A 71665-nucleotide genomic window follows, 5' to 3' on the forward strand; every position below is an offset into this window, starting at 1 on the left:
ATGAAGTACTTCCTGGTGGGAAAGAAAGACGCTATGTCACGCTTCTGTAAAAGCTTACCAAATACTAAATGAAGTGTCTTCATGAAGTGTTTTCATGAAGTGTCTTCATGTGGTAAGTAGGGGTGGAGGATCATCTAAAGCAAGAGAGTAAACTCCTCTGATCAGAACGAGAACTGAACGAGCTGCGATCTGAAGCAGATTCGGTGGTTTTGGGGTTTTAAGTGACTCGTCCCTCTGAGAGTCCTGACATCCTGAGACCTGCGATCAGCTTCTCTCCACCAAAGGAAGCAGATGTGCACGACACTGTGAAGTCTAATCTCTGCAGACTTTACGGAGTCATTGTAAGAAACAACAATATGAAGCAACATTAATTGGAAGGTGCTTTCTGTCACGAATGAAGTGTCTGGATTAGAAGGCAAAGCTTTGACTCACACCTTGCTGTGCTGCCCCCCCCCCCTTTCTTTTGGTACGAGACCAGTTATTATCTTTTACTGTTGTTTTCTGAACTTTACAAGGGGCCTCTCAGGCTCTGGTCCTTTGATGGGTTGAGAGGAGGGTGCGGGGGGACTTCTCAGACAAAAAAACAGAAGACTGAAGAGAGACGAGGAGTACGTTTAAAGGAGGAATCAACAAGCTTCTATTAAAGGCAGACTGCACACCGAAGGATAGTTATTTAAAGAGACATGCTGCGAAACGACGAGGATGTCACAAAGAGGAAGTCCTGTCACAAAACAAAGGATTAAGAATGAACTTTCACTTTATATACAGGTAAATATGACATAAATCGAGAGGCGTAATGTGCAAAGCTCAACCCTCTGGATACGTGATCCGAGGCGTGTGTTCATCCGGCACCGCTGGAAGCTTCTTATATAAAACGGATTAGAAACAAATGTTTGCACTCATGTGGATCTAATCAAGTCCGGGGCTCTGCGGCTGAAGAAGAAGAAGAAGAAGGAGAAGGAGAAGAAGAAGAAGAAGAAGAAGGAGAAGGAGACAAACTCCTCTCTCTGGTTTCCAGGAACAGTCTCTGGTGAGCTCAGAGCAGAGTGTTGCAGAGGGAAGAGGGGAGGCAGGAGGAGGGATAGGAAGGACATTTCTTCTTCTTTCTCTCTTTTTTTTTGGGGGGGGGGGGGGGGGGGGGGGAGATGAGGGTCGCTGGCAGGAACTGTCAGCGACCCAATCTGCTTTCAATTACCGGAGGAGGATGATGTTAGTCCTCTTCCTGTTCGTTATGTCTTGCACATGCAAACTCCAAAACATCCTGGAGTCTCACCACTGTCCTCTCATCCCTCCCTCCCTCCATCCCTCCCTCCTCTCATCCTCCCTCCTCTCATCCACTTAGAGCAAAGCGATTCATCTTCATTGCAGTGGAGGGTAACATGGCCACAGGGTCATTTCCACTCTCCCTCGCTCTGACCCCATCTTTTAAGTGCTGGTCATTCATTGGTCCACGGAGCAGTTAGGGGATTCTCTGAAGGTGCATCAGAGGGTAGAGGGTGAAGATTGTTGTTGTTTTAATAAGTGGTGACGCTGTTTGGGTTGGACATCAGTTTTGAGCCTTAAATGAAGCAAAGATTGAGTGACGTGAAGCGGTCTGCTTCCTCACAGGGCCATCGCAAGAGTCAACGCAACTGAGACGCAACTGAGACGCAACTGAGACGCAATTGACGCTGATTAGACACAGCGTGTGTCATTAAGGATGACGTCATAAACAGGGAGGCCGCTTCATGGTTATTGTTTTCCTTGCATGATTTCTCCCTCAGCATATGAAATGTAACAATATCAGGACGAAGCAGAGATGGTGTGTTCATGAGAGGGTGAGAGAAACAGAAAGAGATGGTGTGTTCATGAGCGGGTGAGACAAACAGAAAGAGATTGTGTGTTCATGAGAGGGTGAGAGAAACAGAAAGAGATGGTGTGTTCATGAGCGGGTGAGACAAACAGAAAGAGATTGTGTGTTCATGAGAGGGTGAGAGAAACAGAAAGAGATGGTGTGTTCATGAGAGGGTGAGACAAACAGAAAGAGATGGTGTGTTCATGAGCGGGTGAGACAAACAGAAAGAGATTGTGTGTTCATGAGAGGGTGAGAGAAACAGAAAGAGATGGTGTGTTCATGAGCGGGTGAGACAAACAGAAAGAGATTGTGTGTTCATGAGAGGGTGAGAGAAACAGAAAGAGATGGTGTGTTCATGAGAGGGTGAGAGAAACAGAGAGGGGGGGCGGTACCTTGGGGACGTCGATGGAGACCTCCCTCATGGCGCTCGGCTTCACTACAGACATGGCCCACTGGAGGTCCTGCAGAGTGACGGTCAGCGTCCCGGTCAGCTGCCGGTCCGACGGTCGGGAGGATCCTCCCAGCGCTCGCTTCAGAGCGCGCAGACCTGCAGAGAGAGGGTTCACGAGGTTCAGCTAGACTCGACGTAATAACGGCTTAAAGAGACGTGAAAGAGGCTCAACCGTGCTTCAGTCTTGGATGAATTCAGGTCCACATGTTACATTTATTTCTAGAAATCATTTAGAAATAAAAGCATGTGAGTTGAGGACACGGAGCTGCTGTTTGTTTGCCTAAAGAAGCTAGTGTTGTTGTGGCTTTAGGGTTTTCATTCCAAACCCACAAGAAAGCAGTCCAACCCTTCCCTCAGAACATTCAGGCTCGTACACGCTGCGATGATACACGCCTCGCAAATGTAAATCTCAAAATGAACACTAATTCCCCCTTTGACCGCGGAAATAATTGGTCCTGCATCATTGTGGAGAAAAAGAGAGTAGGCCGAAGGGAAGGGAAGCGTAATTGAAGCGCTTAAGGTTTGAATACCCTCGGCATCCGAACAAAAAAACGACGACGGTAAAACAAACACGAATGCGTCAATATCAAGAATGAGCCTTTGTCTGGCCTCCGAAAGAGGACACAGCAGATTGATGTGGAGGAGAAAAGATGTGGGCAGAGGAGGCTCTGCAAAATACCGAAGTGATGAGTGAGCACAGACACACAACACGTACTTCTAAAGCTCAAGTCACAAAAAAGATCGGATTTATTCACAATTAAACGCGCACGCTCTTCCTGCGCCGTGAAGTGAAGCCGTTAGGTGTGTTTAAAAAGTTCTATTCATGTTCTGCATTGATCATGTTGAGGTGACAGCAGTTGGAGCACTTCCAAGCCTTTGATGGACGAGACTCTCTGGATAGAATCGTACGTACAGAACATGAGCGGCTGCGTCAGAATGTAAATAAAAAGTGTAAATACATATAATATATATATATATATATATATATATATATATATATATATATATATAAAATATAATATAAGTAGGAAGACAAGTCAGCAACAAAACCAGTGCAGGAGAAGGGAGGCGCTATAACGCACGGTCATGCTCGTTTTATGTTCATCAAATATGTTTCCACACGTCTCTCATTTAGTTTAGTTACAGTTACTCCACCAGGTTTCCCCTCAACCTGTGTCTCATGCTCTCATAGTTCCCCGACAGACTGCAGGTCTAGATATTTAGGAACGTCTCTGAACAGTTCACACATTGTTCTCAGTCGCCTATTTGTAAGCGACAAACGGCGGTTTGCCTCCAATCTGAGGCTTTCTGTCAGGGAGGAAAATCAGGAATAAAGTCGTGTAATGAGAACTGAGCATGAGGCTCATGAGCATGTTAGCATCCAGAGACGTCCAGCATCCAGTGAGCAAAAGAAAACAAAAACTAACTAACTTAGCTAGTTAACTAACTAAACTAACTTCTCAGAGATCGAGTTGAAGTAATGAGATCACGTTGAACACTGAGGACTCAGCAACACTTCTGTCACTGGAGGTCTGCACGGAAAAGATTCTCGGTCTTCTATTGTTGGACACAAAGCAGTGGCGATGGAGTGCCTTGCTCAAAGGAAGCTATGTAAGCACCGCTGCGGGGACTTCCTTTTGTCAGTCAGCAGATCTGAACCAACGACCTCCCGGTCCCTCGACTTCTGCTTCAACAACGTCTCGCGTCATCATCTCTGTCAGAGAGGAGATGAAGATCCATGAAGGCCTTATTTACAGCTCGTCATCAGCAGAGCATGTTATTCACATTCCAGTTGTGTTGTGAGGAGAGAGTTCCTAAAACATTCTAAATCAAAAGCCTGCAACATTACGCAAACATTTCCAAGAGCACGGGGAAATCTTTTAGGTCTTTCTGCTGCTTGTAATTTCCTCCAACTCACATTACAAGAGCTGCGCCCGGTGGTCACATGACCGCATGCGATCCTCACGAAGCAGGAGGACGTGTGAGAAGAGTAGAGAGAACGCCACGCGAGCGTCAGCTGTGTGGACTTGAACCCCTACAGGTGGGAGCGCAGGTCGTCTCCGAGTGTAGTTACAGAACCGGCCCACAGCCACGTCTCCAAACCCGGTGTCGGGTAACGGTGCTTCAGACACACAACCATTCCCGACGCACATGTGCACGCATCACACAGACGCACACAACGTTTGGCTTCCTCTTCTGAGCTGAAAGCAGGAGGGGGGGGGGGGGGGGGGACGTGGTCCAGGGCTGGGGGCCAGGGAGCAGAGAGGGGATTTACGATCAGACTGCATCCTGTTTATATTGTCCAGGACCCCGTCTGACTGGGCGAGGGACGGACAGACGGAGCAGAGAAGAGGAGGAAGAGGAGGAACACAATTAATGCGAGCAGGTTTGTCTTGCCGAGGTCAATGTGTTCTCCAGTCCCAGCCGCCTGCTGTAAGATGTCTCTATTCCAGCTCTCTCTGCCCCCCCCCATCCACTCCACCCCTCCATCTCGATCCCCAGAGGTCTAAACATCCCACCATTCCACCTGGCCGCCGCTCCGGCTCCTCGTCTGCGTTTAAGCTTCGGACCGGCGCTGCTTCCACTGCACACGAAAAACATCTGGTCCAAGACAAGACAGGATGTGGAAGCAAACCGGGGCGAGGAGGGAGATGAGGAGCAGCAGCCACAACACCATATGCACTAACCCCAAACCATCAGCCGCCCGCCCCGCCTCGGCCCCCGTCAGGGCAGAGAGGATGCTGGGACACGGGGAGAAAACCTTCAGCATGCATTATTAAGCTTTTATACATAAATACTCTTTGTTTACACCGAGACACCTCAACAAAAGTGTGACGCAAACTGCATGTTGTAGGATCTGGTAAAGACAATCCATATCTTATATAAATATAAATATATATATATATATATATATATATATATATATATATATATATATATATATATATATATATATATATATATATACACACACACACACACACACACACTGTATATATATATATTTACAAAAGTAAAGATGGTAACTATCTACATCCAACTGAAGAAGAAAAGGGTTCAGCACTGATCTTCTGCAGGGTTGATATATGATGCTTTATTAGAGTAAAAACCTTTTTGGCTTTTCTCCAGAATAGATTTGGAGGTCTTGCAGACTCCACATTTCTGCAAACGTTTTATTTCTAGATTTCAACTCAGCACCTCGAGGTAGATAATAACTCACAGCAGTGTGACAGCTAGTTAAAGGGTCCACTCCAGAGCGAGCCCTGTGGACCCAAAGAATGAAGCTGACAAAGGTTTGAAGAAACGTTTCACCAAGGATCGTGTGAAACGTTCTAGAGTGAACGGAGTGAACGGAGCACTTCTCCAGCGGTAATGAAAAGGCCGTGTGGAGAGAGAGTCCGACCGGAGGGGAAATGAGGGTTCATAAGCCGCAGAGCGAGGAGGCCGGCCTGGACGCGGAAACTTGACTCAACGATGTGACTTTAACATTTCGCTTCAGGGATTCTCTCTCCTGACTGCTCTTGGCTGACTCCACGCACACATTTGGTTTAGTTATGAAAACATCCGATGGGAAGGGAGGAGGGGAAAAAGAAAGAGGCAACACAACACAATTTAATCTGAACCGTATGTGGACTCATTTTCTTCTTCCACTTTTTTCTTTTTGCACTCCGTCTTTCACTCCAGAATGCCTGAAATTCACCAGAGATCCAGAGGGGATTGAGAGAAAAAGGGGCCCCTAAATGTACAAGAATGCACGTTTGCTAAACCTCACACCAGGACCTCAACTAGGTACGAAGAACTCTTTTCACAGAGTAGAAGCTGGCCAAGGAGAAGAGATGACGACGGCTATTTGTTGCTTTTCAACAGGGGATGGTCTTAATTATGTGGGTCCAAAAACAGACCTTCCCGGCACTGAGGGCCCTCTCTTCGGGGGTCATCTCTGCTGACCCGCACACCAAACTGGCCCCCCTCTACTAAAGAACCAAGGCCCTGAATACAGAACTAGACTTTTTTATAATACCCAGAGACATTTCACCACAATTTCCTTCAAAACTAGAAACAAATCCTCTTATTCTTCCAGACGTTGATGCAGCGAACATTAAGATTAAGTTTAACCAGCTTCAAATGATCCATAAACCTTCTATCAGTGACCAGGACTGGCAGAATGACTGGGAGCGACCAGAAATCTGAGCACCTGCACCGGCAGTTATTGAGCCATGGCTATTTATTAATACCCTCGTACGACTCATCTGGATACATGCGAGCTCATCAACACAACATAGGGAGGACATACGGAACAATGCAATCCAGGACAACATCCCTGCACACTAGGGATGCCGCCTAGCTGATCCTCGGGATCTGGAACAAGACCGAGTCGAGTATTTTCTGGGTGACATAAAACGCGGTCCAAAAATACCAAACATATGTCTCCATTTGTTCGTCTACCATTATTGAAGACAGCAATGCTTACTGTGTAAACGTGCACTCATGTTGAAAAAACTAAAAATAGCATAATGATCAAATTCTGTCGTCTCTCGAACGCTGCTATTTCCCTCAAAAATCCAGTATAAGTGAGGCTATAAACCAAACCAAAGCTCTGTTTTCTCCATGGGTATATGCAACACTACATGGCACTGCACTGTATGATGTGCACTGTGCAGCTGCATCGTGTAGTTTCATTCCTGCAGCTGCATCGCGTAGTTTCATTCCTGCAGCTGCATCGCGTAGTTTCATTCCTGCAGCTGCATCGCGTAGTTTCGTGCAGCTGCATTGCGTAGTTTCATTCCTGCAGCTGCATTGCGTAGTTTCATTCCTGCAGCTGCATCGCGTAGTTTCATTCCTGCAGCTGCGTCGCGTAGTTTCATTCCTGCAGCTGCATCGCGTAGTTTCGCGTAGTTTCGTGCAGCTGCGTCGCGTAGTTTCGCGTAGTTTCGTGCAGCTGCATCGCGTAGTTTCATTCCTGCAGCTGCATCGCATAGTTTAGTGCAGCTGCATCGCATAGTTCCATTCCTGCAGCTGCATCGCATAGTTTAGTGCAGCTGCATCGCATAGTTCCATTCCTGCAGCTGCATTGCGTAGTTTCGTGCAGCTGCATCGCGTAGTTCCATTCCTGCAGCTGCATTGCGTAGTTTCGTGCAGCTGCATTGTGTAGTTTCATTCCTGCAGCTGCATCGCGTAGTTTCGCGTAGTTTCGTGTAGTTTCGTGTAGTTTCGTGCAGCTGCAAGTAAAGTCAGTGCAACGTGTGAGACTTGCAGGGCGGAAGAGAAAGAAGAAGAAAAGGAGGGAGGAAGTTTAAGTTCCAGTAGAAGACTTCAAACGGGAGAAGCTCACAGAGCTCCATTGTCAGAGATAGCAGTCCAGGAAGGTGTGTCAAGAGAAGTCCTTCAACAGTGCATTCCACATTTCAACGGGGGGGGGGGGGATCAGGACCGCGTTTAGCGTCGCGCCGAATTGTGCAGCGAACACCCACAAGCTCTGCTGCGACGCTCGTCCTCGGACGGATTGCGAAATAGTTTGGGCATTACACCATCACCAAACCGCAGGAACGTTTTCATTACTCGCCGGGGCTTCCGGAACACTCTCTGCACCTGTATTTACAATACTTAACATCTGTTCCCGGAGCTGAAGCACCGCAATAATATGTGCTCTTAAAGTGCACACACACACACACACACACACACACACAGTACATGCCACACACACACACACACACACACACACACACACACACACAGCTGTCACCGGGTAAAGGTAAGTGCCGGGGTTAAGGAGTACAAGCAGCCCATTTCCGGCTTTTATAAACAGAGGCCTCAAATAAAGTTCACATGCTGATCCGACTGATATTTATGTGACTTGTCCAGAAATTCCAGAAGTGTCTTTAAAAGGACAGACGAGTCGGGGAAAGCGCTTTATAAGGAGAAGGCTGCCGCTGTAAACATCAGCCAGCATTCAGCAGTGTTTGGCCCATTTAGTCCTCCTCTGCAGAACTCTGTCAAACACACAAAACTCTCCTCCTCCTCGTCTTCGTCTTCCTCGTCTCTCCTCAGCGTAGGCAGTATTTAGCTTTAGATGACTGAAGTGCATTCAGCCAAATCACTTTGCACAACTACAGAGTAAATCATCGAGGCCGCTAGTTGAGGGAGTCGTATGTTGAGCCGATCTTTGCCGTCAAATAAGAGGCACACCAAAAAAGAACAGCTTCCAGCTGACAAAGAGTTGTGTGTTTATTATTCCACATAATCAATGCTGCTGGTTCCAGTGGGCTTCCCCTGTTTAGAGAGGCTTGTAAACAGTGTGTCTGGATGTGGCACAAACCAAACACACACACACACACACACACACACACACACACACACACACACACACACACACACACACACGCACACACTGTTTAGACTGTGGAAAGCGCTGGGTTCATTTGAACGCCAACAGGACGGCAGAGAGACGCCCCCTTGAGTCTGTGAGGCTCCATGAGACCACATGATGGCTTCAATACCACACCAAACACCTAGAGGGCTTCATGGTGAACAGCCGTCTGTATGAACTGTGCTGAGCTGAGAACCGTGGAGATGAGATCTGAAGAAACCGGTGTGGTTATTGAGGAGGAAAGCTGTTTATCATTTCAATCAGCACATCACCTGATCCGATCCGTTCCTCCTGTAGACTAGACTCACAGCTGTGGCTTTGTCTTTCCAAAGTGTTCTAAAATGATATGAATCTGTAGATTGTATTTCATTAAATATAATGACAAAACATTATTGTATGTCGTTTATATATCGAGTTAATTCATGTAGCGCAGAATTACGACTGTGTCTCATAGTGCAAGTATAATATGAAGTGTACTATATGGTGTTTCCGGCCCGTGAAGGAGCCGTGGAGCCGGAGCAGCAGCTCTGTAATAAAACATGAAGACACGACATGGAGCGCCGTGACGAGGATCAGTCACTCCATCACACTAGAGTTCTGAAGGAAGCATTCTTCTGCTGTGACTAACACGGTCCAGCAGATCATCTCAACGTGAACGTAAATCTGTCGAGCTGCAAGGAGCCGTGATGAAAGCCATGTCCACTTCAGACACGGTGACGGAGGAGGAGAAGTGAGAAGGAGGAGGAGGAGGAGGAGGAGGAGGAGGAGGAGGGAGCGCCACAACAGACAGATATCAATGTGGTTTAACTGCCGCGAGGAGCTCGACTAGTTCACCGGTAAAATCATGACAGGGTTACTGATTCAAGCGTTAGAAAGACGTAATGAAGGAATAACCTTCTCAGACACTAATGTCCCTGAAGAGCAGCTGGACAGCTGAGCCGTTTACCTCTCCGGCAATATAAGAGCTGCCCACTAGAGGGCGATGTTTAAGACACTACAGTTCAGCTTCACCTTTCCTCCTGCTGCAGGGAAGCAAAGACGGAATCAAGAGATGCACTTTGGATGGAGATTCAGAATGCTGCTTTAAGATAAGATCATCCTGGATTAGTCCCATACCTTCTAACACTGTGAGGGTATCTAGTGCTGGTTAACAGGTTAAGAAGAACAACTAACATTTCTGCAACACAAACGTCTTTAACTTTCTACAAACGGTGTCAAACACTGGAGAGGAGGACTTGGAAACAGGAGCAACGTTTATGTTTTGTATTTTATCAAAGGTTGACGTTCCAGACTTTACTCATCTTTGCTTCTTTCTTGAGAAATACGGAATCGTTCCAACTGAGATGTTTGTTTCTCAGTTTACTGACATGCAGCCTACAGAGAAGGAGAGAAGGTCGATAGACCGTCATCTTTAGATTACTCATTTCAATATGTATTGTGTATATTTAATCATGCTGATAGAAATGTGTTTCATAGTTTAGCTGTTTTAATGTTAATTCTGGATGTAAATACGCATCAATGACACACAGAGATGTTCCATATTAAAACAAAACTACTGACAACCATCTCTTCAAACCTGAATGTTTCCTTTCATGATTAATCATCTGTTCATCTTTTAGGAGGAATACACTCAACCACTGGACAACAACCTTACTTCAGCTCTTCATCACAAATGTGTCACTTCAGTTGAACAGAACAGATGTGAATGTAAACACGACGGCTCTCTCTTTCCTTTCTCTCCAGGTTTCTAAATGCTCTCATTAAAGGATCACGACGTTGAACCTGGACTCCCTCGGTCAGTCAGGATGTAAAGACGTTCTTAATAATGAGCGTGCTCAGCGGAGGCTCAACGGGGATTCGAGTGAGACGGACTTCATTAGATCTGGTACGAGCGGTCGCAATTAAGAGACGATTGTGCGGCACATCTGTCGTCGAGAAGGTTTCTGGAGCTCGGCACAACAACGGACCGAACAAACAAAAGCTTCCCGAATGACATCAAGATTTCCACCCACACACAGAAAGCCTTTCTCCACAGCAGAGGAATTGATTCGGTCTCTGATCTATAAGCAGGCTGGCATTGTGCTGGAGGCAGGATGTGAAACCCGCTTCTTGTGCGTGCATCTGAAAGCATGCTTCTCTGCAGCTGTGCAAAAAAGGGGGGTGCGTGACCCGAGCGCGTCGCAGCCGTCGCAATATCGCCCCCCCACCACCACCACCACCACCACCCAAACCGTCCCATTATTATTGTTCAGGAAGTGGTGCGTCGGAGCGTTCGCTCCCCCAGCAGCTCATTGTTACCGGAGCGGCAGAAGGAAACAACTGCAGTTCCTCCTCGACGTGTTTTTGTTCCTTTCAATGAGAGCAAAGAAGGAAAAAACAGATATCAAGTGGTGTGTGTGTGTGTGTGTGTGTGTGTGTGTGTGTGTGTGTGTGTGTGTGTGTGTGTGTGTGTGTGTGTGTGTGTTTACAACTTTGTTTCATAAATCAGCAGTGCTGCTATATGTTGATGCTTTTCTCTCATTTACATTTAAAACTCCATTTTGTCTTCATTGTGGATTATAAATGTGTCCACGGCCCGTCAGGAGACTCGACCCTTAAAGCTGCGTCTCACATTTCACTTCTACTTACTTACCTACGTCCAGATTGAAGGAGCCGACAGAAGCGAGCGAAGCGTTAAAGGCGCTCTGAACCTGGTGTGCTCGTGTTTGTTCAGTGATTTGGGGTTTGGAGACTCGGAGGGGAAGTGAGCGGAGTCAAACCGGGTTGGGGAGGTTGTCGTCTCCCTCCGGGGCGCGAGGAGGGTTTCTCAGAAACCGCTGCCAGTCACGTCTGGACCTTCTGTGACGGTAAATCACGCTCCTCCGCCGGGGCGCTTCCGCACAGCAGCCCGGCTCCTCAGCTGGAAATGCAATACGCAGCGTAGCCCGAGCACTGAGGACCACCCAGGAGGCCCACGGGGTCACGAGCAGGAAAACAAATCCCAAACACACACACACACACACACACACACACACACACACACACACACACACAAGCCAATATGCTGGTCCTCAGGATGCAAAGTGGATCGGTTTGTGGCGTCAGTGGTGAGGGGGGGGGGGGGGGGGGGGGGGCGGAGGAATTTCACAACAAGTGGTGGTTTCAGCGGTTTCTCTCACTGGGATCTGAACACCACAGTAACTCACAACTTCCTCTCTGGTGAACATCAAAAGGACGGCTGACCCTCCCGTGTTCAAAGAGGGCTGCACGTCAGAAGACATCTCAGGGAATTGTTAAAAACTAATTTAGGAGGGAATAAGTCACCAGGGATTGTGGTTTGGGCAAAGTATTACGAGCTGAGGTGGAGTCTAGTGTGCCTGAGGCTCCATAACAAACCGTTGGTTGGTTGGGTGCCGGAGCCTCTCGAAGCAAACCGGACCGCTTAAAGTCGGCCAGCGTTTTGGGCCCAGCTGGCACGAGCGCCTTTGTTTTGGTTTGTGGTTTCGGGAAGAGGAAATCAACACAGAGAACTGCACAACTGGTCTGAGCAGCTGAGGGTTGTTCTGGGTTTCATCTGCGTTTTTATGATCCAGATTTAAGACTTTGTCACAACAGAAACGTTTGCCTCTCTGGGACATTGTGTGCATCATGTGGTCCAGAAGACATAAGAAGACGGGAAGACGTGTGGAAACCAGTGCAGACCACATTCAGACCTCACGGTGACTCTCTGACAGACGGAAGGTCGGCGTTTACTTGCCTGCTTCTTTGCAAACAGCCGCGAGGTCGGCTCCTACGTATCCGTGAGCGCCGTCGGCCAGCTGCGTCACCTCCTCGCCGGTGGCGCTGCACGGCACGAAGCTCAGCTGCTTCTGCAGAATATCGGCTCGCTCTGCAGCACTAGGAACTCCCACCTGTCGTCACGACATCAGTGGAACAAATAAATGGTAGAACAGAACGTCTCTTTTACACAAAAATAGGAACCCTAGAAGGAACCTTGAGGAAGCCCAAACAGGAAACGGATGGAGCACTTTGCAGAGATATTTCCAGCAGTGTGATCATTATACAGACACACATCTTTAAGCTTCCAACAGTGAACTGAAGTAACACACAGTTACAGCAGTGTGTGGCAGAACGCACCTCCAGCTCCTTGTCGAAGCGTCCCGGTCGACGCAGGGCCGGGTCGAGGGCATGGGGCCGGTTCGTGGCCCCCAGAACCAACAGCTGACCGGAGTGACCCTCCTGGAAGAAAAGAAAAACGGGTCCTGGTAATCCTGCTTCAACGTCATGTCAGGCTCCTTGAAACACCGGCTTCAGAACCACTCCATAGAACATTTAAAGACAAATACAGTTACTGCATGATGCATGAACTTTGTTTGTTGTGAGACCACAGTAAAGAGACATCAGTGCTACAAACGTTATCATCTTTATACATTATAATACATTATCATATTTAAACATGTCAGGTACATCGGCCTTCTTTTATTCTGATCAAACAGTAATATGAGACAGTATGCTGCGGCAGGAGGCCGGGTCACAACCGCTCTCATTCGACATAGTACCAGAATCTTGATTGACAGCTGCGTCACGGGCTGCTCGGCTCCGATTGGTCCGTTTTCCTTCGGTCGCGGTAGAATCAAACGCCTTTAGGAGAACTAACATCATCTGCCTCATGTTCTGCTGCTTTACAATGACATCAAAAGACCGGTACATTTCAGACTACTAGCGCCAAATCTACATGCAGCAAAGTACAACAGCCGTGTATTCAACTTCATGATCTTTGACCCCGGTCTGATGCTGAACGTGTGTCAGTCCTGTGTTTATCTCAAGGTGGTCTTCCTGCAAGATGAACATTTCTTTTTTATTTCCCACCTTCCACTACCGCGGGGAGAAGCGCAACACGAATAAATTACAGTGCGAGCAAGACTGCCGAGGAGCAGGAAGCTCTCTATCCTCACTCCACGGACCAATGGGAGCGGAGGACCGTGTTCTGGTGAGGAAAACAGACGGCGGCGTAGGCGTGTCTGTGTGACATCACCGGGCCCGATGGCGGCTGCTCCCGGCCCGCGCTCATGGAGATGTACTTTGCTGATGAAGTTATGCCAAATTGGCAGGTCATGGCAACCTTTGGTGATTCGTTTCCCAGGCTCCCACAGGGCGGTTGTGTGTATGTGTATGTGTGTGTGTAGTATCATCTTTTTTCTCATCAGGTCCTGACAGAGCGCTCGGAGGACAAACGACCCCCCAGAGACAGAGACGCAGCGTCTGAAGGCCATCCAGCAGAGATGGTTTCTGCATTTCCCGACGTTCTCCTGCAGAGAGCCGTCTCACGGCTACGATGAACGGCCGTCGGTGAACGTTTAGCCGACCTCCTCGTAATAACGATACCGGCTGATGGAATAAGTAGAAGGCTGAACATTTCATGCTGTAAGCGTTGGCCAAGTAACGAAAAGAGGAAACGGGAAGAAGCGGCTTCCATCATGAAGTTTAGAACTTTACTATCGTGCAGAAACGACTGATTTGATTTGATTTGATTTGATCTTCTTCTTTCATCTTAACAGCAGACTGAACATCTGGGTTTTGGACAGTTAGGAGGACTTTCACACCTAAACCGTTCGGTTAAAACCGACTCCGGTCCGTTTGCCTGCTTTTACATTAGCTCTATGTACCTCATCACAGTACTTCAGTAGATGGAGAGTACAGTGTGATGAACCATTAAGCATTAATCATTAACATGTGACAGCTGTCAATCAAACCCCGGTGAGGACCAAACAACCGCAGCAACATCACCCGAACAGGTCGGGCTCGGTCCGGTTCTTAGCGGACCCCGGTCCGGTTTGTTGGTGTGAAAGCAAACTAAAAACGATGACATCAGATATGTGGTTAAACTGATCACATTTACTGAAATGTGGATTCAGAGTGAAGTGATTTCTTTACAGACTCAGATGGAGTCACTTCTATGTGAACCTCATGATCAACACCTGCTGGGACGTGTTATGGTGGACGGTAAAGAGGAAACTCACTGAACCAATCCCGTCCATCAGAGTCAGCAGAGAAGCAACGACTCGCTTCTCCACCTCGTTCTGCGCTCCCTCTCTCTTCGGGCACAAAGCATCCAGCTCATCGATGAAGATGATGGCAGGCTGTCTGCAAAGAAAACCAAATGTTAGAAATGTTTATAGATGATGTTTATAAAACTCCGTTCTATTAAACGTGCTTGGTGTTTGAAGCACATTCATCCTTTACCTTTACTTATTATCGGCGTACTGCCACGTTTACACTGATAATATGACTTTTATATGACAAAAAGAATGGACAGACATTGTGAGTTCTGCATGAACAGAAGACGTACTGATTGTTACTTCAGGCCGTGATCAGCTGGATGGACAACGTTTACCTCTGAGACGCTTCAGTGAAGATCTGCCTCAGCCTCGCCTCAGTTTCACCGTAGAACCTGCAAAAACAGAAGACAACACATTCACTGAAGTAAATCAAACTACTCTAGTGTTAAGACTCGACGCCACGCAGGGCGGTGTGCATCATACTGCGACCGTTCATACGTCACACTGGAACAGAGAAGCGATGCAAAGCGTTTGAGTCATGTGACCGTACTTGCTCATGATCTCTGGGCCGTTGATCACCGTCATGTGAGCTCCGACCTCATTGGCTACGGCTCGTCCGATCATCGTCTTCCCGGTGCCGGGGGGGCCGTACAGGAGCACTCCTCTGGGCGGTGGGATCCCTGCAGAGAACACAGCCGTCGGTGAGACCGTTCTTTCTCTTAATGGTGAGTTAAAGTTCACATCCTGCGCTGCGCGACATACCGTAGGTAGAGAACAACTCGGGGTGTTTCAGAGGAAGCTCAATGGTCTCTCTGATGACATCCAGCTGGCTGCTGAGCCCCCCGATCATGCTGTATTTCACCTTCGACCTTTCAGCTTGTGCATCCGGATCCTCCTGCCCCGCTCTGTGTCCGACGCTGACTCTAGTGGAGCAGGACAGGCGGTAGAAGGTGTCAGTGCTCAGTGCACCACCAGGGGGAGCTGTGGGGAGCTTCTCTGCCCGCTCTGAACTGAGTGAGCTCTCCAGGCTGGCGGCCTCCTCCGCTGACGCTGCGGGAGGACTCTGGGAGGACGGCGTGCGAGGAGCAAGGGGTGAGGAGAGAGAAGCGAGGTGCGGCGGTCGGCGCGGGGTGCTGGCCGCGGGGCCCGGCTCTCCGGACGGGCTCGCTGCCCCGTCGGCGCCGCTGTCCTCCACAGTGAGCAGGCTGAGCTGCATGGAGAGGTCGGCCGAGGTGGAGTTCATGACGGAGGACTCCTCCAGTCCTGGGGCAGCAGCTGGTCTGTGGAGGGTGACTCCGTCCTCCCCTCTTATGGACTCCACCCGCAGACTGCATGACCGGCCGAAGTAGGACAGGGAGATGAGGTTTCCTGGCAAAATCACGTTCCCAACTGGCACAAGACGCAGACAAAACAGTGGAGTTAGTCCACCAGAGGAGACGCATCGCTCACTCCAATATCTCAGATAAACACACATTCAAAACCAGGGAACAAAGTGTATTAATTATCCATCCATCTCTGTGTGTGTGAAGGATGATGGAAAGAGAGGAAGTAAAGAAAACAGGACCTCAAAGGAACAGAACAACATGAACCGAAACACGAGCTGCTCATTAAAAAGCTCAAACTACTGAACATATTCAGCAAATTATTGTAAATGCAATAAAAAATATGAATGTGCACAAATGTATGCGAGAAGAATATCCCCAACCCAGAACACACACACACACACACACACACACACACACACACACACACACACACACACACACACACACACACACACAAAGCAGTGAAATCGATATATACATTTTCATTTCTTATCATAAAGACAAAAGACTAACTTGTAGTTCACTACTCTTGAATTTGAAATACTCTACTACTATACTGTTTTGCATCAAGAGCCATTTGATTATCTGCTCTACCTGCTTCACTTGACTGCAGTAACACAGAGCCTCTCTTTCTGTTCAAACCATCAAGAACTGTGTTTGAACAATATCTGCTTCAGAAACAAAGACTCAAAGATGCTTTGAGTCACAGAGAGAAGAAGTGACCCACGTACCCAGAGAGCGCAGGAAGAAGCTCTTGAACTCCTCCGTCTCCAGCGTCTCATCCTTTGACCTGAATCAAAGCAACATGTGAAGAATGAACTACAATCATCACGTACATCGATATATAACGTACCATTTAATCAACCCTACCGACTTTAAAACACCCAAACACAGCTAACAACACATTAAGATCAGTACAGAATGATCTCAGAACACAGCAAACCAAAAACACATTGAAGAAGGTAAAGATTACAACACGTAGATGCATAATGGAGATAAATAGACAATACCAATTGTTTGGCATTCAAACTGCAGTTGCAATAAGTAACCAGCAGGTGGCAGCATTCCCCTGAGTTACACAACATAAAGACAATCAGAGGCTTTCAGAGGAATAACGTGACAGCTGACCGTCGAATTATTCACACGTTTACAACGACTTCATCACATGATCCACCAGTTCTGGACTGAGATCTAGATGTTCATCTGCTGAAGACGTAGAAGTGAAAACTAACTATGATGTCATAGCTCAGCGGTGAAGTGGATCTGTGACTCATTATCACTTCTGGTGACTAGTAGTTCTTTTGATTACCAATGTTGATGCACTTATTGTAAGTCGCTTTGGATAAAAGCGTCTGCTAAATGACAGTAATGTAATGTAATGAAATATGCAAATGAAGTCTAACAAAATAAAAGGTCAACAGCAGAACAAACTGAACATTATAACATTATAACTTCTGAACATTATAACCTTCTGATCTCCATCACCATCACACGACTGTTACAAGCTTCACCTAATAAACAACAACTACAAAAGTATATATAATAATGTAGTAACCAGTAGTATAGTTATATATAATAATGTAGTAACCAGTAGTATAGTTATATATCATAATGTAGTAACCAGTAGTATAGTTATATATAATAATGTAGTAACCAGTAGTATAGTTATATATAATAATGTAGTAACCAGTAGTACAGTATATATAATAATGTAGTAACCAGTAGTATAGTTATATATAATAATGTAGTAACCAGTAGTATAGTATATATAATAATGTAGTAACCAGTAGTATAGTTATATATAATAATGTAGTAACCAGTAGTATAGTTATATATAATAATGTAGTAACCAGTAGTACAGTATATATAATAATGTAGTAACCAGTAGTATAGTTATATATAATAATGTAGTAACCAGTAGTACAGTATATATAATAATGTAGTAACCAGTAGTATAGTTATATATAATAATGTAGTAACCAGTAGTATAGTATATATAATAATGTAGTAACCAGTAGTATAGTTATATATAATAATGTAGTAACCAGTAGTATAGTTATATATAATAATGTAGTAACCAGTAGTACAGTATATATAATAATGTAGTAACCAGTAGTATAGTTATATATAATAATGTAGTAACCAGTAGTATAGTTATATATAATAATGTAGTAACCAGTAGTATAGTTATATATAATAATGTAGTAACCAGTAGTACAGTATATATAATAATGTAGTAACCAGTAGTATAGTTATATATAATAATGTAGTAACCAGTAGTACAGTATATATAATAATGTAGTAACCAGTAGTATAGTTATATATAATAATGTAGTAACCAGTAGTACAGTATATATAATAATGTAGTAACCAGTAGTATAGTTATATATAATAATGTAGTAACCAGTAGTACAGTATATATAATAATGTAGTAACCAGTAGTATAGTTATATATAATAATGTAGTAACCAGTAGTATAGTTATATATAATAATGTAGTAACCAGTAGTACAGTATATATATATAATAATGTAGTAACCAGTAGTACAGTATATATAATAATGTAGTAACCAGTAGTACAGTATATATATATAATAATGTAGTAACCAGTAGTATAGTTATATATAATAATGTAGTAACCAGTAGTATAGTTATATATAATAATGTAGTAACCAGTAGTACATTATATATAATAATGTAGTAACCAGTAGTAGTTATATATAATAATGTAGTAACCAGTAGTATAGTTATATATCATAATGTAGTAACCAGTAGTATAGTTATATATAATAATGTAGTAACCAGTAGTACAGTATATATAATAATGTAGTAACCAGTAGTATAGTTATATATAATAATGTAGTAACCAGTAGTACAGTATATATAATAATGTAGTAACCAGTAGTATAGTTATATATAATAATGTAGTAACCAGTAGTACAGTATATATAATAATGTAGTAAGCAGTAGTATAGTTATATATAATAATGTAGTAACCAGTAGTACAGTATATATAATAATGTAGTAAGCAGTAGTATAGTTATATATAATAATGTAGTAACCAGTAGTACAGTATATATAATAATGTAGTAACCAGTAGTATAGTTATATATAATAATGTAGTAACCAGTAGTACAGTATATATAATAATGTAGTAACCAGTAGTATAGTTATATATAATAATGTAGTAACCAGTAGTATAGTTATATATAATAATGTAGTAACCAGTAGTACAGTGTATATATAATAATGTAGTAACCAGTAGTATAGTTATATATATAATGTAGTAACCAGTAGTAGTGTATATATAATAATGTAGTAACCAGTAGTATAGTTATATATAATAATGTAGTAACCAGTAGTACAGTATATATATATAATAATGTAGTAACCAGTAGTACAGTATATATAATAATGTAGTAACCAGTAGTACAGTATATATATATAATAATGTAGTAACCAGTAGTACATTATATATAATAATGTAGTAACCAGTAGTATAGTTATATATAATAATGTAGTAACCAGTAGTATAGTTATATATAATAATGTAGTAACCAGTAGTACATTATATATAATAATGTAGTAACCAGTAGTAGTTATATATAATAATGTAGTAACCAGTAGTATAGTTATATATAATAATGTAGTAACCAGTAGTACATTATATATAATAATGTAGTAACCAGTAGTACATTATATATAATAATGTAGTAACCAGTAGTATAGTTATATATAATAATGTAGTAACCAGTAGTACAGTATATATAATAATGTAGTAACCAGTAGTACAGTATATATAATAATGTAGTAACCAGTAGTACAGTATATATAATAATGTAGTAACCAGTAGTACAGTATATATAATAATGTAGTAACCAGTAGTACAGTATATATATATATAATAATGTAGTAACCAGTAGTACATTATATATAATAATGTAGTAACCAGTAGTACAGTATATATAATAATGTAGTAACCAGTAGTACAGTATATATAATAATGTAGTAACCAGTAGTACAGTATATATATATAATAATGTAGTAACCAGTAGTACAGTATATATAATAATGTAGTAACCAGTAGTACAGTATATATAATAATGTAGTAACCAGTAGTACAGTATATATATATAATAATGTAGTAACCAGTAGCATAGAGTGAATATGATGCTTTAATAGTATAAGGACAATGAGAGTGAGACGGACGCTACCTGTTGGACAGAACCACCTCCTGGGCCTGCAGCACCGAACCCGTTAGCGGGTGCAGCGTCACCTCGTCCCCACACGTCACTCTCAGGTTGTTCTGAGCACATTTCTGAAGACCCACTCGTCCACCTGGAAACGAGGCAACCGGCCAACCTGAGCCCACCTGAAGACACAGGACAGATGATTGAAGAGGTCTTCTACAGGCAGCGGAGACACACATGAGTCATCAGCTAAAGGCTAGAAAACAGCTTCACACATGTACTGTGTGATCAGGGGAGACGTAGAGAGAAGAAGAAGAGGAGGAGGAGAAGAGGAAGAGGAGAAGGAAGAAGAGGAGGAGGACACCTCTTGTTGTCCCGTGGGACTCGTCAGCAGGACCGGCCTCCCGATGCAGACGCTGGCTGACTTCATGGAGTTCAGGCCCAGCTGGACTAACGTTGATCTGCAACTTCTAGGTGTTTTGTCGTCAGCTGTGAGAAGTTAACAAAAACATGATGTGAATCAAAGACAAATCTAACTTCATTCAGGTTTCACTTGAAGAACAGTGAAGTAGTGTGTGGTTCATTCATTGCTTTATGAATAAAGAATCATTCTAATGCTGGAGCTTGTTTATGTCTAACTCATGTATTTAACTACTGAGTAGAAATGTATCTCTTTCCCAAATATAAATATACTTTATGAATGAAAAGGAAACATTTTGTTCACCAGGAAAAACTGACAAACCGCTTTCCTAATGTAGTTTTACAATGCAGCGTTAGTTTCCTTACTGCTGTGCGTGTGTGTGTGTGTGTGTGTGTGTGTGTGTGTGTGTGTGTGTGTGTGTGTGTGTGTGTGTGTGTGTGTGTGTGTGTGTGTGTGTGTGTGCGCACAGCCTTACCTTTGTCTATGAAGTCGATGACAGTGAACGAGTTGCTGTCTAAACTTCTGCTGCTTCCTCCCTCGCGACCAGGTGTCTGCAGGCCGGAGGAGTCACCTGAGCTCTCCTTCGACAGCAGTGACGTGTCTCCTTCGCTCGCTCTTTTACATTTGCTTTTATTTTTCTTTGAAGACATTTTAATAGTGAAAATCTCCTCCACGTGAACGCGCAGACATGTGTAAACACGGAGCGGTGCTGTTCACTTCCTGGTTAAAGTTTAGTCCCGCCCCTCTTTACCGTAAAGCCTCGCGTATTTTACGGCAGGTGGTGTCCTTTTTGTATTTATTGCATTTTAAAACATTCTTGTTTTACTTCAAATTAATTTGATTAAAAAAACACGACAAACAGTTTAAATAAAGTTGGTTTGAATTGTAGAAATCAACTACAAGAGTCTAAACAAAATGTATACAAAATATGGTAGAAAAACATATCATTTTAAGTTTCTTTGTTACCAGCAACTATAAACACATTTAAATATAATTAAAATGTATTAACAAACATTCATTCGATGCAGTCTCAGATTCGGCGTGAATAAAACACGTCCATCTTCTTCTTTCATAGTTTTAACGGTTAGTTTGGATTTCTTGTTCGCTTCTTTGAGCCAGATGACGTCTTGCAGTAAGTGCCATTTTACCAGAGTATTACGGTATTTATGCAACCTCCAGGGCGGATGTTTACGTAACTGTCCTGTCTTCACGCTGCCGGTTGAAGTTACATTTAAACGGCTGCGTGTATATATGTATATATATATACCATATGTTCTATACTACTATACTGTATATCTATATCGTGACATGGCTGCTTGTGCCTTCGCTGTAAAGCTGTTGCCGTTGGTGAGAGGGAGGTTTTGCGGCAGAGCGTCATGTCCCGCACGCTCACCTGTGCGTGCGTTCTCGTGCGCCGCAGCTCGTTCTCAACTACACCGAATAACGGGGACCGGGGCTCTCACGGGCAAAGAGGACCGCTTCGGTGGAGTGACGGTGAACCTGACGGACATCGGGTTACCGGTGGACATCAGCGAGAGCTCATTCAGCGGGCTGCTGAAAGGTCGGTGGTCTCAGTGTCATGTGATTAATGCACAGGTCAGGTCAACACACAACCACACACTAGAGGTGTGTGTGCACGAGGGCAGCGGTCAGCCGTTACACGTGCACGGTAAGATGTGTACCGTAGACATGCAGGTTTCAGAGTATCTGCAGCTGCACTCTTTATAGGTGTCGGTTCAGGGGTAGTTTATTATAACAACTTATGTTCATTATAGATTTTAGCATTTAATGCATTCATCTCTGTAAACAAGAGCAAAAAACACCCATGTCTACTGGTCCATGAAGGACCAGTAGACATGCAGGGTCCTGCTCAAAGGGGACATGATTAAAGTGAGTTTATTATATCAACTAACAGAGTAATCTGACTTTAAATAAAGTTTATAATGGTTTCATTGTTCAGTAATAAACTGTCAAAACAAGTGAAAACACTCGTCTCAAGGTGGTCTTTAAACTGTTGGTTTATTGATCAAAAGTCCCAAACCTAAGAGATATTTAATTCATGATGATATAAGAGAGGACATTATTTATTAAAGCATTCTGTAGTCATAGATGACGTATGATTGGTTGATTATTGCTCATAGATTTTCTATTTATCGATAGTTTGACAGATTCAGAGTTTCAGCATGACATCATTTCTATCTGCATTCTTCCAGTCAGTCTGGGATTGGAACCAGCAACCTTCTGCTTTAAAAGATCTGCTTCCTCACCCTTCAGGCCACTTCCTCTAAATGGTCTCTGCTGCTTGTCATCTGTCTCTGCTTTACATTTTCCAAATCATAAGAAGCATTAAACAACACAACAATCAGCTGTTTCCTGTCTGTTTCTGCAGTTTATTTAATAAAGCAGCAGCAGCATCTTTAATAAAACATGTTTTAAGTTTGTCCTCCCTGGTGACCCTTCGACTCGTGTCCTCCGTAGAGTCACTGGCCCGGTGGAGGGCCGAGGGCAAAGTGGCAGCGTGGCTCCGGGTGCCCATCTCTCTGAGCCGATGTGCCGCCGCCGCCTCCGCTCACGGCTTCACCTTCCATCACGCCAAACACGACCACGCCGTGCTGGCCCTCTGGCTGGGAGACGGGGAGAGCCGGCTGCCGGGGTTTGCGACTCACCAGATCGGAGTGGCAGGTAGAGATGACTTAGCCTGAGGCTCATTCTTGTCTTATAATAATATTATTAATGATAATAATAATAATAATAATAATAATAATAATAATAATAATAATAATAATGATAATAATATTACCTAAAAAGATCTACTGCCTAGCTTCTCACAGAGCTTTCAACTACAGAAGATGGTCTTTGATCAGATGAAGACCATGAAATGCAGCTGAAAGCTCTGGAAAGGAGATATGAATTGAAGTTAAGATCATCCTGTAAAACTACGATACATTTACAGTACTTAACAGCCCTGTTGCCTTTTTGTTCCTTTCAGCACTCGTGCTATAAAAACACATAATCACAATCTTTAGGTCATTGTTTGTCCTCCATATTTTAAAATAAAGTAAAGTGTCAACAAACTCTTAGATACAGAACACAACAATACAGCAACAATCTGAGCCTGTTCATACAATATCAGTGTTTGAGCAAGCACAATAAAAATGACATAACAGCCAAACCTGATGAACGGAACGTCTCCGAGTCAAACATCAGGACCAGAGAACACAGCTCACCGGTATCAGACTCAGCCGACGTGCTGGAGGTGTTTCTACCGAGCGTTAATCTGTGGAATCATGTTTTAATCAGCGAGTTATCGTCACAGACCTCCTTCAAGAGGACAGCAGGTAGGAAGTGAAGGCAGCGGGGCAGAAGGGTCCCTTGATGAGCCTTAATGCTGAACACTTGTGTCAATCGGTTGAACCTGTTCTGGCTAAACATCAAGGGAAGTGTAGTCCTCGGTATGATGGACTACAAGTTAAAGACAGCTTCTATCGAGGCGGGCAAGAAACACGAGCAGCACGTGTGATATACAATATGTACAACAACATGGAATACATAACAACAGATGAATCCAATGCAAACAAAAGTCTTCAGCCATCATCAAACAGAGAGCACAGAATCTTTTATAGTCTATTCATAGGAAATAAACTGAAATCCTCTCTAACCAGCTCCGTATGTCACAATATTCAGTATTCAGTCAACCATCAAAGAACAATAGAGCTGAAGCTATAAGCAGGTTAATTGGTTTCTTTATTGACAGAAACAATGACAATAACCATAAAAATCTCTCACTTCACTGTTCACAAGATATGGAGGCGTGATTTAAAAGATGAATCCAGTCTTTTGCTGCTTTAGAATCATGTATAAGTAGCTGTAATGAAAGATATTTAAAGCCGGGCCTGTTTGTCTCTCATGCATTCATCAACTTTGGCCCATTTCTGGAGTGTAAACAGAACTTCACTCCTCTGGATCGTGACTGTGAGGAGAGCAGCAGCAGAGGCAATGCTTCTGATCGTCCAGCAGAGGGCAGAGTGTCGTCTTCACCTTTTTAACAGTGGATGAACATGAAGCATGTCAGAACATGTCCAGAGCACCCTTCAGTGTGAAGGGGGGGTCCAGAAATTCCCCTTTTTTTGTTGCCAGAATGCCGGTAGAAACAGCGATGACACTGAGGTCAGGAATCTGAACTACGGAGCTGTTGACAGGATCTGATGCTGGAACATCATATAACAGAAGTTATGTGTTCCCCAGAAGGCTTTCAGACTGTCCAGCCTTAAACCCAAATGTCACACGTGGGTATAGTGAGTATAATAATAATAATAATAATAGATGACCTCCACTGACTGTTACAAGCTGACTGAATTCAAAGTTAGCCCAACATCATTCCAAACCATCACGGTGCAGAGCTGAACTTTACAGCAGGATGTGAGACGTAGCATCCTCTCTTTATGGTCTGTGTGACTCTAAATGGACCATAACGTACTAAATGAACATCATGCTGTATTGAAGAAGACTGTAAACTAGAGATTGAGACCATAAACTCATGTTTACAATGTTTACTGAGGGAATAAATCAAGAGAGAAGTAGAGTCATTTTAGACTAGACTTCTACACAACCACACTTCTGGTGTTAGAAGTCAGGTAACAAGGCAACATGTTGGTCACAGAGACTGTTCTTCATCCAGAGAAAGTGGGCTCAACACACACACACACACGTATATATATACGTATATATGTACGTATATATATACGTATATATATATACATATATATATATATACGTATATATATATATATATATATATATATATATATATATATATATATAAAATTACTGTTAGAACCAAAAATCTGCAGAAGCAGCGGACATGAAATATGACGTTTGTCTCATAATTCATATTTCTCCTGGTGAGCATGGCTTCCTCCGCTGAAGGCTACCTAATGATAGCCTCCGTTAGCAGCAGCGCCATGGGTCGCTGGATGACATCAGTTTCCACTTGGAAGTCCAAGTCGGGCCTTTAAGACGACCCATCCCTCTTCTACACATCTGTGACATTCATTGAAGGAGGCCCTTCCTCCTCCTCCTCCTCCTCCTCCTCCTCCTCCTCCTCCTCCTCAGCGGCACATAGCTGCCTCTCTTAGTCACTACCTGCTGTAAAAACATGTGTAAATGGTGAAGTGGGACGTCCACATCGTTCACAAGTACAGCTGAGTCACTCGACTCTATTAAGAAAGTGAAGGATTTCATTAAATTGGATGTTAACCCTCTCTGTTCTTCTTCACTTAGTGGAGGCTTAGTTCATGCATTACTATTCTGCAACATTTATTTAAGAACAATTGCTTATGTAGTCCATATATTTTGGAAAAATAACAAGTTTGTCTGTATTAGCAGCTTTCAGCTCATTGTTGTGTTGTTGTTTTTTTTCTGTAAACCGTGGACTTTATTCATCGTCCACAGCAGCGACGTGTTGAGAAAATGTAAAATGAACAAAGCAGAGAATGAGCGTCTTCCTCCGCATGGTGACGGGTGGATGTTGTCTGTGAACTAGGCTGCAGCAGGGCTCCTCTTTAAACATGAGTTCTTACAGTAACTACTTACAGTAATATGCTACATATGTGAGATACATGTCTGATCGATCGACTGATCGATTGATTGATTGTTTTGCAGGCGCAGTCGTTGATGAATCTAATGGAAAAGTTCTTGTGGTTCAAGACAGAAACAAGGTAAAGCGTCACTATACTGTTACAAATTACTCTCCATTACGTTGATATTATTGCCATATAGACCATATTAATTTAATTAAATTAAGTATTTTCTTAGCGTATGAAAAGGCTGAGCACCGAGCTGTTATTATTTACATTAGGTACAGTTGACAGAAGAAAGAAAAATTCTGACATATTTTGACACATTAAAAATGACTTTTGGCAGTTCGTTCACCAGCTCTTACCTGACTGAGGGAGAGAGAGAGAGAGAGAGAGAGAGAGAGAGAGAGAGAGAGAGAGAGAGAGAGAGAGTGAAAGAGAGAGAGGGAGAGGGGGAGAGAGAGGGAGAGAGAGAGACAGAGAGAGAGAGGGGGAGACAGAGAGAGAGAGAGAGAGAGAGAGAGAGAGAGAGAGAGAGAGAGAGGCAGCAGATCTCCTGTGATTACTGGTGTTCGTTCAGTGAGTTGTATGTTTCCTCTGTTTGTGGGTGAAATCCTCTCAACCTGAGCTGACCTCCAGCTAACAGGGTGTTTACATGAGTCCACTGCTGACGGCTCTGTGAGTGTGTCCTCTGTGTCTCTCACAGAGCCCTGTGAGTGTGTCCTCTGTGTCTCTCACAGAGCTCTGCTGTAGTGCTCAGGTTGTTCTGAGGTCCACTCACAACTGAGCTCTTTTAAAAGAATCTCAGAGTTGTTTGGATTCTCAGCCTGGCCCACACTAGATTGCACCACGACGCCGCAATTTAGAAACCAATTATGATTTAAGATACAAAGCACAAAGTGTGCATTTTGTAACCTAAAGAGTCAAAGTGTTCCAGTAAAGGCAGCAGCTCTCGTACTTAATTCAGACATTATATTTAGTAATGTGACGTCATCACCGCTGCTGCTGAAGCTGACAGGAACTCAAAGCATCAAACGTCCCGGCGTTGTGTCATGTGACAGGAGGTACACCAGTGGACAGCATGATTTATCACATCACTGATTTGTCCTCCCTTACATGTTGGTTGAGTCAAAACCAAATCTATCTGAAGACATCTGACAGTAGAGGACGATGTGTCTTTAAAACAGGTCTCAAGGTTGAAATGATGAAATGTCTTGAGTTGCATCCATCTCTCTTCAGCAGGAGGAGTGTGAGAAGGAACACATGGTTACTGTAACGCGTGTCTCACAGTTCAGAAGTGACAGGATACAAACGGCCTGTTTGCTGACAACATGTGCCAGCCGGGAGTCTTCTGCATATAATGTGTCTTCATGGCTGTTGTCCAGAAGCAGAGGGAAACAGTTAGTGGCCTTCAAGTGTGGGAAGAGCTTCACCTCTTCTTCCTCCTCCTCCTCCTCCTCATCGAGCTGTTTACTGGAAACCAGCCTTCTCCGGTACGAGTCTGGCTCTCGGCAGCAGCAGAGTCTCTGGCAGACTGAGCCGGTTCAGAGCTCATGACGGGTTCACTTCCTGTAAACAAAGCCGGACGTTATCGCTCTCTCATCAGAACACAGAACGGACCGATCCGAGATTTCATCAGTTCATTTAACCAGCGTCCAATCATGTCCCCCATAGAGAAGCACCAACAGTTTGCATGTTTTTATATTATTATCTTCACATTTAGCTCAGGATGAGACGTTTTACTCTGAAAAACCACACTGATTAGAGTTAAACACGATCCCTTTATTACTTCCTTTCCAGCACACTTCATGAAGCTCATACATATAAACACATGAACACATGAAACTCATACATATAAACACATGAAGCTCATACATATAAACACATGAACACATGAAGCGTCCTGTTGACATGAACATTAATGCTGCAGTGCATCCGTGTTCCTCACAAACACAAACAATGAAAATATAAGAGGAAGAAAAAAAGCACTGCATACGAAAATCTTTAAGGAACTACAAAAATATATTTACAACACTGACATAACTTAACCAGCAGCATACTGTTATTAAATATCAAGTGGTGAAACAGATTTGGAAGACGCACTTCAGATGTAGAAGTCTGAATATGGAACACGAACAGAACGGATCAGAGATTGATCATTACTTCAGATACGATCAGCTGTTATCGCTGTGAGACAAACCGTTACAGTGTAACACTGCTCCACCACTTCAAACTGACTTCATGATTAAAACGATTCATTTACAGCAGTGCCATCCATCACTCGTTAAATGTTAACTCTGCCCTCGTGTTTCAGACCAAGAATGCTTGGAAGTTCCCCGGTGGCTTGTCTGATCCAGGAGAAGATATCGGTGAGTGTCACGCTCAAACTAATACAGTACATCTAGAGGGATGCTGAACGGTGATACATTCATTGGAACTGTACAACACAAGGCACACAATGTATACGCTAAGATGACTGTTTCTCTAGAGTCGCCTTTTCTATTCGTACATTTTAAAAGCAGCTTTAATATTGTAGACGTGACCCATCCCAAAAAGCAGCGTTAAACATTTGTCTTTACAAAAAATAGATATGTATTTCTGAATATATTCCTTTGTGTCAGGATCTTTAAATGCTTAATATTTCAATGCTCGTCTTTCAGGGGTCACCGCCGTCCGCGAGGTCTTTGAGGAGACCGGCGTTCGCTCCGAGTTCAGGTCTCTGCTCAGCATCCGGCAGCAGCACAACCACCCCGGCGCCTTCGGAGCGTCGGACATGTACATCATCTGCCGCCTCGGCCCGCTCAGCTACGACATCGACTTCTGCACCCAGGAGTGCGAGCGCTGCGAGTGGCTGGAGCTCGCCGAGCTGGCGAAGACCGAGCGCACGACGCCCATCACCTCTCGCATAGCCGGGCTTCTGCTCCGCGGCCTGGAGCGCGGCTTCGGAGAGATCGACCTCGCCATGGAGGAGCTTCCCGCCGTCTACTCGGGGATGTTCTACCAGCTGTACTACAGGCAGCTGAAGCGCTAGGCGGGGTTAGCGTAGCTCGGCTAGCTGTGTTGACATACGGTTATCAGTATTACTCATATTTAACGTGTATTTATGACTGGAATTTGGTTTGCAGTGAGAAATGTGGTGCAAATGTTGCAAAACTACAAGAAAACACTGACTGTGTTTTTGAAAGATATGCCACTGTGCCTGCTAGACTGCAGAGTTTATACGGTTCATTTAACGTTGCTTTTGGCGGCCATGTTGGAAATCCACAAGCTTTGTCTGCCAGCGGCAGATTCCTTTCTTTAATTCTGCAGTATTTTTAAACAGGGAACAGATACAAGCTAACCACCAGCGTCGGCTGACCGTTTACTGGTGAAGTAGTTTAAATTTTCATATCGACAGTCTGACCAAAATGACCGGTCAGAGAGGTCAGAGAGGTCACAGTCATCTCTTCAGGTCACGTTAACTGCCTCTTATGTTGCTTTATGTCGTATTAAGAAATGTAGAAGTTGTGCTCCGGTGCCATGCAACAGCAGAGGACCACAGTTTCATCAGGAACCAAGGACGAGCTCAGGTACTCTGTAGAGTATACATCTAGTGTACTGACTACTTTGGATAGGGTTTAGTACTAGGGTTTTGATTTTAGTGTGTTTAGTTTTTACTTTGTCAAACTAAATTGTAAAATTCAGTTCCATGTGGAAGTCCTTCACTCTTATGAAGTTATAATAATGTCAGATTATTGACTCTCAGCTAAACAAGGAGGAAGCAGACTCGGTGCCGCTTTAACTCCTTCAGACCTGCGCGGGTTAAATGAACACTGCCGTACTTGAGCAAGGCACCTAAAGTAAAAGCTGAGAAAGAGAGCGGACGCGTTCGGGGTCAGACGGTCAGAAAGCATCACAGCTGTTTTGGGCAACGTCGATGGAACACTTTGTCTTCGTTGCGTCACATCTTCTCCTCTGCTGCCGCCGCTGAGGCGTTCGTGTTTCTCAAACAGATTAGCACTTGGCAGACATTGGAAGGAAAAGAATGGCCTTTTGACCCGGTCCAGTTTTGCTTCCGGACTTATACTGGCCAGTCCGCTTCAGTGCCACGTACATGTTGGGGTACTTCCTGGAGCGGTAGGTGTTGTAGTTGTTGCTCTCGAGCCGCTCGAGGAAGTAGCATTCATCTGTAGCCCGTCTCTGGAGAGAGAGAGAGAGAGAGAGAGGGGGGGGGGGGGGGGGGGGGGGGGGGGGGTAGAGAGAGACAGAGAGGGAGGGAGAGGAGAGAGAGAAAGAGGGAGAGACAGAGGGGGGAGAGAGAGAGAGAGGGAGGGAGAGAGGGGGGGAGAGAGAGACAGAGAGGGAGGGAGAGGAGAGAGAGAGAGAAAGAGGGAGAGACAGAGAGAGAGAGAGACAGAGGGAGGGAGAGACAGAGGGGGAGGGAGAGACAGAGGGAGGGAGAGAGTTTAAGAATGTTGGATCTGATGATCAGAGTGCTGTTTAAACGGGGGGGGCTGGACTGGACAAAGACCTGCTCTCCCCCCACAATAACAATACACTCACAATACAATAACAATACACTACACTCACAATAACAATACACTCACAATAACAATACACTACACTCACAATACACTCACTTTGTAAACTGAGGAACTGTAATAAAACTGTGAAGCTCCTCTGATGTTTGAACAGATGGAGAGTGAGGTTATGTCCTCTAGTTTCTCTGTAATGAACATCAGGACCGTCGTTGACTTCCATGTTATGTTATTTTGTTTGGATGACATTTGATTGAATTTGTTGAATATATGTTGTTGTTAATGACACTTTATGACATTAAATGAACTGTTGGTTTGAATCATTTCTGCTCTCACACTTATTCAATAAAGAATTCATTTAAAGGAAGTCAAGTCTGACGAGGGACGTCAGCTCTAGTCAATAACTTCTGCTTCTGGACAGAACGTGTAAGACCTAACTAGTCACGGTGCTCAATGGAAAAACTCAATTTCTTTGTCAACAAATGTTGATCTTCATAAGAGTCAACACCATGACTTCTTTGTTGGTTAGAGAGCGTTGATGATTCTCTGAACGTCGGAGCAGAGCGTCTTGGGTGGCAGAGCTGTGGCTTCTTATTAGAGAGGAAACGCTTCTTGCCAATTACATGGACTGTGGACGAGCCTTCAAACCACCGAACCACATCAGGCACCAACACTTCACACGTCGCACTTCACACTTCACACTTCCACTGCTGCTGAACGGCAGACAGCAGCGGTGACGACGTAGCATTCTCCACTTCTTAACTTTGACTACGTTTCTGATTTCATCCTTTTTGTCGAGTAAAACATCCGATCAGTGAACGGCTAAAAGCAGCAGACATAAGAAACATAGAAAAACTTCTAAATAATATCAGGAAGTTCTTCTCTGTAACGTTATTATTTTACTAATTCATTTTGTCTCTTCCTGCTTCAAACCATATTCAGACATTTCAAGTCTCTCAAAACTTCTCTGTCTCAACGTTCAACATGTCGACAATAATCCGCCTCATGAGCCGATCGGTTGTCTGATCCAGCTGTTTAACAGCTCTGTGTGTCGTTGTTCTGTACCATTAATCATTCAGCTACTTGCTGTTCTCCACCGACACCATCTCCACTACGTCTTATTGTCATGGGCCTGAAGACATCGATGAAGTCTAATCAGACTAACGATGTTACTAGAGCATGAATAATCATGGTGGTAATGATCACATTGGCATCATTTCATCGTAGTGCGTTTCCTCTGAAGTGGGAGTGAGAATATAGCTTGTTGCTGTTTGTTTGGTTTAGCAGAGATGAATAACATCGTTGTAAATGTGTAATAAATCAAACCCAGAGTCGCGTTGAGTTTCAGTTTAAACGTGGAGACGAGAACGGAGAGGTGGACCAACGTCTGCTCACAACAGGAGACTGTCTCTCTGAATCTCACACCTCCACACTGACCTGGCCTCTTGTACTGTTGTTTTATTCTCAGCGCTGACTGTGACAAACGAGTGAACTTCATTATTCCCCGTGAGGGGAGGATGTCCTGTAAATATTTGGTTTCTAGAACACAGCAGCCTCCATGCTGCTGGAGACGAAGGCTGAAGACGTTCAACCAGCAGCGACGTGTGATGCTGTTCTTTGCAGTAACCTCAGAAGACGCTGGAGAACATAAACCACGTCACTTTAGCTAGAAGATGATGATGCAGCTCACTCACCGCTGCAAACAGCCGTCCGTCTCTGTTCATGGCCAGATAGCGATTAGCACAGACTCCTTTGACGACCACCTCCCCCACCGAGGTCGCCTGCAGCTGAAGCTTTACTGAGGAAGAACACAAACATCTGACACAGTTAACCAAACACACATCATTAGTAGTCTGCGTGTGGCAAGTTTAGTCAAATCACATGATGACGTGTTGTAGAAAGACGAAGCAGCATCAACGTCCTACACTGAGTCCCAATGAGCCTCATCTAGACATCCTTCAACTCTGTGCACGTCTTACTGTGACACAGCAGACCTCAGTGAAGACTGAACTCTACTACAGCAGTGAACATGAGCAGCTCAAGGACGTCTGATGTTGTACAGTGGAGGAGGACTGGTAGCTTGATAGCACAGAACAGGAAGAGGAAACTGTTCTTTGAGAGCAAACAGAGCAAAACAACACATATATATATATATATATATATATATATATATATATATATATATATAATAATGTATTAATACTTAAAGTAAAGCTATGTGAGTCAGTGTAAGGGGCTCAGGCTTGTTAAAGCAAACAAAGTGCTCATTTACACATCCTGAAGACAACATGGGTCGTGTCCAGCTGATGAAGGTAAATGTCTCCACTAACTCCTGAGAACAGTGTGTAGCCGTGTAGCTGCTAGGTGTTTGAACTTTAACCTCCTGCTGACTCTGTCTGCGGGTTGGTGCAGTGGCTCAATCACAGCTCGACACCAATGAGAGCCGTGAGAGTGAATGAAACTGTAGAAGAAGAACGATGAGCTAGAAGAGCCTTAGAGGCATCACAGAGGTGCAGAGATAGTGGAAATGAAACGTGGTTTTAAGTGTGCGTACTGAACGTTTCCTTTATTCTGGGACTTATCTGCTGCATAATAAACAGCTCCATGTTTCTGCAGTACATGAATGAAACACCATTAGTGACAGTAAGCTGACTAACATCACTAACAGTAGCGTCACAGGGAGGCTGTACCTGTCTGCCTCCACACAGATCAATCTAAACCATCTCCACATTCTTTTTCTTAGAGGCGCCACAGCTCGCCAACAGAGCATACTTAGCATGAAACCAAACCACCAAAAAGGAAGCAGGGCCCCGGATCTGTCCACAGAATGAATCCACATTAAGGTTCAGATAGACGAGCATCTGTCTGCAGTTACGCTCGCTGCCTGGATGATTCACGGCACAGATCAAAGAGGTGTTCTTCCCTGAAGAGGAGATGTGTAATTGGTGTGAGTGAGCCGTCGTGTGTTCCAGGTTTACTGGGTCTATCGTGTGCCACGGCTACTGTGGATGTCTCTGCACAGTGTGGTCCTTTCTGTAGCTGTCCTGGGGTTGGTGATGCAAAGGCAACGATTTGTGGCAACGTACGGTATACGTGCAATGTTGTCCTCACAAAGCTCTGGCGCGGGGAACTACAAAGAACAGGAGTGGAGCGCAGAAATCCCCCTCGAGGGCAACATTCCTCACCAGCGTTTCCAATGCTAACTGGCAGGTGTGTTGCGTTGTCCAAAAAGTTGGCGGGACAATCGCAGCCTCAACAAAAGGACCATTGATGACGCTCGGCTCAGGTCGCATGAACGGTAAGAAACCATTACGGTGAGAAATGATCAACACCGAGTCCTGCAGAGTGACTCATTGTGAATAAATCATTTGATTTATTAACGTTGATATCAACACGGTCACTCTCCGTGTGTTTCATGAATACTAACTAACAACATTTTATTGTATACACTGTACATTTGTTTATTACTTTAAATGTAACAGCTTCTGCTCTGTTACTTTATTGTATTGTAGATATTGTGCATTTTTCGTACTTAATATTTTTATTTTACTGTGTAACTTTGTTTGCTGCTGCTACAAACCTACAAACAAATAAAGTATACATCTCTCTCTCTCTCTCTCTCTCTCTCTCTCTATCTATCTATCTGAAGGTAATTGAATTATCCTATAAATAGCTCCTCTCTCCTTGACCTGCTTCCATATCAGGCATTAGTTTGGACACACCTGCTTGAATGTCACACTGCATCTTGAACAAAACACGTGTTTTTCCTCTGAAACCCCCAATCCCCCCCCCCTCCCCTCCCACATACTGATGCAACTGTAGAGACACACACACACACACACACCACACACACACACACACACACACACACACACACACACACACACACACACACACACACTCCACAGTGATCAGTGACACGGGGGCACCGAGGGGAGCCTCAGCTGAAGGCCAAACAAACACGTTAATGTTTCTGCTTTAACTTCAGTCGATCAGGATCTCACTGGCTGCTTTGAGCTCCGTGTTGTGCTGCTCACTGTGACGTAAACCACACAGTAAGTGTGTGTGTGTGTGTGTGTGTGTGTGTGTGTGTGTGTGTGTGTGTGTGTGTGTGTGTGTGTGTGTGTGTGTGTGTGTGTGTGACTCAACATGGAGATCTGCGTTCACTAAAAACATCACACATATTCCATCAACGTTCCCACTGATCACCGAACACTTGAGGTGTCCTTCTCTTGAGCTGCAGTGGCTCTTTCCAGACGGAGGCCTACTCTCAGAGGATGAACCTCAGCGAGCTGGAAAATTCACCTCGTTCCTCCATGATGTTTGTGCTTCACTCTCACTTCCCTGTTTCGTGTTAAAAGAGAGAGAGCATAAAGAAGCTCTGTGCGTGCAAAGCAGAGAAGAAGAAGACGACTGGAAGTACTTACTGTGGGGGTCGCTCTTCTCCCGGATTCCATCAACACCCCCGTCGGACCTAATCCTCAAGAAGAAGCCCCCGTTTTTACAGTACAGCCTTTTGGGGTCCTTGAAGGCCCCGGGAGGGAAGCCGCCGCTGCCGCCGTCTTCAGGTGTGGAGGGAAGTGTTGTGATTTCTCCCGTGGCCATGTCCTCCTCTTTCCCCGCTTCCCGGCGACTGCCTCGTCTCCTTCTGGAGCAGCGCAGGAGAACCCACCGTGGCCTCCCACCTCCCACCGACTGCTGCCTGTTCCCTCCTCCCCTCCTCCGCAGAGCTCCACGCAGACTGATTCTGGTTAACCCCAGAGGTCAGTTTCTCTTGAACGCCCCCCTCTCAGGGCTGCAAGTGCCCTTTGAGTCCTGAGAGTCTGCGTCAGAAGGACTCCTAAACGCCTCGACCGAGCGGCTACGCGTCTGAATCCACCATTAGCTGCTCCTCCGTTGGTTCTTCAGCTGCTCTGCCAGTGTAGGATTCCCCCTCGCTTCCACTCTTGTTGCAGTGAAGTGTTTAAATCAGGGCAGCTGGCTTAGATCTGTGTGGAAGGCTTTCCCCTTTGGGCCTCAGTTCGCATGCGCCCTAGGAGCACCAACACACACACACACACACACACACACACACACACACACACACACACACGCCCACTAATGCTCTCTGATTTAACCAACCAACCCAGCAGAAGTCGAGGAGGTGCAGGGAGGGGGGAAGAGGACTCACTGAGACCCTTCAGAGCGCCAGAAGAGCAGCGGCGAGCATGAGAACCGAAAACCAGCGTCTTCATTCACCCGGTCCTTTTGAAGAGCAAGAAAAGAGAGCAAGAAAAGAGAGCAAGAAAAGAGAGAAAGAAAAGAGAAAGAAAAGAGAGCAAGAAAAGAGAGCAAGAAAAGAGAGAAAAAAAAGAGAAAGAAAAGAGAGCAAGAAAAGAGAGAAAGAAAAGAGAGCAAGAAAAGAGAGAAAGAAAAGAGAGCAAGACAAGAAAGCAAGAAAAAAGAGAAAGAAAAGAGAGCAAGAAAAGAGAGAAAGAAAAGAGAGCAAGAAAAGAGAGAAAGAAAAGAGAAAGAAAAGAGAGCAAGAAAAGAGAGAAAGAAAAGAGAAAGAAAAGAGACGTAGAAGACAGAAAAGCAGCACGGTCGGCTTGTTATCCCTCTTTTTCATGAGTGAAAAACAATGAGTGAAGGAGAAACAAGCCTCCGTCATGAATCTAAACAGCAGAGTGGGTTAGGATCAGTGATGGAGGATCAGTGATGGAGGATCAGTGATGGAGGATTAGTGATGGAGGATCAGTGATGGAGGATCAGTGATGGAGGATTAGTGATGGAGGATCAGTGATGGAGGATCAGTGATGGAGGATTAGTGATGGAGGATCAGTGATGGAGGATTAGTGATGGAGGATCAGTGATGGAGGATCAGTGATGGAGGATTAGTGATGGAGGATCGGTGATGGAGGATCGGTGATGGAGGGTCGGTGATGGAGGATTAGTGATGGAGGATCAGTGATGGAGGATTAGTGATGGAGGATTAGTGATGGAGGGTCGGTGATGGAGGATCAGTGATGGAGGATTAGTGATGGAGGATCGGTGATGGAGGATCGGTGATGGAGGATTAGTGATGGAGGATCAGTGATGGAGGATTAGTGATGGAGGATTTGTGATGGAGGGTCGGTGATGGAGGATCAGTGATGGAGGATTAGTGATGGAGGATTAGTGATGGAGGATTAGTGATGGAGGATCAGTGATGGAGGATCAGTGATGGAGGATTAGCGATGGAGGATCGGTGATGGAGGATCGGTGATGGAGGATCAGTGATGGAGGATTAGTGATGGAGGATTAGTGATGGAGGATCAGTGATGGAGGATTAGTGATGGAGGATTAGTGATGGAGGATCAGTGATGGAGGATTGGTGATGGAGGATCGGTGATGGAGGGTCGGTGATGGAGGATCAGTGATGGAGGATTAGTGATGGAGGGTCGGTGATGGAGGATCAGTGATGGAGGATCAGTGATGGAGGATCGGTGATGGAGGATCGGTGATGGAGGATTAGTGATGGAGGATCAGTGATGGAGGATCGGTGATGGAGGATTAGTGATAGAGGATTAGTGATGGAGGATCAGTGATGGAGGATCGGTGATGGAGGGTCGGTGATGGAGGATCAGTGATGGGACTTATTCAGAATCTGTAGCTTGTATTTTAGGAGGGCTCACTGGTCTGGGCTTCTGGGTAAAATTGACCACATCTGAAACTCGTGCTGGATCAGTAGAAAGTCAGCTGTGCTCTCGGTTGACGTGACGTCATGTTGGTTTGGTGACCGCCCCCCCCCCCCCCCCACACACACACACACACACACACACACACACACTCGAAACTGGTCAGTGACACATCTGACATCCAGCCAGGCCGAACGAGTGACTAAGTCCAGAGACTCGCACAGTTGTAAGACTTGTGGTGAAAACAGGAGTCCAGCAGGAAGAGCTCACATGTGTTTCCTGGGACCGGATCAATGGAGAACACAGAGAAGTGGATCCGATCTTCAGGCCGGGTGGTTTTACTGAACACACTTCATGGTGCCAAGTTTACCATTACTGTCCTCCCTTTACCCCTTCATAGTACAACTCAAATCCAAAAATGATCCGTATTATTAGAGGGAATTATAACATAATAAAAAAGTGATTTTTGATGCCTCGATCACGGCCATGATGTTCTTCAAACTAGTGACCTCATCACAGACGTTCACTGAATTCTTCTGGCTGCTTTGGAACATTTCGTTGACAAACCAAAACTTCAGCGGAGCAATTCTCATCACCAAATATCAGGCTAAGAAGACAAAGCAGCCAAAACAGATGACATTTACCCATCACATTCACCGTAGACATGACATACTGCAGTCTTCAACATGTCCTCAGACATGTCCTCAGACACGTTGGACATGAGAACAAAACTAGATTCATGGTTTCTCTCTAAACTTGACACATTCTGGTGTCGGCACCTGTTCCCAAACGGATCGCTGTATTCTAAAACCCGACAGAACCTTTGAGCTCCAGACATTCTGCTGCAGTGAACCCTGACTATAGCTGTTGTTTTGTGATTCAGTATCAATCACACTTTTATTTTACATAAACAAAACAAATACCTCGATGTGTAAATGTACTGACTTCAGACGCCTTCGGGTGCTTTTTCCTCTCAACATGTCAGAATAAAAACAAACATTTGATCGTTATTTATATCTGACTTTGAAAATGCCCAAAATCAAATGAGCAGCCTTTGCTGTGAACTAGAAATAACGCACTAAAACTGGATCATGTGACCCAGATCTGAGGTTTAAGGTAATCTACAGCTATATGAAGCATGGGGGGGGGGGGGCCGTGGCCTCGGCCTGAACTCTCAGATGTGTCACTGACTTCCTCGCTCCAGCGTCCTCCTCGGCGCCGTGTCAGCGGTGTTGTGTTCACACACTGCTGAGTCACGGTTGTTGTGGCCGATGTGACGGTTCTTTATTTCACGGAGCTATTTTGAGATCTCTCTCTGCTCTCAGAGGAAGTGGAAGGTTTCACGTGTCGCCTCAACGCACACCTTTAACACACAACAGTAGGAAACACAACGTGAAGATGACCAACAGAGCTTCACCTTCATATGAACCGTCGCTGCTCTCGGGTTGGTTTGGATTGCGATTAGGAGACATTCTTCAGAATAACCAAAGATGTCCTTTTATATTCTTAAACTTACTAAAAAGTGTTGTGAAATAAGTCTAGATACTAGAATTCAACAACTACAAGAAGCTCCAGGAGTTGTAGTTCTGTACTCTGAGGCTACACCTTCTCCATCAAACACCACCATCATAACAGAGCAGCTCATAAAGCAGCACAGCTGGCAGAGAGGCGGTGTCCAGTGTGAACCGCCTTCAGACTCACACAGAAGGAAGCGAAGGCAAAGATCATAAAGAAGAGAGACTAAAAAACAAACCGGCAACAACTGAATTCCACCCGAGCCCCGTGAGAGGGAACCTGACCGTGGTTTTGGACACGGTTCCGACACCAGTAGAGTCAGCTCAGCCACGCCGGGTCCATAGAACCAATACACTGAACTTTAGGCTGTTTCATACAAGAACAGCATTTAAGAGAGATGATGTGATACCTGAGACTACAAGATGAATTCAAACATGGAAATACACACCGACCGCTCTGATGTGTGACATGTAAGATGCTCATTGGGCATGGCTATACCTGGAGTCAGGATAGAAAACTATCAAATACATCGTGATATATATTTATATATTACATAAATACACATCACTGTGAGCTCTGGAGGGGAACATGGACACTGTTCATCCATGTTGTTTGGAGTATTCTTCATTCAGTGATCAGCTTGAAGAGTCAGAGAGACCCAAGTGTCAAACAATCATTTGTCTCCCCCAAGTGGTAGCATATCGGTAGCATTGCTGTACTTCCACTATTTATAGACGACAAGAAAACAAACAGTATAAACACTTTATTCTAGAATTTTAGAAACACATTTTGAACACGTGTCTAGAGTAGAGACTTGAGTGCAGTGGAAACACTCCAGATGTTGCACGGCGGTCACAGCAGCATCACATCCTCCTGCGTACCGTCACTGTTTGGGTCGATGCCCGTGATGACTTCTGCATCCGTCTGTAGGACCAGGAGAACCAGGTCTAAGGCTGTCCTCCATGCTTCCTGCTTCACGCTCACACTATCGTAGACCTGCACTGCTGCCGCACCGTCCTCTTGTTCGCCTGCCAGGACCGGCTGTGAGAATGTTGCAGCAGCGCCTCGACTCTGCGTACGGTGCTGCAGCTGTTGGCTCACCGCAGTCCTGGCTGTGACTTTGGACACCTCCCCAGTGTTAACCATGACGGTGGATATGTAATCTATGAAACCATCTGCCATGAGGCGCAGCACTAGCCCCCTGTACGGGTTGTGTGCCGCCCCCGCTCTGGGGCGGTGCTTTTGCTCCGCTTGCTCGTGAAGCCGAAGAACACAAAGCATTTCTGTCGCTCCGGCACCGGGCAGGAGGACTTTGTCTTTCAGCGCGTGGTGCAATCGATAAGCACACGCCCAGAACTGGTCCTCCAGGGCCTGCAGCTTGCCGTCCACACAGCTCGTGAGGACGGCGGTGACCAGCCCGCTGCCCTCTACGGTGGAAATGTTCACAGTCGTTGAGGGCTTCCTCTCGTGGCTGCTGAGGTCCCTCCAGATCGCAACCTTCACACCGGCGCCAACACAGTGCCTACTCAACTGGGTGGCGTAAGTCACCGGAACAGCTCCCGTCGCCTGAGCCAGCGCCTTCAAAACGGAAGAATTTGCTTTTTCCACCACAAGCATGTGATGTGTAGAACAGCGCTGAATCACCGTCTCACTAGCGAGCCCACCGACGACGACCAGGTTCACTTCTAGGTTTGACAGAAGAGCCACAGTCCTCTCCGTCCACTCTTCCTCTTTGGTTGAACTTAAAAAGTGCGACCGGTCGCTCACACGCTGCACGCCCTGTAGCCTTTTAAAGCCAAGATGGCGATAGGTATCTGATAAATCTCCATTAATCAGAGCAACCTTCAAGTGTTGTTCTTTTAAGTGATGTGCAACTGAAGCCTGTTCATGAGATACAAGAACAACGCAGCCCTGTAAAACACACGCATGCTCCTCTGGTAGACCAGGGAGCACACAAGTCACCACTTTAGTGACATCCAAGGTGGAACAGCCGACATCTTGCGGGTTATTTCTTGATTGTATTCGGCTGGCTTCGACAACTAAATTCATCGCGCCGACGCAGCCGTGACTCAACCCCACAGAGATGTGAGCGATGTCAGGAGGCTTGGGCTGAGGAGGCTGCGGGACGTTTTCAGACCTGGTCTCATAAAAATGTCTGCTGAGCTTTAGCTTCCTTCGTCCACTGGCGCTCAGAGTCTCGTCAGATGCCCGTGAAGCCTCCACGGTGGGTTTCTTTGACAGCCGAGGTCCTGAACCCTGAGATGTCGCAGTGCGGCTCTCTGACGGCGCCACACCGAGACCCTCGGTTGACACGCCGCATGTCCTGCAAACGTCCAAGCACACGTCCATTCCTTCAGACATAGCCGAGATGATGCGTGCCACCGGAACTCCTCTCTGAAGGCACTCCAGAGCAGCACGGCTCCACGCTCCGGCGAGGAACAGCAGGCATCCCGACCCCGTACCATAGGCCTTCTGGTGGGCTCGAACCGTCTCGTGAACCAGCTGACCCGCCCCGCAGGTCAGCTCCAGGTTCTCCAGGACGCGAAAACACGAGCACACGAGAGCCGACTCCCCGCTCCTTTCATCTTGGATGAACTTGTACTTTTTGTCGGGGCCCAAAGAGGAACGTGTGATTCCTGCCAGCGCTGACAGCTGCTGCAGGCCGACGTGTTGCCGGTGGTTTAGAACGGTACTCGCCAGCATTACGTGAGGTGCCTGGACTGTAAAAGGACAAGAAACATGTGTTCACCTAGTTATCAAGTAAGGTAGTACAACCGCCAAGTTACCTTTATCTGGCATCTACACGGTTAGAACAAGATGCCTTAACACTTCAGGGACAAAGGGAATACTTCTTCCACCACTGTAGATACAACTGCAGCTACAAGAGTTAATGCGTGAACATTGTACAACACAAAACATCTAGATGAGCACGTGACTGTGAGAGATTAGCCTCTATAGCTACCAGACAAGCAGCAGCCTGCAAGCTAAGCTAACAGGCTAACGTCTTAAGAGAAAGAACCAAACTAAAAACATCTCTTAAAGATGCTTCTACAAAACAAACGTCATCTATCCATGCATAACGGGTGTAAGTTACCTGATCTAATAATGTATGATAGTACAGTTATCGATGTCCACTGCCCAGCTGCCTCTGCGCGAGCGACTAAACACTGCGCATGCGCTTTGTTTCCTGGTTGCTGGGGCGACAAGAAACGATCTCACCCATTGGCGCGCACGGTTATAGCCCGCCCATTGCTCTTTTGCGATTGGCTAGTTTGTTCGCGTCACGGCGCTTCCGTGGTCTGCATTGGCTATCTCTGACGTCACTCAACAGAATGTCAACAGAAGAAAAAAAAAAATCACACAACCGTTACTGCAAGTGTTGTTGACATCCGATCCGAGACACAACTGCAGCTTTCCCGTTCATTTAAATGGTATATACCGTCATTTGAATGTGGATCATGAATCTTACGATGTGTTAACATTTTGGGAAATTTCGAGATTTACCGTAAAACTAGTTTAAAACGTGTTCCTGTTGGGTCTCGTGCAGCAGCATGGAAGCTACAGTTAGCTAGCATGCTAGTAACAGCTAACTGAGTAGATGCCGTATGTGAAGCAGTGTCCACGTCTTAATGTCGGGTCATTGGTTTTCAGGCTACAGGTTACCGGAAACCAGCTTCTTCGGCTGGCCAACGGAAGAAGGCAGGTCCCCAAAAAGATCTGACCGAGGAGCAGAAGCAGGAAGTCAAAGAGGCGTTTGATCTGTTTGACACAGATGGAAGTGGAACAATAGATGTGAAGGAGCTGAAGGTCAGGTCCTGGTTTAGCACGGCTCGGATCAGATGTGAGTAAGCGAGCTATTGATGATAACAGATCTCGCTCTGTCTGTGCCACAGGTGGCCATGAGAGCGCTCGGGTTTGAACCAAAGAAAGAAGAGATCAAGAAGATGATCGCAGACATCGATAAAGTCGGCTCTGGAACAATTGACTTCAGTGACTTTCTCAGTATGATGACTGTGAAGATGGTGAGTGTGTGATACAGTTTAGACAAAACCTGGACCCGTCTGGGACTGGAACAACTCATGAAGTCACAAATCTGTGCTGCTCTCAAAACAGCAGCAGTCTTCTCACTGAGTTATGTTTCAACACAAAGCACACAGTCACAGATGATGCATATATTAAAAAGTATTAATTGAAGCGTATATTATGTGTCATGTCTTCGCTGTCAACAGAGTGAAAAAGACTCCAAAGAAGAAATAATGAAGGCGTTCCGGCTGTTTGATGACGACGGCACGGGAACGATCACGTTCAAAAATCTCAAGAGAGTTGCCAAGGAGCTGGGTGAAAACCTCACGGATGAAGAACTCCAGGTACCGTGTTTTCTGACAACGTGCAATGTTCCCCAAATATAAAGACTTATTGGTGGTCCATGCACATGTGTAGAAATGTCACAATGTGGCGACAGATGTCCAATAAACTATGAATAGGAGCGACCTCTAAGCACTTCTAGTGACGGGAAAGCCTTTGCATCGCTAGGTTTACTGGTGCGTTCATGTACCAGTCACGAGCTTCTGAACGGATTGCTGTTGTGCAATTCTTTTTTATATATATATATATATATATATATATATATATATATATATGAGACAGAGAGAGTTCCTCTTTACTGTGAAAACAGAGCTTCTGACCTCCTTGAGACTCGTCATAGTTTCTCTCTGTGTCTGTCAGCAGCTCTGAACTACCTCCAGGTCTGCCACCACTACTTCATTCTGAACCAGTACAAACTGACTGGAAAGAGGGTTCATTTTCCTCAGACTGCTCTCGTGTTTGATGACTGAGAGTACTTTCAGCAGCTATTAATGTTAAATGCACGTTGTGTGTGGAATATCTGGGCTCAACAATAAGGATTTCCTGATTTCACGGGGCAAGTAAAATGCTACAACAGGCTAATGAACTAGCAACTCACTGTAGATTTGACATAAAAAACAAAAAGACGTGAACGTTGAACCCTGAATATGGAGCAGTATGTTTAGGAACACACTTCTTAAGAAGCTCAACAACAACAGAGACGTGTTTGCTGCAGACAGAAGAGTGATCAGAATGTGATAGAGTGACACAAACAATACATTCATAGGATATCTCAGGAAACTAGGAATAATGTGACTTTAGAAATTATATCATTATTATTATTATTATTATTATAAAACAATATTGAGAAATAATGAATAGCAAACATTCGGTTGGATTTCTCAGCACTGGTAACAGTAAACAGTTCATCACAGTTCATAAGACTGATGCTCGTCTCTCTCATGTTCCCTTCATGTTCCCTTCATGTTCTCTTCATGTTCTACTTGTTGAGTTGTTCTGGTCCGTCACACCAGATGTATGGAGGAAAGCTCTCAGTGCACTTGTCATTTTTTTGTATTTGCACATTCAGACTTTGTTTCTTATCATTTAGGAAATGATCGACGAGGCAGACCAAGACAACGACGGTGAGGTCGACGAGCGCGAGTTCTTGAGGATAATGAAGAAGACCAATCTGTACTGACCCTGGTCTTGATCTGGGATCTTTGTTTAAGATTCATAATCTGATTCCATCAGAGCAGTTCATGTAGGAGCTTTTCTCTGCGACTTTTGAGACAGATTTGTGTAGTTTAATGAATGTTTTGTATTTATGCACGGATTTTTCTACAATGCAAGAAAAATAAATATATTTCCTCACATTCGTCCGTTGTTACTTTTACATACCTCAGCTCCTCAGAGTTTAATGTCTCTTTCACTTTCTACGCTGCAGTGCAGTGTGCACAGCGGTGCAGTGTGCACACTGCTCGATGTCGGGGAACAGACGGTGAAAGTCATATGACTAAGTTGATGTCGACTAACAAGAATGACGAGCGAGAGCTGTAGATGAGTAACTCAGTAAAAGTCACTCTCACTTCATGTGTTGAGCTACTGAACCCAGTCATCGTCTGCAGGGGATACAGTACCACCGACTCTACCGACGTGCTCTGATCACCTTAGAGGAAAGATGCTCCTGCTGGTTAATTCTAGTGGAACACGGGTTTTGACCAAAACACCGTGCCTTCTCAAAAGAAACAGGATACTGCAGTGACGTGTTTTTCCGAGCCGTCAGACGGCTGTCTAGAATTTTGATTGTGAAAGTTCTGATAACCTGTTCTAGACAGCGGAGGAACATCGGGCGGAAAATATGAAAAGTGTTGTCCCAAGACGAGATATCCTGTTTTTTTCATTTTAACATATTCCGCACATAATATATAAAACATATACATAATAATTCGTCACAGACGATAAGTCCTTCATGTGGCCCATAATACGATTTATTTCTTTTTGAACATGTATGACTCAAAGGTCAAGACAATTGGCTTCTCTTTTAACCAGATTCAAAGTACCAGAATATGGATTCCTCTCTGTTTGTTCATCTGTTATTGATATAGATGAGCCAAATCAAAAGGCCTGTATCTCAAAGGCTCACTTCATGTTAGCTCCTGTGACTCAAATCCATCTCCGTTCTTGGAGTTCAAAGTACAGCACACACCAGGTGAGAGCTGAAAGAAGCTCTGCTGAAAGTGAGCGGAGATGTTCTGTCTGAGCGTTCATGGCAGCGTGTGAGAGCTCCCCATTCGAAACACAGGTGAGCCCCAAAGCACCATGCTCTCACTGCTATGACTGCCGGTGGTTACCAGTGAACTCAGAATCCAACATTCATCCATTTTAAATGATTTGCTGATGAAAAGGCTCTCGTCAGCCTCTGACGTGTGAGGAGACACTGCAGGAGGAAGCCTGTGTTTTAAGGGGCTGTTGACATGTCGCTTTGTTTGTGTCAATGTTGTCAATTTAGTTTACACGTGAACTCCAAGCTCTCCTATTGTTTTTACTGTTTCTTAATAGTCTAATTTGTATTTCATGTTGATTTTTTCGTTAATGTTTCTAACATAGAAACAACATGGGCTGATATGATTGCAGAATGTCCTTCTAAAGCTCCTCGAGCTCATCTCTTGCTCTCAGAAAGTGTTGTTTCAAACTTTGAAATTGTTTTCATGATTTACAGCTTTTAGAATAAACTGATCAAAAGACTCTTTTGTCACGTAAACATTAGAAAAGGAAAACGGAGCAGTCATTTCGGAAGCGTGGGCGTTTATCAAACGGTGGATGTTTGATTGTAGAACCAAACTTTCCTTTTGGAGTTTGTTTTTGTGCGATGGCAGTTTCATGGCCCGCGATGCCTTCACTGCCCCTCAGTGAGCGTTATTCCCCTCACTGCTGCGGTTAAACATTCACTTCAGTCTGTTCAGTACTCCCACTGCTCCGCTGATGTTCTTCTTTTTCCCATAAAATGAACAATTTCCAAAACAACGAGGCGCTGAAAGTCTGGCCGTTGCTGGTAAAAGTTGATTTTATTATTAATGCTTAATTAAAGGTCAACAATGTGTCACCATTATGGAGGCAACCTATTCCACAAACTGGCTCTGAGTAAGACGAGCTGAAGACAAAGTAAGAAGCTCAGTGAGCCAGAAGAAGCAAAGAGTGACTGCACCAGTGGTAGGTTCCCTTTTTAACGTTGTTGTTTGTGAAATAGCTTTTATATTAATATTTATGGATTATGAAATCTTTCACACTGTTTTGAGGAAGCCTGTTTTTGTTTTAGATCTCCTTTTTAATTTCTATCTTTGAATACAATGAAGAGGAAACTTTGTAAAATAAACCTTTGTGACCAGAATGACTTAAATACTGCTGAGTGTATACGTGGTATTAAATGTTGCTTCATATCTTCTTAATCCTCGTCCCGACTGCTGCACACCTGACTCATCTCGTCTCGTATTTTACTGCTCGACCCGTTCCGCCCCCTCAACCAACCACCTTTAAACAGAGTAGATCAGGTGAGCAGGGTGATGAAGAAAAGCTGCTCGACAAGCTGAGCATCTTAAACACATTAGATATCACAATGTTAGGAAAGCACCCAACTTTCTAGTCTTCAACTTGTTCAAAAACCACGAGTATTGAGACAGTTTGTATTCATTATTTTAAAGTATGTCATGGTGTGTGAAGGAGGCGCCTCAGAGCCAGTGAAGGAGACTGATTCTGTGGAACGATACATGTCGCATATGAAGGCTCACATTCTAAGAGTCTACATGAATAATCTGAGTTGAGGTCGAGCAGCTCTGTGTGTTCAGGCTCAGATTTCTGGTTCTGTTGTAATGATTAATCATGTTGATCCGGCCGTCTGCACGTTAAAGCTGTTGAGTTGAGCCTCAGTCCTCTTTTAAACTATAAGTTGTGTTGCAACAATCTAACTAACAAGTGTTGAAATAAGTCAGCTAGTCAGTTATTTTCACAACATATATTAGTCAATAAAACGCTGAATAATATACTGCAAACCACAGTTTTATCTTCAGATGTCTCACTGTCTGATGAACAACCTGAAAAACTATTTAAATATGAAATGAAAAATTGTTTAAGCAACATTTTCTTTGTTCGCTGTGTTCTTAACTCGCAGCAGCAAAGGTTCAGACAGATTCATTTGTCTTTGTTAAATGTGGAGACAACTTGAAGACGACTCTCGTTCCATCTGACAACATCTACTCTAGTGTGGCAGGTTGACAGAACTTCTGAAACAAAAGAGCTGAATGTGAGTTAAAGGGCCTACATGTATCAGACCTGAACAATAAACCCAACGACGGGAACCGCTGCACTATGTAGATGAAGAACCGCTGCAGTATGTAGAAGAACCGCTGCACTATGTAGAAGAAGAACCGCTGCAGTATGTAGAAGAACCGCTGCACTATGTAGAAGAAGAACCGCTGCAGTATGTAGAAGAAGAACCTCTGCACTATGTAGAAGAAGAACCTCTGCACTATGTAGAAGAAGAACCGCTGCACTATGTAGAAGAAGAACCGCTGCACTGTGTAGAAGAAGAACCGCAGCACTGTGTAGAAGAAGAACCCGCTGCACTGTGTAGAAGAAGAACCAGCTGCACTGTGTAGATGAAGAACTGCTGCACTATGTAGATGAAGAACCGCAGCACTATGTAGAAGTAGAACCGCTGCACTATGTAGAAGAAGAACCGCTGCACTATGTAGATGAAGAACCGCTGCACTATGTAGATGAAGAACCGCTGCACTATGTACAGTTGTGGTCAAAAGTTTACATACACTTGTAAAGAACATAATGTCATGGCTCTCTTGAGTTTCCACGTTATTTCTACAACTCTGATTTTTCTCTGATAGAGTGATTGGAACTGATACTTCTTTGTCACAAAAAACATTCATGAAGTTTGGTTCTTTCATGACTTTATTATGGGTTAACAGAAAAAGTGACAAAATCTGCTGGGTCAAAAATATACATACAGCAGTGCTAATATTTGGTTACATGTCCCTTGGCCATTTTCACTTCAATTAGGCGCTTTTGGTAGCCATCCACAAGCTTCTGGCAAGCTTCTCGTTGAATCTTTGACCACTCCTCTTGACAGAATTGGTGCAGTTCAGATAAATTTGATGGCTTTCTGACATGGACTTGTTTCTTCAGCATTGTCCACATGTTCTCAATGGGATTTAAGTCAGGACTTTGGGAAGGCCATTCTAAAACCCTAATTCTAGCCTGATTTAGCCATTCCATTACCACTTTTGATGTGCGTTTGGGGTCATTGTCCTGTTGGAACACCCAACTGCGCCCAAGACCCAACCTTCGGGCTGATGATTTTAGGTTATCTTGAAGAATTTGAAGGTAATCTTCCTTCTTCATTATCCCATTTACTCTCTGTAAAGCACCAGTTCCATTGGCAGCAAAACAGCCCCACAGCATAATACTACCACCACCGAGCTTGACGGTAGGCATGGTGTTCTTGGGGTTAAAGGCCTCACCTTTTCTCCTCCAAACATATTGCTGGGCATTGTGGCCAAACAGCTCGATTTTTGTTTCGTCTGACCACAGAACTTTCCTCCAGAAGGTCTTATCTTTGTCCACGTGATCAGCAGCAAACTTCAGTCGAGCCTTAAGGTGCCGCTTTTGAGCGAGGGCTTCCTTCTTGCATGGCAGCCTCTCAGTCCATGGAGATGCAAAACACGCTTGACTGTGGACACTGACACCTGTGTTCCAGCAGCTTCTAATTCTTGGCAGATCTGCTTTTTGGTGGTTCTCGGTTGACTCTTCACCCTCCTGACCAATTTTCTCTCAGCAGCAGGTGATAGCTTGCGTTTTCTTCCTGATCGTGGCAGTGACAAAACAGTGCCATGCACTTTATACTTACAAACAATTGTTTGCACTGTTGCTCTTGGGACCTGCAGCTGCTTTGAAATGGCTCCAAGTGACTTTCCTGACTTGTTCAAGTCAATGATTCGCTTTTTCAGATCCATGCTGAGCTCCTTTGACTTTCCCATTGTAGCGTTTCTGGGCGTTTGTATCCAATGAGCCCTATTTAAATGGCCTCAGAGAAGTCACCAGCTGTAGTCACTCATAATCACTCACAAGAAGTTAAGAGGCCATGCTATGAAGCTCATTTCATTGACACAACTTTCTAAGTCACCAAAATTGCTAATTCATGTTGCTGTATGTATATTTTTGACCCAGCAGATTTTGTCACTTTTTCTGTTAACCCATAATAAAGTCATGAAAGAACCAAACTTCATGAATGTTTTTTGTGACAAAGAAGTATCTGTTCCAATCACTCTATCAGAGAAAAATCAGAGTTGTAGAAATAACTGGAAACTCAAGAGAGCCATGACATTATGTTCTTTACAAGTGTATGTAAACTTTTGACCACAACTGTAGATGAAGAACTGCTGCAGTATGTAGATGAAGAACCGCTGCACTATGTAGAAGAACCGCTGCACTATGTAGAAGAACCACTGCACTATGTAGAAGAAGAACCTCTGCACTATGTAGAAGAAGAACTGCTGCACTATGTAGAAGAAGAACCGCTGCACTATGTAGAAGAAGAACCTCTGCACTATGTAGATGAAGAACCGCTGCACTATGTAGATGAAGAACCTCTGCACTATGTAGAAGAACCGCTGCACTATGTAGATGAAGAACCGCTGCACTATGTAGATGAAGAACCGCTGCACTATGTAGATGAAGAACCGCTGCACTATGTAGATGAAGAACCGCTGCACTATGTAGAAGAAGAACCTCTGCACTATGTAGAAGAAGAACCGCTGCACTATGTAGAAAAAGAACCTCTGCACTATGTAGAAGAAGAACCTCTGCACTATGTAGAAGAAGAACCTCTGCACTATGTAGATGAAGAACCGCTGCACTATGTAGAAGAACCGCTGCACTATGTAGAAGAAGAACCGCTGCACTATGTAGATGAAGAACCGCTGCACTGTGTAGAAGAACCACTGCACTATGTAGAAGAAGAACCGCTGCACTATGTAGAAGAACAGCTGCACTATGTAGAAGAACTGCTGCACTATGTAGAAGAAGAACCTCTGCACTATGTAGAAGAAGAACCTCTGCACTATGTAGAAGAAGAACCTCTGCACTATGTAGAAGAAGAACCGCTGCACTATGTAGAAGAACAGCTGCACTATGTAGATGAAGAACCGCTGCACTATGTAGAAGAAAAACAGCTGCACTATGTAGAAGAAGAACCACTGCACTATGTAGAAGAACAGCTGCACTATGTAGATGAAGAACCGCTGCACTATGTAGAAGAAGAACAGCTGCACTATGTAGAAGAACCGCTGCACTATGTAGATGAAGAACCGCTGCACTATGTAGAAGAAGAACAGCTGCACTATGTAGAAGAAGAACCACTGCACTATGTAGAAGAACAGCTGCACTATGTAGATGAAGAACCGCTGCACTATGTAGAAGAAGAACAGCTGCACTATGTAGAAGAACCGCTGCACTATGTAGATGAAGAACCGCTGCACTATGTAGAAGAAGAACCTCTGCACTATGTAGAAGAAGAACCGCTGCACTATGTAGAAGAAGAACCTCTGCACTATGTAGAAGAAGAACCTCTGCACTATGTAGAAGAAGAACCTCTGCACTATGTAGAAGAAGAACCTCTGCACTATGTAGATGAAGAACCGCTGCACTATGTAGAAGAACCGCTGCACTATGTAGATGAAGAACCGCTGCACTATGTAGATGAAGAACCGCTGCACTATGTAGATGAAGAACCGCTGCACTATGTAGATGAAGAACCGCTGCACTGTGTAGATGAAGAACCGCTGCACTGTGTAGAAGAAGAACCGCTGCACTATGTAGAAGAAGAACCACTGCACTATGTAGAAGAACAGCTGCACTATGTAGAAGAAGAACCGCTGCACTATGTAGAAGAAGAACCACTGCACTATGTAGATGAAGAACCGCTGCACTATGTAGAAGAACCTCTGCACTATGTAGAAGAAGAACCTCTGCACTATGTAGAAGAACCGCTGCACTATGTAGAAGAACAGCTGCACTATGTAGAAGAACTGCTGCACTATGTAGAAGAAGAACCACTGCACTATGTAGAAGAACAGCTGCACTATGTAGAAGAAGAACCGCTGCACTATGTAGAAGAAGAACCACTGCACTATGTAGATGAAGAACCGCTGCACTATGTAGAAGAAGAACCTCTGCACTATGTAGAAGAAGAACCTCTGCACTATGTAGAAGAACCGCTGCACTATGTAGAAGAACCGCTGCACTATGTAGATGAAGAACCACTGCACTATGTAGAAGAAGAACCGCTGCACTATGTAGAAGAAGAACCTCTGCACTATGTAGAAGAAGAACCGCTGCACTATGTAGAAGAAGAACCACTGCACTATGTAGAAGAAGAACCACTGCACTATGTAGAAGAAGAACCGGTGGTGAGATCACGTTACTGTTTGAGAGGTTTTTATCAGATAACTAATAATAATAATAAGTCACTGAAGATTAACGATGTGTGTGTGTTCCAGTGAAGATTAATTACAGATTGACGTATAATGTGGTAAAATTAAGTCATGAATAAGAAAGGGAAACAAATATTGTTGATAAACAAATCTGCACTTTTTTTGGCCACAGAAATTATTTTATGCAGTAACTTCAAAGTAACATTTGTAAACGTGCTGAGATCACAGTACTTTGTACTTTGTCACACCTGACAAATGAAATGTACTTCCTGCAGGAGGTTTTTGTTTCAAACCGTTAAATTATGAATACGATCATGGTAAACAATTCGCCCACCAACAATGTGAAGTAGAGCTGAGCATGTTGATTCCAAACAGAAGTTTAAGTTGACTTCAGTAACGGTGACATTGAAAAGTGAATCTTCGTAAACAAGCCGTGTCATGCTGCGGTGAAGAGACCAGAGGAGGCGATCCCCCACCCACGCCCTCTGTGCTCTTCCTGTGCACTTACGGTAATATCGAGCACGCTCACGTCTTCGTGCATCCTTGTTCCAGCTCTGTGAAGGCTTGCACACAAAATAAATGAGATGACTTTTTTTATTTGTTTACGTTTATGTTAATTAAAAAGAGACAAATAAACAATATTCTGCAATATGTGTACGAGTTGCATTTGAACCTCGCGCCCACTCGCCCCGGAAAACACAAAGCGCTCACGAAGAGACCGCAGGGTCGGAAATCATACTACAGCAGGTGGGAGGAGGAAGTAAACTACATAATGAATCTGACAGTGCAAGAGTTTCAAAAACACACACACACACACACACACACACACACACACACACACACACACACACACACATTTGGGTTCATTTGGCTTAAACGGTACAACTACATGTAAACACACCATGAAATAAGAGAACACTTCATCACAGTGTGACCGACCACAGAACACAGAACAAACGGAACCGACAGTCAGTAGAGAACATGACACTGAAGGTCCGGCCCTGTCCGTTTGTTCTGAAGAAATGATATACGTTATGAAACTAAAGTGTTAAGAGTATCAGATAAGTTATGCCAACACTGACCTTTTAACCGCACTTCATCATCGGAATGATCTGAATCATAACTGCAGGAAAGAATACAATCGATTCAGTGACAGCAATGCAACCACAGGTTCCTTCAGAATGGTTTCATCTAATTAAATACTGTTTGTAAAGTCAAGCTTTTATCTGTCAATCTAGTAAAAAACTAAACTTTATTATTTCAGTCACAGTCCGAACACATTTTCTTTATACAGCCCACTAAAAAGAGACACACACACACACACACACACACACACACACACACACACACACACACACAAAAAGAATCCTGTACGCTGAGATTGTTGAACGTCGCAATGAAATAAATATAAAAAAAGTTTATTTTCAGATCATCAGATTTAGAAAGAGGCTTGTTCACGGTGATTTCTTTTCATCTCCCTCACCTTGACCATATCCACCAGTGATCTCCCGTCTGCAGCCTCACCTCAGTCACTCTGCGCTGCATTTAACACTCTGGCTGACCACAGAGAGAAACTCTCATCATGTGACGCGTCTCCAGTCCTGACCGAGCGCTTTACTCGTCACCAGAAACAAGCCTCAGCACTGAGTTTGAAAAAAGAGAAAATTACACGGAAACAGCTTCGGATGCAGATGAGGCGCATGTGATTACATTTCTCCACCGTGAGAGGACTTATGTTTTTAACATGCGCAGAGATCAACAGCTTCATCTGGTCATGATTACATAACAGAAACTGGTTCCAACTCCAACATGTAATGAAGGCTTTAAGTTGTCGTGATCGGCTTCATCACTTTGATGTGTAAACGTCTCTTTGGTCGGTGTTACTTCTCCTTGTTCAACTTTAGTTTTTAGTCTTTTTAAGCTCAACTGAAATACCCTCACAAGTTGTGAATATGAATATGTCTTTGGTCCAGATGATCTGCAGGTCTGTGGGTCTAGTGAAGAGCTGGAGGAGGATCATGTACATGCTTCACTGTGTCCTATCAATGTTCAAAAAGCATTTTGAAATTATAGTTCAGCCGTCAAAAATGACATTTATTAAAACGTATTAAAATCCTACAGAAGAACTCCACCTCTTCACTTCAAAGTCTCTTTCTCCTGAGCAGCAGGTTTCATATCTAACGTTTTAAATCTGTATTTCATTGTGTTCACTTTAACAGAGCTGCTGAGCAAGGCAGGTCTCACACACACACACACACACACACACACACACACACACACACACACACACACACACACACACACACACACACACACAGGTGGGTTAGAAGGGGTTCCTTGAGTAAAATTCTTCTGAATCTGAAGTCTACCTGAGGACTCATTTTCCCTTCTGTACATGCATCACAGGGACTCCTGGTGAGCCGGCGTCTGAGGGTGATGCACCTCTGTAACCAGTCGGAGCCCCCACCCACCTGTTCCCTTACGCTGACAGAGCGAGAACATACAAGAGGGGTTTTCTCTCTCAGTCTCACTTCCTTCCCGATGTAAAGATTGTGTGTGCACCAACAGATGGCGTGTGTGCGCGCGTGTGTGTGTGTGTGTGTGTGTGTGTGTGTGTGTGTGTGTGTGTGTGTGTGTGTTACTGACTAACACAATGATGCCTCCTGAATTTCCCAAATGTGTAATGCTAATGCACATTGGAGAAGATGACCGTCACTCAAGAAATATTCTGTGATATTTCCAGACAAATGTTGACATTTTGTGTAGCCTGAAAACACAGAAATGGTTTTTAATCACTACTTTGGGGCACTTGTATGTAAAGTGTGTGGTGTGTGTGTGTGTGTGTGTGTGTGTGTGTGTGTGTGTGTGTGTGTGTGTGTGTGTGTGTGGTTCTGCATTAAAGTCTGTGTTCATTGAACTCTGCCTGTATAAATTGATTGCATTCATTTAATGAATGGTTCATTTCCCCTGGTTTGGAGTAGTTTTTCACTCTATAGTGAACATCTGCAGCTGGAATCCACTGCCAGCTGTTACTCCAAACGCTCAACTGTTCCTGAATAAAACCAAATAAAAGCTGTTTAACCTCCGGCAACAAGTCATGTGGCAGTTTACATCCAAGTTAGTTCAAAATGTCATTTTATCCGGTTTCCTAAAATCATGTTTTGTGAGCTCACAGTGACCTTTGACCAAATCAGTTCATACTGGAGTCCGGGTGGACGTTCGTGCCAGCTGTGAAGAGATTCCCTCAAAGCGTTCCTGAGATTCTGTGTTCATGAGAATGTGACGGAGGGACAGACCGAAGACCGAAGACTGAAGACCGAAGACTGAAGACCGAAGACACGACGCCTCCGGCCTCTGCTCTCGCCAGCGTGGAGGCACACAGACAGGTCATTTGGTCAAACACACAGGTGTGTGTGTGCCAGCTGCAGGAAGCACACACATCAACGTGGCTGAGCTTCAGAGGCAGAGGTGCCAACGAACAAACTCACATGAAAGTAAGTTAAAGAGGACGGAATAACAAACACGATTGTTCTTTCTCTGAGAGGGGGGGGGCATACATAGGCATAAAGGGTACAAATTAAATGTATGACACCAGTCGGGTCTCGTCTCGTCAAACACTACCTTTAGTACACGCCGGACAAAAGACGCAGTCATGACACACGAGTCAGGATGTGCTGAACTCTGGAGAAAATGTGCAAAGTTTTGGGGTGAGTTGACTCATGTTGATGTTTGGAAAATGGACAGAGATGTTTCCTAACACCTTCACATGAACAAGACACATCTGGAGCGTGAGCTTACGTGGAAAACTGTCGGTCTGTGTTCTGCCGGCGTCATGCATCTTCAGCGCGCGTCGCCCTTAATGTTCGACTCTAATGAAGTACCGGGACAGAACCACGGGCCGCAACGACAGAACCAAAACTGGAGGAAAACCTGCTCTGAATGCTCTGAATGCTCTAGATGTTCTGGTGCTGTTGAGAGTTTGAGAGATCACTTTTTAAACACGTGGCCCTGATACTCTAACAGCTACAGTGTGCTTCATGTCTTATTTGTGGAGCTTGATTCATTAGTGTGTGTATTTACAATAAAGAGGCAGTAAATCCATCACTGAACTGCTACCTGTAAAGAGCCTCTTTCATCATCTGCACCACTGTGACATTAAAAGACGTAATGATGTTGTTTACTGGAATCCATATCATTCACAGTAAATCTCTGAGATTAATGTATTCATCAAACTCTACTAACCCGAAAACATGACTCCTCGCCCTGCACACCGTGACTGATAACTCATCGATAACGCTCCGCTGTGACGTGGTTTCATCACATCTATGAAAGAGTTCAACCTTTATTGTGAAATCTGTCTCAAAGAGTGGACAGAGCTGTCCTCACTGCCAACAACGTCTCCCAAACACTTTCCTCATCTTTGCAAACGGACCGAAAAGAAAGACGTTTTCTGTTTGATGAGCGGCAGTGAGGTGACAGAACAAAAGCCCCGTTAAAAAGACATGAGGTCATATTCCTAAATATGGTTTAAGTCGTGGAGCAGTGGACTTCCTCCTCCACCGACACTTCTCCTTTTGGTTCGACGTGAACACCTAAAGAGGGTTTCCTGTTGTTGCAGCATGCTGTGTGTGTTCGTGTAGGTGGCCATGATGCAGTGAAAACATTCAGGTTGTCGATACCACATCTACCAAACGCTACCTATGACACGGTGCGGCCGCGGCTCCACTGATTCAAAATGAAAATGGGAAGTGCCGTCTTCCTTTAGCTTCCTGTCGGGTGCACTCGAACAGCTTTACGTTCACACGGAGCATCTATAGGACCCACGCACGCGCGTCTTGACGCCACTCTCGACTCACGTAGTGGTGACTGCCAGCGGAAAAGAAACTTTCATTACTCACACGCCAGTTTCTGCAGCTTTCCAAGTGGTTTTCCTGTGTCCTCAGGGATGAGTATAAAAAGGTAAGCGACACGACCGACTGCATTTCCAGTAAATATCTCGAAAAGCCTCCTCTGGTGATCTCTGCCGCTCACGCCGACAACATGAAGCTGGTTGTTTTTTGCCTTTTTGCAGTCTGGTGCGGTTCTTTGGCCGGCACATCGAGACCGACCGACCTGAGGAGAAAACTAAAAGAAGTGCTGAGCCAGCTGAACGTCGTGAAGAAGAGCCTGCAGGTAGGTTCTCTACTTCTACTGCGTTTCACAGCTTGGCCGTGTTTGGTGCCGGTTCTTGTTACTTAGAACAATGTTCTCCGTTTGTTTCTCACAGCACAACGAGAAGATGCTGAACACTCCGCCGCAGAACGTTGAGGTAAGCCCACCTGCCGGAGTTCTAAAGAGCTTTGACAGCATGGTCACGGCTCTTAATTTTTGCGGTCGCTTAGTCATTGTTGATGTTCTCCCACCTGCTGCCGTCGCTGTAGGAGGAGATCACATAACGTGTGAAAAGACAAAACGTGTGGAGTTAAACGCACACAGAATCAGGTTCACCGTGCAAATAGCTTTAAGATATATTCAGTTCTGTTATGATCATTATTTTACATCTTGTGCTAGTTTAACACGTTTAAATAGAGTTCATATTTAGGGTTCTGTGCTTTTACAGAAAACGAAGACGTAACAAAAGGAATCTGTCATCCTTTGAGAAGTAAAGTGAAATATGAGCATTTTTTTTTTATTTGACAAAGAAAACATGAAATCTAACAAAAATGATTTTGCATTGTAAATTATTATTATTATCATTATGTTAATATATTCAATTGTAACAGTGCTATAGAGAACAAACTGATATCCTCAATTTGCACAAACTAACCACTATGCATTTATATTCTAATTAAATAATTACTGGTCCTAGTGGAAAAAACAGATCAATTAAATTATTATAATCACAAAAACTCTAAACATATTCAGCTTAACTGTCTTACAGGACATGTATTTTACTATTTTATATCTACTAATAACTATCTTTTACCACCTTTAGACCTGGTAGAAAGAGAACCCTGCGTTCTGTAACGTTAAACAGTCCCACATGAAGACGTGTTTTGTGGACTCGGTTTAAATAAACGCTCACTGAGATGAACTGCAGCGCTGCTAAACTCAGCAGCCCTCTTTCTCATCAGGCTCTTCAGTGAGTCAAGTCGAGAGCTCCCGCCGTGTGTGTTCTCACAGCTTCCGTTGCACGCTCAAGTGAAATGTGATGAGTAATCAAGCAAACAAAGCCGTGACACTTCCTCAGCGACTCAGAACGCTAGAGAACGTTTGACTCGGCCTTCTGTTCAACAACTTACTGCTCATCTTAACCACAGAGGATGAGGATGCCCGAGTGGGAGTGAAGCCACTATGGTGCACAACAAAGCTCATAATTCAGAGAGAATAATCACTACACAACAAAGAGCAGAGAGCCCCAGATGTTCTGTAGAACCGTGGAGAACGTAAAGAAGCGATCTGAAACGCGATGTGACCCGAGCGAGTTGGGTTCAGGAGCGTCACACATCGAAGCAGAAACAATCACTCGGAAAGAATGTGTCACATCATCAACACTGAGATTTCTGGAGGGAAACAATTGTGACAAGAAAAAAAAAAACAGAAACGAATCTTTAAAATAGTGGAAACTTGAAGTTTCAGTTCAAGTAAAAGTGCTGTGCACATCTCGGATTGGAAAGTCGTGACATGAAACCAGAAACAGATTTCTTGGAAATGTTTTGATGGATGTTTCCCTCAAATGAAAACATGCAGAAGTTTATAGAAATACATTATTAAAACCGACACATGTAAAGTAAATGAAACTTGTTGCTGGTTAGTCTGTCAGTGCCATGCTCCAGTTCTGTAAAACAACTTAACAAACATAACAGCTACAACTCCACTAAACCCTAACGCTGATTGAACTTAAAGAACGTCACGTTCCAGTGTTTAGAAACTAACATGTTGAGTATTATCTCTAGAACCCGATCACTTTGTACGTGTGTTTACAATGTTCCACTGCTGTGTGTTCTAAGAGGCCGGATCGGTCACATGTCGGCGTGATATTGATGTATTATTCACGAACGCGTGTTCTTCTCATAAACAGGACTGCTGCTGTCTGTCAGCCCTGAGATGCTTCCGGGCGAACCTGGATGTGCATTTCGACATGACAGAAATAAAACAAAAAAACCTTTACAGGAGCCTCGGGAATGAAAACACTGTGAGTAAACGGGTGGGTGTGGGAAGGATGTGACAAACATAAAGCATAAAGCATAAAGCATGCATCTAAAAGCGTTGATAAAACTAACAAATACTTTGACCTTCAGGTGAGAGGTCTCTGCAACTCTACTAGTGCAGGAGATGCTTCGGTAAGAATACTTTCTTCTGTTATTTCCTGATCTTCTGGATATTTCAGTTATATAAATATATATGAATAATACATGAATGTGCACATGTTGCATTCGCAGTAGATGGTCATGAGTTAATTTCTCTTTGTTTCCCTTCAGGCGACCTGCCGAGACTGCGACTCACATCCGAAGGAAACTGCGAGGGAATTTTTCAACAGACTAGAGTCCCTTATTCAAAAGGTGAAGCTCTTTAAATGTGTAGCGCTGCATGTCATTCATGCTGTAAACATATGAAACAGGGACTGATGTGAATATGTATTTGTCTTCTTTTTAGGGCATCGCCAGACTGAACTGAGACGAGGTGGAGATCTTCATGAGACCAAGGCCTGAATGTAGAGAAGACACTACGCTGACAAGAAGCTGAACACGTTTCAGCCTCTAAATGTTTCACTTATTTATTATTTATTTAGACTGTGGTGTTGGACCACTAAAGCTATGCAGACTGAGTTCAGCTGCAGTTTAAAGTTGATTTATATGTTGTAGTTCTCAAAGAATATAAAGTATATCATCACATTTCTACTGTGTATGACTTTAGTGCAGAATGTTTTTATTAAAATGATCGTACCATTTGAAAATATGAAATAAATTACAACACAGAGGTTTTTGGGTTGCCTGGTTTATTTGTAGGACGTCATCACTTAAAGTTCTTCAGGTTCTTCAGGTTCTTAAACTTCTTAAACTTCTTAAGGTTCTTAAAGTTCTTAAGGTTCTTAAACTTCTTAAGGTTCTTAAAGTTCTTAAAGTTCTTAAGGTTCTTAAACTTCTTAAGGTTCTTAAACTTCTTAAACTTCTTAAGGTTCTTAAACTTCTTAAACTTCTTAAGGATTTTAAAGTTCTTAAACTTCTTAAGGTTCTTAAACTTCTTAAAGTTCATAAGGTTCTTAAACTTCTTAAAGTTCTTAAGGTTCTTAAACTTCTTAAGGTTGTTAAGGTTCTTAAAGTTCTTAAACCTTTTAAACTTCTTAAAGTTCTTAAAGTTCTTAAGGTTCTTAAACTTCTTAAAGTTCTTAAGGTTCTTAAACTTCTTAAAGTTCTTAAGGTTCTTAAACTTCTTAAACTTCTTAAGGTTCTTATCAATGGCTCTGTGAACAGCAGTGTGAAGAGGGGACATGTCTCAGTCATTAATGAGGACAGATAGTGTGCTGTTAAATTAAATGAGACACACTGTTCTGTTCTCCAGTAGGTGGCAGACAAATTACATTTATGCTCAAGTTTCTGTATATTTATTGTTGCATTTGACACATTTAAAACACTGATGGGTTTTGCCAGCAAGATACATGTTGGACCAGAGTAAAGACTCAGACTCTGCAGTTTAAGTTGTCGCACTATTTTAGATGCTGTTAATAGTTTTAGTCCATATTGTCATATATGTCACAAAAGTGTCATAGAATAGCACCATTGCTGATTTGACTATTTGAAGCTGTTGATGTTACGTAACAGAACACATGACAGCATGGCGGACATGTTTCTGATCTTTGATTCTTGACTTCCTGTCAGAATGTGTTCATTACATTGTCTTCAACGACGCGCTTCCTTTTTGAGTGTTTGCTATTTTAAAGGTGGCGCTGACTGACTGGTGGTTCTTCAAAGTCAAATGTGAAATCTTACAAAATGGTTCAAATAAAGCGATAAAGAAACAATCGCACCCGATTACTCTTAAATGTCAAAAATGAATCATATTCAATCCTACGGAGCCCTGGAAGGGACAAGGAGGGGAAAATGTCAGGTAAAGAAAAATTAAAAATATAATTCGGCAGATCCTACAGAAGTTTTTGTAAGATCTTTCAAAAGATGTCAGGTAAAAAATACATAAAGTACTTCTGGGTCAGTTCGGCACCATGGAGAGCAACCACAACAATGGAGAGCAACCACAACAATGGACAGCAACCACAACAATGGAGAGCAACCACAACAATGGAGAGCAACCACAACAATGGACAGCAACCACAACAATGGAGAGCAACCACAACAATGGACAGCAACCACAACAATGGAGAGCAACCACAACAATGGACAGCAACCACAACAATGGAGAGCAACCACAACAATGGAGAGCAACCACAACAATGGACAGCAACCACAACAATGGAGAGCAACCACAACAATGGACAGCAACCACAACAATGGACAGCAACCACAACAATGGAGAGCAACCACAACAATGGACAGCAACCACAACAATGGACAGCAACCACCTGTGTGATGGACTTTCATTTTGATGATGGCCATATATATATATATATATATATATATATATATATATATATATATATATATATATATATATATATATATATAAAGACATCAAAACATCAGTGGCATAGTTATCTACGCACATACGTGAGACGTCTGAAGCCCGATCGGGACTCTGTAGGGACTTGAATTTGACCCCAGAGCCCAAGAACCGATGCCGTCTACTGTAGCTGCATTTTCACAAAATGCATGCATTGCACCCTCAGTTGATTATTTGGCACCCTCGGTTATTTGAATAATAACGTCAAGCGCTAGTATGTGGGCGTCTTTCCGTGCGCACCTTCTATTTTGGTTCGTGTAGGCTTTGTGCAGCAGTGCAACGTTCTGGGAGAAGGTGAAGTGTGCATCAGAAGGATGATGAACGAATACTCGGTCACATCACCGTCTCTGAAACAATCACAGCTAAACGTGATGACTGAAAGCTTTACCTGGTGTCTCGATGGTTCAGGTACTGACGCTATTCTATCACTATATCTCAGTCCGTACGCGATCACACGGTTTGGAAGTTTCACAACAGCGTTTGCACTACAAAGCGTGTCAAGGATAAAACATGAGAAGTTACTTTTGCTTAAAAAGAAAGTTGGAAAAGAGGCTTTAATGAGCCCCGGTAACGGTACGCCCCGGTAACAGTACGCCCCGGTAACGGGACGCCCCGGTAACGGGACGCCCCGGTAACGGGACGCCCCGGTAACGGGCCGCCCGGTAACGGTACGCCCCGGTAACGGGACGCCCCGGTAACGGGACGCCCGGTAACGGTACGCCCCGGTAACGGTATGCCCCGGTAACGGGACGCCCGGTAACGGTACGCCCCGGTAACGTTCCAGTCCAGCTTTCAGACGGTTCAGATTCAATAGAAATATGTTCCTCTGTCGTTATTGTTATATGTTCTGTATTCACATTGGTCTTATTGCATATTTAATGAATACAACATGAAACCAAGCTTGTGTCACCAAATCAATACAAAATGTGTCTGTCTCCTGTCATTCAGCACCGTCTCATGTCATTAAACCAGGCGCATGTGTAAATGTATAAACTCTGTGGTGAGAAAACTACCACAAAGACTCTCCAGCAGTCTGCAGCAACAAAGCAACCCAAATACCTCCGCTCAACTCTCACAATGACAGGTGCAAACATGCGAGCAGGTGTCCTCACAACAAACACCACTACTGCGGACTTCCCAGATGACAAAGGGGGATTTCAGCAAAGCAGACAAACAAACTTCACCGAGATGTATTTCACACCTGTGAGCAAAATGACTTCAACACGGGAGCCTCTGACGACGCAACCCACTACACCTGATGCACCATCATGCTGTGCATCACAACAGAGGACTTCTGCACCTGCTTCTTATACTTATTGAATTGAAGACCATTTGTATGTCAATTCCTCATCGCAAGCAACCTTGAATTGTTGAAGAAAACTTTAGAGAATCAAAAAACAGCTTGAAGGAAATGGGGCCTGCATTAAAACAACAGCTCAGTTTACAAAGTCTCACACAGCTCCTGCAGTATACATAATATAATAGTATAAATATAAAAGTCTCATTTATATGCGGACAGCCTGATTATCAGAAAACACTTTGGACTCGTGCAGCTGTGCAGCGGTGAGGCTGTTTGTACAGAAGTGTATGGAGTCTTGTAAGATCATGCAGAGAAGTCTGAAGAACTTTACACTTTATAACGGAGCATTGATACAGCTTGATTTAGAAAGAGGCCACATGCATAGAAATAAGACTGTGTGCACATGGAGTCTGAGTCTGAGTGTAAATAGTAAAGGACCCAGCACAGACCCCTGTGGTACCCCTCGTTCATCCTGAGGTTGTTATCACTTACACATTTATAGTTAAAGGTTTGTATTAAACCGTCCATTAGCACTGATTGAAATGGACAAACGTTGATCTATCCATCTAAGGCTTTGTGTCTTTATTGATCTGATGGAGAAATGCTAGTTAACACACAAATATCTCCATTCCATTATTGGAATAAGTCGGTCTTTAACATCGTAGGCTACATTCTGTTTCTCTTCACATGTACTGAACAGGGATTGTTCTGTGATTTTATGATTTATACATCTAGCTGATGTTACATCCGCTCTGATTCAAGGTTTACACTCAAACGAATCATTCGTCAGCTTATAGTACATTACAGTCATTTAGCAGACGCTTTTATCCAAAGCGAGTAGATCAAATGATGAAGCTGTGATCTTTCTTCATCACTAATGGGACTGTTGCCTTTTTAAAAATGTACTGAAATGATCTTAAATTCAATAAGTGCTCCTGTTCCACCTCTAAAACACTATTAATATTAATTGTAGCTATAAATTATTATTGCATATGATGGCATCAAAGTTTACTGGTATTTATGACCAAACGAAACACAAAAACAATATTTCTAAAACCTGAAACTACACAACTGTTAATATCTATATCGAGTTAATATCTTAAGTGGACTTGTAAGAGAATCAGAGTTCATGAAGCATATGGATTCACTCCAAAACCAGTTTTGCTTTTGATTTTGTTCAGAAAAACAAAAGAAACATTTTTCAATGGAGTGTGGAATTGCCTTCTCTACCGCTGAAACCCCATCGTGAAGACAGCAAGCAAAGCGAGCAGCTGTGTGGTACAGATGGGCTTGTGAGCCAAACATCTGCGTACCTGTCGAACACCTTCATGAAGACACCTCGACAGTCGGTTCAATTCCCTCTCGGTGCGTGTGGTTGTGTTCAGTGGGGTTTTCCACAGAGCCCACAACAACATGAGTAATGTGTGTAAACTGAACCTAAAACATAAGATGGCCATGTGCCTCAGTGGTGACTGCTGGTTGCTCATCCCTGCCTCACCCTGTTTGACACTTTTACTCGAGTGCTCTGCTTCAGGCTCTTAGATGCTTGTTTGGAAAAGGAAATGTACTTATGACTTCTGGTGACTAGTAGTTCTTTTGATTACCAATGTTGATGCACTTATTGTAAGTTGCTTTGGATAAAAGCGTCTGCTAAATGACTGTAATGTAATATAATGTAATGTAATGAGTAACCGCAATGATGGCAAACATGCGTGTTCTTTTTTTGTACAGTTTTGGACTAAATAGCCTCCATCTACAGTACCCAACAACCACATATAAAAAAAGATTGTTAATAGATTGGGTGGCCTGTCCATACTGGTCCTGAGGAGATCTCCTCCTAAAGGGATTTCACAACATCAGTGATGAGGACAATTCAATTCAAACATACTTTCTTAAGTTCAGCTGAGGCTTCAGCCGTCTACTTCAGAGAGACCTTCCAAAGAGAGGGGATCTTCCAAAACCTCTTTGTGCCTCACCACGCAGTGGTTCACTCCCTACCTGCAGTGGAGGGACAGTCACTCAATTAGCCTCGTAAGATGTCTTGAGCTTGTCCATCGAGCGCGTGGAGAGTCGCGCTCGTCACAGCCCCGTGCTCACAGGACCGCATTTGTGCAGGTGGAGCAGAAAGGCTCCTTCTTGAGGTTGCTTTTCTGCTCACTCTGTGGGTTTGCATTACGTGTTAGCGCCTGGTTTTTATCTGCACGGGTTGAGGCCAATTCTAATTATTATCTGCCGGGCTGTCCGTTCCTTACGGCTGCCCCTGAACGCAGCACAGGTAATACGCGTGCGTCTCGTTTACGTTAAGCTAAGCTAAATACTGGCAGAGTTCTGGTGAGGGCGGCTGAGCTTAAAAGCTAACATACACACGACACGCGATACAATACACACAGGACATACACACGATACAACACACACAGGACATACACACGATACAATACACACAGGACATACACACGATACAATACACATAGGACATACACACGACACGCGATACAATACACACAGGACATACACACGATACAATACACACAGGACATACACACGATACAACACACACAGGACATACACACGATACAATACACACAGGACATACACACGATACAATACACACAGGACATACACGCGATACAATACACACAGGACATACACGCGATACAATACACACAGGACATACACGCGATACAATACACACAGGACATACACACGATACAACACACACAGGACATACACACGATACAATACACACAGGACATACACACGACACGCGATACAATACACACAGGACATACACACGATACAATACACACAGGACATACACACGACACACGATACAACACACACAGGACATACACACGATACAATACACACAGGACATACACACGATACAATACACACAGGACATACACACGATACAATACACACAGGACATACACGCGATACAATACACACAGGACATACACGCGATACAATACACACAGGACATACACGCGATACAATACACACAGGACATACACGCGATACAATACACACAGGACATACACGCGATACAATACACACAGGACATACACGCGATACAATACACACAGGACATACACGCGATACAATACACACAGGACATACACGCGATACAATACACACAGGACATACACGCGATACAATACACACAGGACATACACGCGATACAATACACACAGGACATACACGCGATACAATACACACAGGACATACACGCGATACAATACACACAGGACATACACGCGATACAATACACACAGGACATACACGCGATACAATACACACAGGACATACACGCGATACAATACACACAGGACATACACGCGATACAATACACACAGGACATACACGCGATACAATACACACAGGACATACACGCGATACAATACACACAGGACATACACGCGATACAATACACACAGGACATACACGCGATACAATACACACAGGACATACACGCGATACAATACACACAGGACATACACGCGATACAATACACACAGGACATACACGCGATACAATACACACAGGACATACACGCGATACAATACACACAGGACATACACACGATACAATACACACAGGACATACGCACGATACAATACACACAGGACATACGCACGATACAACACACACAGGACATACGCACGATACAACACACACAGGACATACGCACGATACAACACACACAGGACATACGCACGATACAATACACACAGGACATACACACGACACACGATACAACACACACAGGACATACACACGATACAATACACACAGGACATACACACGATACAATACACACAGGACATACACGCGATACAATACACACAGGACATACACGCGATACAATACACACAGGACATACGCACGATACAATACACACAGGACATACACGCGATACAATACACACAGGACATACACGCGATACAATACACACAGGACATACACGCGATACAATACACACAGGACATACACGCGATACAATACACACAGGACATACACACGATACAATACACACAGGACATACGCACGATACAACACACACAGGACATACACACGATACAATACACACAGGACATACACACGACACGCGATACAATACACACAGGACATACACACGATACAATACACACAGGACATACACACGACACACGATACAACACACACAGGACATACACACGATACAATACACACAGGACATACACACGATACAATACACACAGGACATACACGCGATACAATACACACAGGACATACACGCGATACAATACACACAGGACATACACGCGATACAATACACACAGGACATACACGCGATACAATACACACAGGACATACACGCGATACAATACACACAGGACATACACGCGATACAATACACACAGGACATACACGCGATACAATACACACAGGACATACACGCGATACAATACACACAGGACATACACGCGATACAATACACACAGGACATACACGCGATACAATACACACAGGACATACACGCGATACAATACACACAGGACATACACGCGATACAATACACACAGGACATACACGCGATACAATACACACAGGACATACACGCGATACAATACACACAGGACATACACGCGATACAATACACACAGGACATACACGCGATACAACACACACAGGACATACACGCGATACAACACACACAGGACATACACGCGATACAATACACACAGGACATACACGCGATACAATACACACAGGACATACACGCGATACAATACACACAGGACATACGCACGATACAATACACACAGGACATACGCACGATACAACACACACAGGACATACGCACGATACAACACACACAGGACATACGCACGATACAACACACACAGGACATACGCACGATACAATACACACAGGACATACACACGACACACGATACAACACACACAGGACATACACACGATACAATACACACAGGACATACACACGATACAATACACACAGGACATACACGCGATACAATACACACAGGACATACACACGATACAATACACACAGGACATACGCACGATACAATACACACAGGACATACGCGCGATACAATACACACAGGACATACACGCGATACAATACACACAGGACATACACGCGATACAATACACACAGGACATACACACGATACAACACACACAGGACATACACACGATACAACACACACAGGACATACACACGATACAACACACACAGGACATACACACGATACAATACACACAGGACATACACGCGATACAATACACACAGGACATACACGCGATACAATACACACAGGACATACACACGATACAATACACACAGGACATACACACGATACAACACACACAGGACATACACGCGATACAACACACACAGGACATACACACGATACAATACACACAGGACATACACACGACACGCAATACAATACACACAGGACATACACACGATACAACACACAGAGGACATACATATGACACGTGATATAATAGGTCACACCCTTATTTCGAGGTACAAGGATTACTTAAACTCTATTCTAGTCATCTTAAAGCAGGAGCTACTTGATGTCCAGTCTCTGACCAAACTGCTGCAGAAGTGAGATGGAAACATTTCAAACATTTTTGTGCATCATGCATAGAAATGTGCATGATGGAAAATCTACAACGAAGACCTTTGTTCCAAAAAAATTCCCTTTGACTAAAACACAGAGCAATGCCCCCTCTCCTCTACATGACACACACTTGTGCCTACCATGTAGTAAACATAATTTTCTTTTGGGATTTTTGATAATCCAGAAGTTACTTCTGACTCAAATGCAACACGTCAAATCAGGAGAGCCGCCGCCCGAGTGTTGTGGCCTGTGGTCACCAAACCTCCACCGGCTCCCCTGACATCACTACTATCACGGAAACCAAAGGTTTTATTTTCCTCTTCATTTGGTTGGCAGATGAAGGGCATTTTCTGGTCACTGTGTAATTCAAACATCTCACACACACACACACACACACACACACACACACACACACACACACACACACACACACACACACACGTCATAGGAAGGGAAACAACCTAATCAGTTTTATGAGGCATAGTAAGTGATCCACTACGTCTCTTTGCAGATTACAAGAGAATGAACCACAATTCCACAAACGACCCCTGAAACGCTGACCTCGGAAACAAACTTCATTGTTTTCCCTAATCTTACATTTTAAAGCTCATTTTCAATAGTTGACCAAAACTGCATTTTATCATTTGTGCAATATAGTGAAAGTGAGACTCTACTGTCAGCAAGACACTGAGAAGCTTAACTGTAACGCATAGTTCACCAGAGCTCACTGGAACGACGCTCCAAGTGAAGAATAGAATATCGTTTGCATAATACGGTTAAAATTCATAAACACTTTTTGAAGCCCTTGAAGATGCTGTCATCACTCAAAGCGTGCGTCATGCACGAGCCAATAAAACGTAAAGGTCAAAGTTGTCATATTGACATTTTGTATAATAATTCACAACCTCAACTCATGCACACATACATTGAAAGTAGCCGATAGCGGCTCAGTGAGTTCGATCTGTTTTCTCAGTCTGTAGTTAGCTAACCACTTTATTTCCTCGGCCTACGAAAGGAAGTGGAATCTTTCAAAACAAAAAGTGGTTATCATCAATGCATTAGCAGAAATGATGTTTATTTGCATATATAAACGAAGTGAGTGTGAACTGTTGTGATCCGATCCACCAAGACACTCGTTAACGGGTCTGAAAGCTGCTGCCGTGGTTTTAAGAAGAACAACGTGGTTTTATGAACAACGTGGTTTTAAGATCAACATGGTTTTATGATCAACATGGTTTTATGAAGAACATGGTTTTATGATCCCACGAACCCAAACATCCACCACAGCTGCTCTTTTAATTGGTTCCTTAAACCTTTGGGGATTCTGCTTTTAATCATAATGCCCCAAAAATATGAAACACTGTCTTTAAATATTACACTTGCTGACTCAGTGGACAGTTTTAAACGACATCTCTAAACATACATTTTGTTATATTACTACCAGCTGACTGTTTTAATCTTTCATGATTTGCTCTTTTCAGATATAACACTCTTGTTCTCCCTTCATCATGGTGGATGACATGTAAACTGGTGGTTTTTTGCTGCTGAATTGTAGAGCACTTAAAATATAAATTAAGAGCATTCATTGATATATGATACGTTCTGTTGATCGATAGCTTTCACATGGAAAACACAAAATAACGAATGGAAAAGTCTGGAGGAAGTTCCCAACCTGGAGAGCTTGATCTTCGCAGCCCGTTCTGTAGGTGTTGTGTGCTTGTGGTCGAGATGACGCAGTACCTTTTCTGGAGCCTTTGAACTTGCACCAAGGAAACACTCGATGCTTGTCACAAAAAGTGATTTGTGTTAAGCTCGGCCCTAATCTCTGCATCTATCCCCCACTTTTAAAATGGACGTCACAGAAGCATTAATATCTATAGGAGACATCTGCTGTTCTTTGATAAAGTGCAACAGTTAGAAAAACTTCAGTCAGAGAAAGTAGAAGGAACAAGAACAAAGTGACATCAGAGTGATGGCGGTAAAACTAAAATGAAATACAAAACAAAGACAAACAGCAAATCATCTAAATACTGAATATTTCACAGTGTGAGAACCAACGAGCTTCACTGTTCTAAAGATTGTGGTTCTGAACATCAAACAAACCCAGAACCTCACTGAACATGAAGAAACAGAACAACAGGAAATCTGCACGGGGGTCAAACTGGAGGTGAACCCGCATTTAAAATGTTGCACCTGCAGCAATGTTCACCGCGTGGATTTCAGTTTGGTTTATGATAATCCTTGTTTACCGAGAAAGACAATAATTAAACGCATGTTGGATGCGATGAGGACGTCGGCTGCGTTGTGCGTTTGACCACTCGATATCAAGGCGTGAGTGAGGACTCCCCAGTAACACGTAGTAACAGCAGGGATGCCCCCACGTAGTGACAAATTCCATGGATAGAAATTTCCCCACCCCCCCTTTCACTCACGGCAAAATCCTGTCACATTGATTAGTGTCGGTGAGTCCTGAGGAAACCTCAGAAGTGAAAGCTAACCACAGAAGCACCTAGCAGAGGACAGTGCTCTGCGGGGTGGGCACCGGTGAGACAAGCAGCACCTCCGTTATCTGGGATGGTTGAGGGGAATCCCCGCGTGTCGTAGGCGTCAGAGGAACCCTTCCTTCATTCATTTCTGATGGCTGGCTGACATAACTCACAATGCTGCTCCGTTGCTTCATCAACCACACTATTCGTACTGGGATGCAAAACTAAAATGATTCCTAGAACACACATTACTGATCTATGCTATTCTAAACAGACACTTGTGCATTACATGTTTTATTTTATTATGACAGATCCTTTCAGATTCACTTCCTCTGGTCTTCGATGTCATTTGGAGCGCAGTTCATTGACTTGCAGTAGTCCGATCGTTGTGTGATGCACAGCGCAGCGTATAAGACGGATGTTTGAAACTGAACAATGTCCAACATAGTGAGAAATCAGCTGCTTTCCCTCCTCAAGCCATGAAACAAAAGTCAAAGACACGCACGTCACAGAGAGTGTGTGGTTCTGCCAGCTGTTCCTCATGTTGAACATGAATAAATACCAACACGACTCTGAAGAAAGATCGGTCACTATGCTCAATGAAGCAATCATCAATAAAACAACAACCATTTTACGACAAATGTAATTTACATGAATAGAAAACGCACTTTCATTTGTGATGGGGTTAAAAGAAACTGTTCAAATGTGGACACACTGCCAACGGTTTCATCAATCCCTATCAGGGGGCAGTCTGTGCCCACCTGATCTGTTTCCACTCTGATGTTTTCCTATTAATCACATAATATGTTTCCTTTATCTACTGCATGGTGAAACCCCAGACAATCTA

At 43.9% G+C, this 71665-nt stretch overlaps 6 protein-coding genes across 7 annotated transcripts; 3 read left to right on the forward strand and 3 right to left on the reverse strand.

Moving 5' to 3' along the window:
* Positions 1 to 12380: 12380 nt before the first annotated feature.
* On the reverse strand, positions 12381 to 21329 carry afg2a (AFG2 AAA ATPase homolog A). The gene is made up of 10 exons (XM_068705295.1): positions 21101 to 21329; positions 20569 to 20693; positions 20229 to 20386; positions 16747 to 16805; positions 15453 to 16079; positions 15241 to 15370; positions 15026 to 15082; positions 14652 to 14775; positions 12769 to 12870; positions 12381 to 12542 (listed from the first exon to the last, which is right to left on the reverse strand). The coding sequence occupies exons 1-10, from the start codon at positions 21273 to 21275 to the stop codon at positions 12381 to 12383; spliced, it is 1719 nt and encodes a 572-aa protein (XP_068561396.1). The 5' UTR covers positions 21276 to 21329.
* Positions 21330 to 21836: 507 nt separating this feature from the next.
* Positions 21837 to 29232, forward strand: nudt6 (nudix (nucleoside diphosphate linked moiety X)-type motif 6). Of its 2 annotated transcripts, XM_068705298.1 has the most exons (5): positions 21837 to 22186; positions 23104 to 23307; positions 26287 to 26342; positions 28516 to 28570; positions 28862 to 29232. In XM_068705298.1, exons 1-5 carry the CDS (start codon positions 21877 to 21879, stop codon positions 29230 to 29232), a joined length of 996 nt encoding a protein of 331 aa, XP_068561399.1. In that variant the 5' UTR covers positions 21837 to 21876. The 2 variants fall into 2 exon arrangements, with proteins under 2 accessions (XP_068561399.1, XP_068561398.1); XM_068705297.1 differs by lacking the exons at positions 28516 to 28570; positions 28862 to 29232 and adding an exon at positions 27441 to 27972.
* fgf2 (fibroblast growth factor 2) lies at positions 27963 to 35917 on the reverse strand. Its single transcript, XM_068705299.1, has 3 exons — positions 35146 to 35917; positions 32413 to 32516; positions 27963 to 30380 (listed from the first exon to the last, which is right to left on the reverse strand). Exons 1-3 carry the CDS (start codon positions 35321 to 35323, stop codon positions 30195 to 30197), a joined length of 468 nt encoding a protein of 155 aa, XP_068561400.1. The 5' UTR covers positions 35324 to 35917; the 3' UTR covers positions 27963 to 30194.
* Positions 35918 to 39689: 3772 nt separating this feature from the next.
* Positions 39690 to 42236, reverse strand: bbs12 (Bardet-Biedl syndrome 12). Its single transcript, XM_068705300.1, has 2 exons — positions 41984 to 42236; positions 39690 to 41609 (listed from the first exon to the last, which is right to left on the reverse strand). The coding sequence occupies exon 2, from the start codon at positions 41590 to 41592 to the stop codon at positions 39742 to 39744; it is 1851 nt and encodes a 616-aa protein (XP_068561401.1). The 5' UTR covers positions 41593 to 41609; positions 41984 to 42236; the 3' UTR covers positions 39690 to 39741.
* Positions 42237 to 44609, forward strand: cetn4 (centrin 4). Its single transcript, XM_068705301.1, has 5 exons — positions 42237 to 42320; positions 42541 to 42696; positions 42783 to 42911; positions 43119 to 43256; positions 44345 to 44609. Exons 1-5 carry the CDS (start codon positions 42318 to 42320, stop codon positions 44432 to 44434), a joined length of 516 nt encoding a protein of 171 aa, XP_068561402.1. The 5' UTR covers positions 42237 to 42317; the 3' UTR covers positions 44435 to 44609.
* An 11767-nt stretch (positions 44610 to 56376) lies between these two features.
* il21 (interleukin 21) lies at positions 56377 to 59676 on the forward strand. The gene is made up of 6 exons (XM_068705287.1): positions 56377 to 56906; positions 57001 to 57042; positions 58795 to 58908; positions 59015 to 59056; positions 59195 to 59275; positions 59370 to 59676. The coding sequence occupies exons 1-6, from the start codon at positions 56775 to 56777 to the stop codon at positions 59388 to 59390; spliced, it is 432 nt and encodes a 143-aa protein (XP_068561388.1). The 5' UTR covers positions 56377 to 56774; the 3' UTR covers positions 59391 to 59676.
* The last annotated feature ends 11989 nt before the right edge of the window (positions 59677 to 71665 follow it).

Source organism: Cebidichthys violaceus, unplaced genomic scaffold (assembly GCF_023349555.1).
Source record: "Cebidichthys violaceus isolate CVI_PGR_0920_01 unplaced genomic scaffold, fCebVio1.0.p SCAF_113, whole genome shotgun sequence".
Taxonomy (NCBI): Eukaryota; Metazoa; Chordata; class Actinopteri; order Perciformes; family Stichaeidae; genus Cebidichthys; species Cebidichthys violaceus.

Excerpts from the sequence above, each read along its gene's own strand:
- fgf2 (XM_068705299.1), bottom strand. The coding sequence starts at position 35,323 with ATGGCCACGGGAGAAATCACAACACTTCCCTCCACACCTGAAGACGGC. Across the intron at positions 32,517-35,145 it reads GGAGAAGAGCGACCCCCACA|TAAAGCTTCAGCTGCAGGCG; the intron begins GTAAGTACTTCC and ends GTTCTTCCTCAG. Across the intron at positions 30,381-32,412 it reads ACGGACGGCTGTTTGCAGCG|AGACGGGCTACAGATGAATG; the intron begins GTGAGTGAGCTG and ends CTCTCTCTCCAG.
- afg2a (XM_068705295.1), bottom strand. The coding sequence starts at position 21,275 with ATGTCTTCAAAGAAAAATAAAAGCAAATGTAAAAGAGCGAGCGAAGGA. Across the intron at positions 15,083-15,240 it reads GGCCCAGAGATCATGAGCAA|GTTCTACGGTGAAACTGAGG; the intron begins GTACGGTCACAT and ends CTGTTTTTGCAG. Across the intron at positions 14,776-15,025 it reads TTCACTGAAGCGTCTCAGAG|ACAGCCTGCCATCATCTTCA; the intron begins GTAAACGTTGTC and ends TTTTCTTTGCAG.
- cetn4 (XM_068705301.1), top strand. Across the intron at positions 42,697-42,782 it reads TAGATGTGAAGGAGCTGAAG|GTGGCCATGAGAGCGCTCGG; the intron begins GTCAGGTCCTGG and ends TCTGTGCCACAG. Across the intron at positions 43,257-44,344 it reads TCACGGATGAAGAACTCCAG|GAAATGATCGACGAGGCAGA; the intron begins GTACCGTGTTTT and ends CTTATCATTTAG.
- bbs12 (XM_068705300.1), bottom strand. The coding sequence starts at position 41,592 with ATGCTGGCGAGTACCGTTCTAAACCACCGGCAACACGTCGGCCTGCAG.
- nudt6 (XM_068705298.1), top strand. The coding sequence starts at position 21,877 with ATGTATATATATATACCATATGTTCTATACTACTATACTGTATATCTA. Across the intron at positions 22,187-23,103 it reads ATTCAGCGGGCTGCTGAAAG|AGTCACTGGCCCGGTGGAGG; the intron begins GTCGGTGGTCTC and ends TGTCCTCCGTAG. Across the intron at positions 23,308-26,286 it reads TCACCAGATCGGAGTGGCAG|GCGCAGTCGTTGATGAATCT; the intron begins GTAGAGATGACT and ends ATTGTTTTGCAG.
- il21 (XM_068705287.1), top strand. The coding sequence starts at position 56,775 with ATGAAGCTGGTTGTTTTTTGCCTTTTTGCAGTCTGGTGCGGTTCTTTG. Across the intron at positions 56,907-57,000 it reads TCGTGAAGAAGAGCCTGCAG|CACAACGAGAAGATGCTGAA; the intron begins GTAGGTTCTCTA and ends TGTTTCTCACAG. Across the intron at positions 57,043-58,794 it reads CTCCGCCGCAGAACGTTGAG|GACTGCTGCTGTCTGTCAGC; the intron begins GTAAGCCCACCT and ends TCTCATAAACAG.